General features: G+C 43.8%; 1 protein-coding gene across 3 annotated transcripts; it reads right to left on the bottom strand.

Moving 5' to 3' along the window:
- Window positions 1-11,993: 11,993 nt before the first annotated feature.
- flrt2 (fibronectin leucine rich transmembrane protein 2) lies at window positions 11,994-54,041 on the bottom strand. Of its 3 annotated transcripts, none has more exons than XM_079526225.1 (2): window positions 53,839-54,041; window positions 11,994-19,955 (listed from the first exon to the last, which is right to left on the bottom strand). In XM_079526225.1, the coding sequence occupies exon 2, from the start codon at window positions 19,499-19,501 to the stop codon at window positions 17,513-17,515; it is 1,989 nt and encodes a 662-aa protein (XP_079382351.1). In that variant the 5' UTR covers window positions 19,502-19,955; window positions 53,839-54,041; the 3' UTR covers window positions 11,994-17,512. The 3 variants fall into 3 exon arrangements, with proteins under 3 accessions (XP_079382351.1, XP_079382349.1, XP_079382350.1); XM_079526223.1 differs by lacking the exon at window positions 53,839-54,041 and adding an exon at window positions 23,176-23,882; XM_079526224.1 differs by lacking the exon at window positions 53,839-54,041 and adding an exon at window positions 22,218-22,340.
- Between the last annotated feature and the right edge of the window lie 18,048 nt (window positions 54,042-72,089).

The raw sequence follows: 72,089 nt of genomic DNA, 5'->3' as shown, positions 1-72,089 counted from the left end.
GTGTCGATGGCAGGCCGGGGTCCCGAGAGCCTTGGCATATCCTAACCTTGCTCTTCAGCATGGGAAGGAAGGTGTGTGTGTGTGTGTGTGTGTGTGTGTGTGTGTGTGTGTGTGTGTGTGTGTGTGTGTGTGTGTGTGTGTGTGTGTGTGTGTGTGTGTGTGTGTGTGTGTGTGTGCATGTGTGCATGTGTGCAATGTGCATAGACACACAAACACGCACACACGTGTGCACACACACAGATACTATATATATACAATAGTATACAGTGTGCATGAGTTGTGCATGCATGACCACACGTGCTTGAGTGAATCCTGGTCCCTGGTGCTGCTCTCCTTAACAATGAGCCTAGCTTCAAGCTTGGGGAAGCTGATTAAATTAAAGTGCCTCACAGGCAATCATGCCAAGGTCAAAGAGATGCCGAGCAAACTGCTTTTGGCACCAACTTGCCCTGGCGTGTGGAGGCGGTTATCAGCAGATGTGTGTGGTTTAGGCTCAGGAGTCGCCGAGCCGTCCTGGAATGCGGAAAATTGAGTTGTCACTGTTGATTTTGCCACTTGCATATCGGGGAGAAAATGAACTTTCAACAATGGCACAATATGAGGCCCTGCTCTATGCATTGTAGGACAAAATGACCACATTGTATGAGAGTCTAGGATCACTGGCTTTTTGGTTACGAGAAAAACAAACTAAATATGACCACATTGTACGAGAGTCTAGGATCACTGCATTTTTGGTTATGAGAAAAAAACCCTAAATAAAGCATGCACTCTGTGCAAATTATGCTAACCACTAAAAGATAAAAACAAATGGGATAATATGTAAAACATGGAAGGAATTGAATACAGTAACTCTAGCTTACGTATATATTGTTGCTACTAAAGTTACTAAAGTTCTCAACTTTTTACCTGTATTTTTTTAATCTATAAACAAAAATACACTGTAGAATAACATAATGCTCATTCAATGTATGCTACAATGTATCTCATCTATGTGACACAGCTATAGAGCACCGAAGTCTGACGTCACTTTCAGTAGAGGGCACCAACACACAGGTTCATGTATTTTTTTATTTGCATTGAAATCTCCATAGGGCGATTTTAGGTCGCTTCATATAAGAACTGTGTTTGAAAAATAAACCGACCACCCCGGCCTTTCTGTCAGGGGAGTGGCTGTGCGTCGTTAATGATGTCCATTCATATTTGATACAGCCAGTTTCTGGAGAAAATGGAATGAATGTGGCTGCAAAAGCCTTGAAACTACATATGAAGGCAATGTCGCTGCTAATATACGTCACGCCCAGCTGTCAACACATTGCGTTCCTGAGATTCCTCGTTGACGTAAGCTCAGCTGGTGGTGACTCGACTCGTACTAACCACAAAACATTAAATATCAATAAAATAAAAATAAACGTAATTGACATTCAGTTTCTGTTGTGCGACGGACAGATGCAGCCACCCGGAAATGTAGTCTCTGGGTTGTTTGACTCGTTTCTAATGCTTATTTGCTGTTACTCTTTGGGTATATTTGTACATTTCCACCTTCAGTCGATGCTTCATATCCATATGAGTGAAAAGGCCGGTGTGATCGGTTTATTTTTCAAACACAGTTCTTATATGAGGCGATCTAAAATCCCCCTATGGAGATTACAATGCAAATAAAAAGTACATGAACCTGTGGACTGACGCCCTCTACTGACAGTAGAGGGCAGTGACGTCAGGACTTCGGTGCTCTATGAGACAAACGTTTTACATTACTTTAAATAAATAAAAACATTACTTTCATATCAGTTAAGAAATTACATAATGTTCTGTAACGGCAAATTTTACACAGCAGCATGGTAAACTTACTAAACTAGGCAAAAACTAGGCTAAACAAATGATATATCATATAGACAAATAATACAGAGACGATGACGTGAGTATGAAAAAAACACACCTGTGTGAACTGAGTGGTGTAAGGTTATATAGCCTGATCAGCTGTGGTCTGACGTAATGTCTGACGTAATGAAATCACACCCGTGTGAACTGGGTGACCATAGCAACCGTGCTCATTTTTTGAGCACAGACAGACAGACAGACAGACTAACAAAGCCAGTTGTAGGAGTGGTTTACACCACTCAAAAACCAGAAACAAGGCACTGAAACGGAGAGAGAAAGAGATAAAGGGAGTGGGAAAAATATAGGCAGAGATCAAGAAGGCAAAGTTGAGCGAGTGCGATCCCAATCACCAGCTGCCTTTATTCCTCCGTGGTTTCCATGGGACGTCTGTGGCTAATGACTCACCATTGGAGTGCCTCCATGGCCCATGGAGATCTGCAGGCCAAGCCCAAGCGCTATCAGATGGCTGAGTCTGTATGAACACCAGTGGTGTCTGCAGCATATGCTTAACCCATTCTGACCTGAGATCAGATTCTAAAAATGTCTACATAATCTTCTACATCCTGACAGTTTTCTGAAAAAGCTATGTCGTTCTTTGATTTTTCAAAAATAGCAGACCTACAAGCTCGTAGCGCGCCACTCGGTGGCGCGCTATGAGCTTGTAGATCTGCTATTTTTCAATAGCTAACGCATAACATAATGCTAACACCAAAAGGGGGTCCCGCCCAAAATGGATTAATTGGCAGTTTGAGCCTCTGCTTTGCTGTCCGTGTTCCAAGTCGTTAACATGTAATGTGCACCCCAGACCCGGGGCCTGTAAGAACTGTCCCCATCCGCCATAACATTTAAACAGCTACGAGCCAGGCCTTTTCCCAGCAGTGAGATGGAAGGGCCTCTGCGTTTTGTCTCAGGCAGACTAGACTCTCTGCCGGTCCCCCTCGTGAACTGACACAACCTCTGAAGGCCCCGATGCCTTTCCTCGCAGCTTTCTCGTGGGATTCCTGCTTCTGTTCAGGCTTGTGCTGTTTTTTGTCTCCGCTACTTGCTGCACAATGAAACCCCAACGAGAGTATAAGGGGGGCGCGAGAGAGGGGTGTCTGTCTGATGAGAGTTAACAGCTTGTTAAACATTTGTCTGTTTAATTCAGGACTACTCTCACTATCTCTGCTCATCTCTAAACATGTCCGTTTAATTCAGGACTAATCTCACTACCTCTGCTCATCTCTAAAGCAGCATTCATCTTCTCTAATGCTAATTCGCTTGGCTTTATATGGTCCAGACATGGAGAGATCAATTCATAAAGTCTGTTTTTTTCTTCACTGTGAGGAGATGTGCAAGGCTCATGCGCTCCAGATTTATATGCCAAAATGTTTGTTTTGGGTCTGCCATGGATTTGCTCCCCAGGTTCAATAAAGACAGAGTAGAGTCAGAGAATGAAGTTATGAACAATTCATAATAGGTCGTGGTGTCAGCAACTAGTTGGAAATCACAGTGGAAGTAATTGTATTTCATTTTACTGTGGTTCAACACAGATCATAGAGTCTCAACAAAAGTCAAGACAAAATGCATGTCAAGAAAACAGCCTTGTATCCCCTTGTGTACTTGAATCATCCCTGCCCATATCTTAACAGTTAATGTATGTACATTTTTAACAAGTCTGTTCGAATTTTGGAAAAGCCAATACTGTATAAGTCTTCATGTGTGTGCATATTTGTACTGGACATGCAATGGGCATGCATACACACAAAGACCTGCATACAATCTTTTCATAGCATATCACACACAACATTACATATTATCATGACCTCTTTAGGAAAGCAAAAATGCCTACAATTGATGGACGACACCAATTTAGACCGCTGTCTGATCAAAGCCTCATAGAACCTGGAGCTGCTTGGATTTTATGCTGTATCCAACATGACAGCCATGTAAACAAACACTCAATGTCATTTACAGCTTTTGAAAACATTTGAACTCTTTAGTATACTACAGAAAATGCATTTTCATGTCCGGTGATAATTTCATCTAATCAGAATTGAGAACTCAAACAGGATAGATGGGATGACACAGAATGAGCAGATACATTTTAATCGGAATACTGTAAAATTAAAGCTGATTTATGGGTATACTTTCTCCTGGTTGGATGAAATTTGCAACCCAATTGAAAATGTTACTGACCGAAATTACGTCATGTGGCAGCCAAGTCATTAAAAGTATGGACTTTTAATGTTTGTTTAGAGCCTAATTATAAATTCCCTGTAGCCAGCCAAGTCTATCTACTTTAATGTTTGTTTTTTGTTTTTGTTTAGGGCATTAAATTAGATGTTAGTTAACTGTGATGATTTAGTGATTTCAACAAACCATCACTAAATATTCTCAGTTAACTAACACATGAAGCTAAAACAATCCTATCTGCTGAACTGTTAGTAAAATGTTTGTATTTGTTCAGCTCATGAATTTGATTCAGCTACTGTAAGTAAAATGCTTTCTGATCTGAACGTGTCTGAACTGTTAGTTAGTAAATGAGATGGAACAACCGAGTCCAGATCAGAAAGCATTTTACTTAACCCATTTTACGATTTTTCAAAAATAGCAGACCTACAAGTTCATAGCGCGCCACTCGGTGGCGCGCTATGAGCTTGTAGATCTGCTATTTTTCAATAGCCAAAGTATAACAGAATGCTACCAAAAGGGGTTCCCGCCCAAAATGGGTTAAGGTGGCCTTACACTAGCCGATAATCGGGCATTTTTGCCGCTCGGGGGGTGCCCGACTCAATCGGGAGCGATTCTAGCGCATAAATTATTGTCTAGTGTGTATAAGGCAAGTTCTATCTACTGAACTGTTAGTTAGTAATTGAGATGGAACAAGTTCAGATCAGAAAGCATTTTACTTAGCTGAACCAAATTTCTGAGCTGAACAAATACAATTATTATGTTTTTGCGTTACATGTGAGATCAATAGAGTTCAACCTTTTCATTCATCAAGGGCATTTATTATTACACCGCTATCTCATTCCATAGTACAGTTGGAGGATCCTACTATCCATGCATAATATCTATCTAATACTGCGACACCATGTGAGGAGTGCGAGGCAGCAGAGATATTTGAATTATAGTGTAATGCTTAACTACCAGGCAGCATACCTCAAATTATCTCCAAGATGCTATTATCATTATCCAGCCCAAGCTTGTTTTTGTGTGTTGTGCGTGCGTGCGTGCGTGCGTGCACGTGCGTGCGCCAGACTGTGAACAGCTAATCTCTGGCACCATTGGACTGATCAGCATGAAACCTAGTACTGCACAGTCCAGTTTCCCCAAAGGGCCCCTAAGAGCCAAGAACCTGGCCCCACCGGCCCAATGGCTAATTTGGCCCTGATTGTCTCCGGAGACTTGTGACTGGCTTCCAAAGTTTGACCTGTGCGCCGAGGAGCACACTTTTCTAGTCTGCTGCTGTATATTGTTTCCCCAAACATAATTATATGAAGACCTGACCTTTGAAACTCATCTACCAGTTTTTGTCACTGTCATTCTTGATTTCATGGTAGCTCAGTCGCTAGAGTAGGCTACTCGCCTTTCTACCAGTGCTTGCTTACTTACTTGCACTTAATTTAAGACGATGGATACAAGAAGTGGAGACACTCATGCACATTCATCAGTCAGTAATGTTAAAACCCTCTTGTGGCCAAGCCTAATTAACAGTGGATTGTGCCTTCTGCCAGCATTATTCATATGTTTAATTTGTCATTTTAATGCCAATAGAATAATAGAAAATCCGCGATATACACACTATATCTCATTTTGACGGGGCAAGACTATAGTATTGGGACAATCAGTCCTGATGGTGGCGGTAACGTCACCATTGTGCCGATTCTGACCAAATAGAGCGAGTGAGCTATGACCACTTCCGGTTTGCGATCAAAATATCCGGTAGTATCTTTGCTACTGTGCAGCACTATCAGATGTCCGGAATGCTAAGCTATCATCGTATTTTTCATAACTAAGTCAAATTAAGCTCTAATCAAGCCCAAAATAGCGCATTTTACGCAGCGATGCATGCGCGATCACGCGCGTGCATGATCGGCCGTTAGCCAAATTAGCCAAAAGATACTACATTTTGTTATATTAAGCTCCCGATTACAGGGGATTAAACGATTACGTCATTACGTCAGATGGCCATGAGGGATTTATTGATATCAATACGCATAATACGTCAATGGCCATAAGGCGGTTAAGGTCTTCGTGTTATCCTCGTAGAGTTTTTGTCGTGCCAGTTTAATCAGGCTGACGGTAAACGAGGGTCGGAGATGAAGTACTCGACCATGGCCATGCAAGTACAGTAGCATCACCCCCAGTATCACATGATGGTTACTGAATGAAGAACAGGTTGGTTATTAGCATAACCAACCTGGGGCGACAGTGGCTGGTAGAACGGCCAGATGGGAAAACCGTGAGGTTTCCAAATGGGCTCCCCCAGAGTTTCTGTCGAAGTGTCCTTGAGCAAGACGAAATGCTCCCGATTTGCAGGTTGGTGCCTTGCATGGTTTCCCCTGCCATCGGTGTATGAATGTGTGGGTGAATGTAATGCACAATCTGTGTAAAGCACTTTGGATAAAAGCGCTATATAAATGCACCATTTACCAATACTTTACATAGCATGGAGGGACGATTGCTCTGCGATTGGAATGTGTTTGGGTCAAACAGCTGACCAATGTTGTAACTTCATCAGTCAGTGAGTGACTCAGTCAGTCAGAGACATTAGTAGTGTTTATAGGGCTGGCCCCACTGGTAAGGTCCATGCAGCCAATATAACATTTTGCCTGCACAGTAACAGAGTTAATTTAATCCTTATGAATTCTACACCAAATAACGGGCACATGCTGGTGAATTTTTACCATCTCAGGGTTAAATTAACACAGGATTTGTGTTGTATCTACACTTTCTCTATAAAGGAGCTGAGGCCTCAGATGCCCACCGGTCACAAGCCTGGTAATCCCCACTGGTAATCCTTTCCAAGAACACGTATCTCTCCAATTATGCACTGTAAATCTTAGCACAGTGTCAGTTCCATCTATAAATGTCCATTGATTGAGCCGTCTCGCACACATCTGACCACAAACTACATTTAAGGAAGACAAAAAAATGTTCCTCCTTCCTGGCCAAAAGCTGGGAGCCTTTCACCTCAGCTATTCATCAACGTCTTCATTCATTATGTGCTTTTACGAGACGGGAAGTCCTGCTCAAGGTCACATCTGCTCCATCCCACCTGGGAGTGTGACCCCTCTGGCCCTTTGGATTGACACACATGGGGTCCCCTATAGAGCGTCGCAGTCCCGCCCCCTACCCGGGACCAGGAAATGATTCTCCGTTCATTTTCCTCATAGACATTTCAGAAAGTATTTATTTAAAGACGGTTACGCCGCGGACAAAGCCAACTCGAGTCGTGACAACTCATGACAACACAAACAATATTTTGGACCAAACAAATAATTAGAAAGAAGAAAGAAACGGCAGGTTACAACACTTTTTTGGTAGTTTTTCTTCTTTGTAATTATTTGTTTGGTCCAAAATATTGTTTGTGTTGTCATGAGTTGTCACGACTCGAGTTGGCTTTGTCCGCAGCGTAACCGTCTTTAAATAAATACTTTCTGAAATGTCTATGAGGAAAATGAACGGAGAATCATTTCCTGGTCCATGGTAGGAGACGGGACTGCGACGCTCTATGCCGTACTGCATGCTATCCAGCTGTGAGACGTAAAGTTGAGTCTGAAATGGTTTTCCTGACAGGTGAAACTTTGATTATTTTAACCACATGGACACCAGCTTCTCTCTAACGGGGTGAACATTCAGCGAAAAGAGATTTGGTATGGAGGGGAAAAGGGAAGTGGCCTCGTATAGACCTCTGTGAGACTCCGGTCAGAAAAGGATATAGGGTTTAAGTGGTTAAAGGCTTCGATTCATGATTGATTAGGCTCAGACTGCCTTTTTCAGTAGTACAAGTTACAAGCAGAACAATAAAGTTATTGCCAATGTGGAATGATTTTGTGCATTCTGCCCCTGCTGAATGAGCCATTGGGTGTGCTGCGCATGTGCTGCTCATGTGCTGCGCACATGCACTATCTTCTAATAAGCATCTGCTGCCTACTGTGCTGCAACCTTCCTGTTTTTCAGAAATGCAAGAGGCCATTTGGAAGGACTGTAATTCCTTTCAATCAAGAATGCCAAGCGTAGACTAGAGATGCTGTTGTTCCAATTATTTCACCTGAGCGATATGTTTGAGAATCACCTTTCTCATGACAACAACCTCAGAGGCTGACTCAAACAGCACTGGAATAGGTCCAAGACCAAGAAATTGCCAATTAGCATACAAATATGCCAAAGTTCCTCCCAGCACAAATGCATGTATAAACAAAGACGAAAGTAGGGACATTGATGAGATGTACTGTGAAGCTTTGAATACATAAACAAACAAGCAAAGGAGCCCACTAGGTTTGCATGTTCAAGTACTGTAATCAATTAATTATATCTGTAGGTGCTAGTATGTTTATGAACAGAACATACTGTATTATTATGGTATAGTGGCATAGTATTTTATTTTTCAGAAGTAAATTTCACATTCTATCGCCTCCTCGTATGATGTATAATCCTAGCCTGGCTAATAAACCAGACTAATATCACACAATCCTGCACTTAATTATAGTGACAAAGCATTTTTCCTACATTAAAACATCTATTTAAACATCTATATACTTAGTTAACCCCCCCCCCCTCCTCCCAGGGATCTATACTAGGCGTGGTAATTTTCCCCTCTATACCAAATCTCATCCCTGAAAATAGTAGATAAGCTTACAATGTTGAGCCGCCTATTATGACACGCCCAGAATAGCAACACTAGGGTTCATTTGGTTATATACATTAGTATGAGCATGTGTAGTACAGTCTACGGAAGACCATGGGCGACAAGTTCTGGCTTTCAATCATCCTCAAGAAATTAGGTTTTGAAAGTAAAGCCCTATAATATGCACGGCAGCACGGTACTATAGTTATCTGGGTCATCCAGATGATTATCGGGATCATCTGTATAATTTCTTTCCTGTGCAAATCTGCCAATTTGTATAATAATAATAAATGTTCATGTTAATATTTCAGGGTGAATTACACAGCCTATACATTTGCTAAGAAAGAGCTGGTGCCATGAAGGTGAATCAGACTCAGTGATTCTAGCTGTAACTTTGGGTGTGTGGTGCTTTCCATCTTCCTCTTTGACTTTAACCCATTCTGGGCGGGAACCCCCTTTGGTGTTTTAAGCATTATGTTATACTTTTAGCTATTGGAAAATAGCAGATCTACAAGCTCATAGCACGCCACCGAGTGGCACGCTACGAGCTTGTAGGTCTGCTATTTCGAATTTCGAATATATATTCTTTCACAGCGAACGTTTTTAACTCAAATCTTTGCTTCTGGGAAGGGGGTCCCTGGAGCAACATATTTTCAGATGGGGGTCGGCGGCCAAATACATATATTTTTGGGGATCCTTGACATGAAAATGTTTGAGAACCACCGACATAGAAACAGAAAAAGTTTTTTCAGAAAACTGTCTTCTGATTTAAAAGACAAAATGGGTTCAAATGAATGCAGCAGTGAAATCAATGCAGGAATACATCTCCAACGTCTTTCATGGATGGATACCACGACCTTCATATAAATGTTACACTTTGTGGTTACAAATCTCAAATTATCACTGAAAGCATGGCTCACCCCATAAACACGATGTGAACTTGATGTAGTTCTATGTCCATTGACTAGTTTATTTTTATTTATTTTTGCCATTATGGCTCGTCATTAACTCGCTCTGAGGAAATAGAAAGTGATGGATTTTAAAATCCTGAGCTTCAGGAGAACTGGTAAAATGTGCTTTATCCTGCGCAAATGTTCTGTATGAAAATGGAGGTCAGGGGGTAAATAAACAATTACACACGGCCCTCAAAAGCCAGTGAACAGGTATTTAATTCCCCTTGCAGGAACTCAGAATTTGTCTTGTATTCAAAATGTTCCTTTTGATAAACGGGGTTTAAGTGGTGTTTATTTTACTATCACTTCACATATTTTCCACTCCAGCGTGCCATGAGTGAACTGCACATCTTGTAGTCGTTGGAAATAATAATCTGGTTTTGGAGGAAACCTTTTCCTTGCAAAGCGGTAGGTAATTCACATGAAATGTAAACAAATACAAAAAACTAAAATGATGAAAGTATTATCTAAGTAATTCGAACAAAAACACAATGCAGTCTCTCTCACTCGCAGCATCTAATATTCATGACTGAGGAAAACTGTGGTGGTTGAGAAGAGAGAGGACATAAAATGCAAACACATTTTGAAAATAACCTTATCTACGATTTTTTTATATTTTCGAAATTGTTGAAAACATTAGGCTCGTGTATGACATATTGACAAAGAAAACATATTAGGACATTCTCTCTGATTTTAGTTACTTTTGTAAACGCACAATACAGTTAACTAAATGCTTTGTCAATTCTAGTTTTTTGTTACCTACAGTATAACAACCCTGGTACAAGTGTAAGATTATGGTCCTAGATTGACCATCACTAGAGAACACAAATAAGCAGAAATCCATAGGCGTCAACCCTGACACACATAATATGTGAAAGAAGGCAAAGATCTCACCTTCTTTCAAGAGCAACCAAAGGCAATTGTGAACGGGAATAGGACCAGGACAAGAGCCCTTGGCAAGTCAGTTCCATATTATGAGCACCAGATGTCCATGCTTGAAGCACCTCAAAGAGGAATGCTCTGAATCACAATTCTTTGTCTTCTGAATTGAGGCTGTTTGTACACTTAATGTAGAGGAAGATGTTTAAACACGGTTTACAGAAAGTGAAGCTGCTGCTCGTGTTCTTTTAATAAACGGAACGCCAAAATGCAGACCAAATGTTCTTTTCTGGGGGCTGACCATGTAAAAAAAAAAAAGAGACGGCTAATCAGCAGGAACATCTGTTCACTGAATCGGCTGTAGATGAAACTCCATTATTTCATGGGACTGTACCCTATGGAATTTAGAATTACCAGACATTGATCATTGGACATGGACATTACCTCTGTGTTCTGCATCCCATATGGTCCTTTCATCAATGTTGGGAGGGAAACATGTTCTTTGACAATATGATATTATCATCAATTATAGCAGTGTACTGTCTGTAGTATGGCAATTAACAAAGTGGGCTTATCAAACACTGTACTAGTAGGACTATTAACTTGGTACACACAACTCCGAGAGAGAACGGCTAATGATGTTATTTTACTGCCAACCGCCTGTTATTTGTACTCCTGTGTCCTTTTGAAAGAGGCAGCAGCACTGCAGCAACAAATCACATGTAGGCATTGCGGGATTTTTAAGACAATTTCCAATTTGCAATTTCCGCCGCAAAATACCAAAGTGGCACACCCTGGTTTATGTCTCAGATGAATGCATGTGGTTAATTGTCATAGTAAATTAAAATTAGGCTAATGTGGTTTTATAGCGAGCCTGAGGTTATGAAGGCAACGTTGGGATGTGGTCTGGGATGGGGGAAAAAAAATGATTTGGACTTTGAAGACAGGGATTTGGAGCGAGAGAGAGATTTGGAGCGAGAGAGAGTGTACATACAGGATTTATTTGTGCCATACAAGTCGATTGAGAGTTCACCTCCTCGATTTCCCCCCAACTGAAAACTAAGCTGTGGTTCCTAAAGAAGTATCAGACTCTCAATAGAAGGCCGCACATAGAAATACGAGGATAACTTGGTACAGTGTGGCTAGAGCATAAATCTTTGACCCAGAATTACAAGTGGCTGACCCAAAATAGACTTAGCCAGACCAATGTTTCCACACAGAGACTCTTGACAACTTGGCAGTTTTAGATGTATATGCTTGCCAGTAAAGAAAACCAATGCAATGTAAAAAGAAAAATAAGCAGTATCAATACTCTTAGATCGCAATGGGTTGTTGCACAACTGTAAATTTCCCCTTCTTTAAGTGAGAGTCAAATAACGTTTCCAGAGGCTGTACTGTACAATATGTACTATTTAGCAAATGTTTGGAAATGAAAATGAACAATCAAATCCCATGGCTCTTTTATTTGCAAAAAGCTTCACTTAAGTATTTACATTTTGTGCAAAAACATTTAAAGGTTTCAAGGACTTTACATTGTAAGTTGAACCTCAAGGCACATACATGGAACAACATCAATATTTAATCATGACAACAGAAATGTAACTTTGGTTCCTAAAAACGCCTCGCTGTGTATGGTTTAAGTAACACTGCAATGTGTTTATGAAAAGCTAAAGGATGGCAAATTAATGCAACACAGGCAGCCCATGTAATGCACCGCACATTTCCAATATACTCTCTCAAATCACACGAGAACATTTTTTCGTACGGTTTCAGACATGGTAACTCACTCAGTCACCACGTGCAACCCAGTGACTGCGTAAAGAATACTTTAATCAGGAGAAAGAAAAGAGATATGAAGCTAAATACATGCGAAAATCCTTGAATGAAGTTCACTCTTACATCAGCGGTGAGGGATTTGCCTGCAGGAAACAAAATTAAGGAGCTATGAGGAGAAAAACAAAAATGATGAATTCTGCTCTAGTGCTTTGTCTGATATATCTGACCTTTTGAATAGCTTAATGTAATCATTCCAATATGAATAAATGCGCTTTGGGGGAAATTAGTCGTAACAGTAGGCTAATGAACGGAGGATAGCTCTCTAAGTGTGTATGCGCTTTGTGTCATTCCATTGGTCGTGGCGCTGTAACTGTGTTCTTTCATCGCACAAGGAAATTAAGACTAATGGAGGCTGCACAACAACCAATGCTCCTTCCCTGCCCGTTTGTTTCATTAGCCCCACACCACTCAGGGGCTGTGGATGGAATCGTTTTGCTGTTCCTGTCTTGCTATTTTAACCTGAATCCCACTGCTCCTTTTTGAAAAAGACGTGAGACAATCGGACATAACACTTTCCACACACAACACAACCAGTATGTGGCAAGAGCTCACTATAGCGATTTCCCACATTTTCCCATTCAAAAGGGCCAATAGGATTCAAGTTAAGAATTGGTTCCCCGTATCTGCATAATGCGATGTTGATGTTTTTGTCACTCTCAATCTTGAAGAAATGTTTGCTGTCTTTTCAGTGCCCACTCGGGTACTGCCATTTCCTTTCCACACCTCATCTTCTTAGCTTCCCTGTCTCCCTCCGCCTTTCTCTGTAATCCCTAATGATTAAATATCTCTGTAACATCCTGGCGCATGTCATTCAGTGCTGCATAAAAGGTAAGGCAAATTCCTGTCTCCAATCTCCATTACACATTCACAGATGTGGACGATATGCTACGATAGCTTGACCTGAACTCACGTTATCTGTGTCTGATCGGAGGGGGAAAAAAACGAACTGTAGTCATAACAGAAATCAGCCTGCATAATAATATGACATTTTTCTGTGTGGGGTCAGCTAGGAAGCGGCAAAAGCACATGGGGAGCCGTGTTAGGGGTAACTTATTACATAAAGTAACACCTTACATAATAACATTACGTTCATGAGAAACAAAGTAATGTATTACTTTTTAAAATTGGATAATATACAGTTACTATGTCAAGTAATGCGTTACGTTTAGAAACTGTTATTTATAGTTTTGGTTTTTTTAGCTTCTAACGACTTCATGCACACTAATGACAATGCAGTTGAGTCTACAATTAGCTATTTAGACTTGCACCGATGGACGCTGCAGGTGCTGAGTTGTTTGTGACATCATGACATCATGAATTTAGGCTGCTAAAGTAGCAGTATAGTAATAGCATTGTGGCATTCTTCTCTAGTCCATTTAACCTAACAGGAGAACATAGATAGGTCCCAGGCACTCAAAAACTAAACAAAACCAGTAATGTTTCTGTTACAATTTGTATCTACTGCCTGGAACCTGCATTATTTTCTTTTTCTTTTATATATATAGTACATATCTTTGTTCTTACCATTCCAAGAGAACTAGATAGTATTTTGTTCAAAGACTTTGTACACCGTTGATGTTTCTGCCATTTAGTCTACCTTTTGTTTCATGAAGGTAACACAAACGTGCATTACTTGACATAGAAAGTAGTATTTCCACATAACATTACTTATAAGTAATGAGTTCAGTGTAATAAATTACATCTTTGAAGTAATGTCCTCAACACTGATGAGGGGCTATTTGCGTACGTAATCTTAAAATAAAAATAAAAAAAGATCCTTGTGAGCATTAAGCAATAGCATCTTAGTTCAATAGCAGGTCAGGGTCTGGACCGCATGTACTGGTTGCATCGACATGTCAATTGTTAGGAAAACAAACAAACGCACACAAAACATCAGAATTCTTTGATAACCACAGAAGACCCCATAAAGTGTATTATTGTATAATTGTTTGGTCATGTTTTTAAAAAGAAAAGATAAAATAGTAATTGTAGGAGTTTTATTTGCCTCAAACCCTGGAGCTCTTTGTAAGTCTGCATGTGTCACCTTGAGTCAGTATAGTCAACCGTGTGATTATGCTATCAGAGCGTTTGCTGGAATTATGGATTTACATTATGGATGCAGCCTCTTTGCAATGCCCTACTGCTATGTAAATCCACACGGATAATCTAGACACTTGGCGTAAATCAAGTTCAAGCCCTTATTAACCATTTTTGTACTGTAATACTTGACATATTCAGCCTTGGTTGTCTTGGTTGCTTGCGGTTTTTATGTAGCTTGTTGCTCACAAGGGGTTAACTCACGTTTGCCTTCCCCTTGTTCGCTTCCTCTCACTCTCTCTCAGCATGAGATCCATGCAGCCAAGTGAAAATAAAAGCCTGCATATTTTTCCTCTCTTTTTTGGATGAGGATTATGAAAGAGAGAGGTGGGAGGGGTCAGGAGCAGTGGGGTCGGCGGTGGGAATTCCTTAAGCTTGGCCCCTCAAAATCGAAATCCTTGTCAAAGCAAATAAAGTCTTCTTAAGAAGCGCATAATGAAGACCTCTTACTGGCAGCACAGATCCCCAGAGCTGCCACCAGAACCCATGGGCTGAACCATCAGTATGTGTTTTAATTGAGCCCATGCGGGGATCAGAGGAGAAGAAACCGAGAGAAAGAGAGAGAGAGACGACCAGAGAGTAAGACAGACACAGAGAGAGAGCGAGAGAGAGGCAGAGAGAGACGACCGGAGAGTAAGACAGACACAGAGAGAGAGGGAGGGAGAGAGAGACAGACGACCGGAGTGTAAGACAGACACATCAATAGAGAGAGAGAGAGAGAGATATCTGATAAGGCTAGGCTCATCAGTGGTAGGACTCCAGTGTGAGCCAGGTGCATTGTGGGAGCAAATGATAAATGCGAACGACAAACAGGCACATGTAGACAAGAGCATAAATGATCATTTATCCTCATCAGTCTAGACGAGCCACTCAGTCAAACATTCTGCTCAATGCAGATGAGCACCACGGGCGCAACGTGAATGTTGCGTTATGATTTGCTAATTTATCAAAAAATACTAATGAATGGAGGCATGAATGTGAAATAAGTGGGTGTGTAATTAGTGATAAGTGTGCCTACTAAACATTCATCATTCTCTCTCTCTCTCCCTCTCTGATACACACACACACGCCCCCATGGTAGACCCTGGTGATAATAATCCATATCATTTTGCCAATGAGCAGACAAAACAAGAGAGCGAGAGAGTGCACTGTTAGTTTTAAATGATTCCACATCATTAAGTAGCATGGAGAGCATTAATACCCTAAACAATGCCTTATGAACATGAGTAATGTGGCCAGGGTAATGTGCTCCAAGGGAATATCGGAGGTAAAGTGATCTACGCTGCTCTGCCTGTGTTTTCTCTACCCCCCCCCCCCCCACACACACACACGCACACACAGACACACACGCTGTATTGAGAGAAAGTGCCCCCTTGTGGCCCCTCTTGTCATAACATTTTTGAAAAAGGCAATGCAATGAACAAAAATTAAAGAGGTTAGCTTTTAAAAGGCATGTCATTTATTCTTTTCTTTTACACATTCACGTGTTACCTTCAGGCCATCACGCCTTATAAACACGTTTGCCTGTGTGTGTGTCTCTTAACACACATCTGACACGTGATCAAATGTAGTGCAAAAATGACATCCTTTCGAAAGTAGAATAGATTTCTCTGAAAAACCTCTTTTGGCTGGGCCTTTGTTGCATCAGGAGCAGAACAAATGATTCTAGCTAGCATTAAGGTGCTGAAAAGGTGTTGAAAACCACATTGAAAACACTCCGTCATCCCAACGAAGGCTAAAGGCTTGATTTATAATTTAGTTCCACACCGGTGTTGCCCGTTGAAAATAGCCGATCTACAAGCTCACAACACGTCCCAATGTGAGCTTTAAGAGTAACGGACTGTCTATTTTCGGCACGCACCACTGGTGCGCAACCAAGTCTAAATCAGTCTTAAGAGGTGTTAGAATAGTGTGCCCTATAGTCCCTCCCAATGTCATTTCCACCAAAAGCTAATTCTGTGAATTGCTGCTTACGCCCTTGGTTCCATTAATAAGAAAAGTGCACTTCAATTCAATTGATTCTCTTTCTGTCTCTCTCTCTCTTTGTCTTCGTAAAACAACCTATCACTGGCCCACTGTTGTTTTCCTTTCTTTTTCTCCACAGTGCTTTAATCCATTTTGGGCGGGAACCCCTTTTGGTGTTAGCATTAGCGTATGCTTTAGCTATTGAAAAATAGCAGATCTACATGCTCGTAGCGCGCCACCGAGTGGCACGCTACGAGCTTGTAGGTCTGCTATTTTTGAAAAATCAAAGAACGACTGACACAGAAACACAGCTTTTTCAGAAAACTGTCAGGATGTAGAAGACATTTTTAGAATCTGATCTCAGGTAAAAATGAGTTAATCAGCACTGTTTTGCTGCTTTACGACTGTTCTGTAGGGGTTGTATGTGTGGGGGTGCAGGGGTCTTTCTTAGCGCAAAAGGCAATCATTTTGCTTCTGTGGTTAGCAAAGGATCCCAGCCCTCACGGCATCCGAGGCTGACAAGCGTTCTTCAGAACCGAGTATGCCCCAGGGTGCCGTGATTTGTACAAAAATCCATCCATTCATGTACAGTACTCAAGACCATTAAACCAACATTCAAAAACCCTGCTGGTTATTAAAAAAAGGAAAACATTTGTATCTCTTTTTTCTACGGATAAAAAAGATAGCAGAGAATCCCCACATCATTATCCACAGTATAAATTACATTGTAGACGGAATTTGGAAATATATATGGTACAATTATATTTAACTAGATTTTTTTTCTTTTTCTTTTTTCTTTTCGTGTCTACACAAACTGTATGTGTACAGTAAAATCCTCAGTGTTCACAGTGTTCATTCATCCATTTGTAACTCCAGGAGTGTACAAATGTGTTAAGTTACACTTGTACACTCAAGTTAAATGAACACTCAGAATTTTAGTGTGGAATTGGTGTGTGTGTGTGTGTGTGGGTGGGGTGTGTGTGTGTGTGGTGGGGGGTGTGTGTGTGTGTGTGTGTGTGTGTGTGTGTGAGAGAGTTAGTTCACATGGGCAAGCATCTGTACTACCACATCACGTGTGACAGAACTCTGTACTGGGCACATTGCTACTCTTGCAGTAGGCTATGCTGTTGTTACTGAGATGACAGTCTCTAAATCCAATGCCCCCGTTGGGTGTGTAAATGGGCTGGATGTGGAAGTCTCCCTTGAGCAGCTGCTCATTGTTCAGTGACACTATCTGGAAACTGGTCTCTGTCATCTCCAGAATGGAGTTATCCTTCTTGGTGCCAGCTTCACAGTAGTCGTCTTTTCTCCTGCCCCGGTTGTATTTCCACTTGGTCGTATCCGACCGGCTCTTCTTATGCATGTGCCAGCAGAACAGACTGAGCAGCGTTACCAGGACGATAAGCACCGCCCCGCCTATGATCCCAGCCAATAGCAGCGTGTGCGTAATGTCCTGCTGGGCTGCCTGCTCCGAGCCTGGGTTCTTGACGCTGGAGACCGACTTGGTCCTGGCCTCCGAGCATATTGTATCCTCTCCGGGCCGGTAGGAGTTGAGGGTGTCCAGCACGTACACGCAGATGCGGTACACGGACCGGGGCTCCAGGTTGGGGAGGCTGAGGCGCCGGAGGTCCCCGCTTACCGTCCTCTCCCGGGTCACGTCTCTCATTAGGCTCTGGCTCCTTTTCACCCAGGTGACCTTGTAGGCCGTGACGGTGAAGTAGGACGACCAGGTGACGTCGATGCAGGTGGAGTTGACCACGTGGAAGGAGATCTGGAGAGGGTCCTCATATGGCGGCAGGGGCCCAGGGGGGTTGTGGGGGTTTGAGGGTGGTGGAGGAGGGGTGGGGGAGTCAAAGTAATAAGGGGTGGAGGTGGAGCTGAGTGTGGTCAGCAGGGTGGTGATAGGGTTGGTGGTAGTGGGTGGACGAGGCGGCGTGGTGCGCAGGGTAGGCCAGGGAGACTGGTCCGTGCTCTCTGGGCACTGGATAACATCCAGGGTGAGCTCTCTGATGGCCATGCCGCGCACCTTGTCCGGGGTCTGGCACATGAACCCTCGCACGTTGAGGGAGGCGGGCAGCGACTTGAGCCACACCACCACCCACTTCACGGCGCAGTCGCAGCGCCACGGGTTGTTCCGCACCGTGAGCTGCCTCAAACTCGCGAGCGCGTCGAACACGCCCTGCGTGAGCGTCTGCAGCTGGTTGCTCGAGATATCCAGCTTCTCCAGCTTGTGGAGGCCGTCAAAGGCCGCGACCGGGATCTGGTCAATTTGGTTCTCCTGCAAGCTGAGCTTGACCAGCGACTGACCCGGGAGGAGGGGAGGGGGGAAAGTGAGCGAGTTGCGGCTCAGGGCCAACTCGCGGACGTTGACCAGGTCCTGGAATGTCCCCGGTGCGATGCCCTCGTCCGTAAGCAGGTTCCCGTCCAGCAGGAGGCGCTGCAGGCGCGTCACGTTCTGGAAGGCCTCCTCGGCGATGATGGCGATGCGGTTCTCGTCCAGCCGCAGCTCCTTCAGGTCCTCCGGCAGGCCAATGGGGACGCTGCTCAGGTGGTTCTTGGTGAGGAAGAGGAGTTTGAGGCTCACCGCCTCCCTGAAGGCCCCTTCCTCCACCCCGACTGTGGAGATGGAGTTGTCATCCAGATGGAGCTCCTCCAGGCGGGTCAGCTGAGCCAGCGCTGCCTTGGAGATGGTCTGGATGTTGTTTTCCTGGAGGTGCAACACTCGGGTGTTCTTGGGCAGGTTGATGGGGAACTCGTCCAGCTGGTTGCCGTAGAGATAGACGGTCTCCACAGAAGCCACGTTGTGCAGCTCCAGTGGGAAGCCGGCATTGTTGATCTGGTTGTTGTGGAGGTAGAGGACCTTGTAGCCCTCCTGCACCCCGAGAGGCACTGATGTCAGGGCGCGCTCATTGCAGTAAACAAAGGTTTTGTCACAGCGGCACTCAGTTGGGCAGGAGGCACCCGGGCTGAACTGCATTTGGAGGCTCAGTATAACAGTCAACCAAAATCGCATGAACGAGGCCCAATCTTTATTCCAGTGCCCGGACAGAAACTCCATAGTGGAAAAAATAGAAGGGGCGAAAAAAACAAATAATACAACCAAAAAAAGCAAATGTCAAACTCAAGCAGGCAACAAAATATACGTATATCCACCAAGTTAAAAAAAAAATAGACCCAAGTCGTCCTTGGAGAGTTCGCTAACGACGGGTCAGTTCATTGGGCAGAGGATAGGGAACGGTGAGAGTAATCCGTGTGCAAACGCTACAGTAGACCTCAGCCGAAGAGCTGTCGGTCTCATTAGTGGCGGTCAGTCCTCCAACTGACTCCATCCATGCTGAGACATCAGACCATCGCAGGAGTCTCCACTTGTCGCTTCACGCAGAGCCCAGCCAGGACCAATTTGAAGCCAGGCAGCAGAGGCTCCACTGCGGGCTCCACTGGCCTGTCTGTCACACACTGCTGATCCCCGACCGGGGCCGCATCCAGGGGGGTTGACATTTGGATCCAGAGACCTGCGAAAACGAGAAAATGCTATGTTAATATTTTAAAGGGTGCTCTGCTCTTTGCGAATATAAAGGGGGCCCTGTCTGTTTCTCTCTCTCTCTCTCTCTCCACCCGTGTCTTTAAAATCTACCATGCTGTGTCATGCTGTGATGCATTGTGAAGATCTGCTATTTTCGGTTCACAACACTGCTGGCACCGGCACACAACAAAATATAAATCAGCCATATCTCTAACCCCTAAAGCTAACCTCTAAATGCTTTATCCTGAACATAAACCCAACCTGAATCTTTTCCTAATTGTAAGTCTGACAAAAAAAACCATTCTTTATCATGAAAACAACAGTGAGGACTCGAAAATTGTCTTCACAATGTCTATTTCTCAAATTCTACTATACTTGTGTGAACATTGCACACACGCACGCGTGTACACACACACACACACACACACACACACACACACACACACACACACACACACACACACACACACACACACACACACACACACACACACACACACACACACACACACACACACACACACACACACTCTCTCCTTTCCTTCTCTTACACTCTCACTTTCTCTCCCCCTCTCACACACAGAGCCATATAGTCACAAAACACAGCATTCACTGATATACTTGAAATTATGCACTGGCTATTTCAAAAAATGTCAAGGGATCTGATAAATATTCAGAACCACTCTTGCACATCCGGTTTCACAGACATAAAGGGGGCATTTATCCCTTTTGCCCCATCAAAAGAGGGACTGGAACACGCACGCACACGTGCGTGTGCACACACACACACACACACACACACACACAGAGAGTGTGACACACAGACTCACACCGAGTGTGACTCTCTCACACACACACACACACACACACACACACACACACACACACACACACACACACACAGAGATTCACAGAGCTCCTAAGCAACACTTCAATGTCCCTGACTCACTCAAACATGCTTAAGGGACGCTAAGAAGGCTTATATATTTTTTAAACACTGATGATAGCAAATGATAGCAAATTCCACGATAGAGAGGGTTAGAGAGGGTTGCAAGTGAACAAAGAAACAGTCTTTTTGTGTTCTAGTCATAAAACACGGTAGTACTCACAGTAAAAGAGGTTGATGCGTGTTAGCTCATTATTACTCAACATGTAGGCCATGAGACGTACAGATCTGCAGTGTGTAAAATAAATTGATGGGAAAGAGAGAGAGAGAGACGAGGAAAGGGGGGAGGGAGAGACGAGGGAAGCTGCAGGGATCCTACAACCTCTCCCAACCTTCCCGCCTGAGTGACATACAAGAGCTGTCACATGAAATGGGATTGGAAAATAATTTAGCTCCGGCACCTGCAATAAATGATCGATACAGGCTATTCTTCAACCGGGGGAGGTTCTGAGTACACCACAAGGCCATGGGATTACAGCAGAGCACTGATCCACTGTTCCACGTTTTATGGCCCATCACACCTTTTTTTCCCCCCTTTTTTATTCCCCCTCATTTGATTGAAAGATACTGGTTGTCAGGGATGCTTTCAACTGATCCGCACGTCCTCCACCCCTTTAGTAAGTGCAGGATGGGCCTTTGAATAAGTTATAGCGAGAACGGGTTTAATGTTAAGCAAGGAGATGGATGGGTTTGCATTTAGATGCACTTTGTTGTTTATGTTATGATAGATGTTATATATATAAAAATAAGAAAATGTGTTAGCCAGGTCACTGTGGGGATCGTTTTATTTCTCAGGAAAGAGCTTAATAAGCTTGGTTGTTATAGTTCCTTTTGTAAGCTCTCCTGACTCTTGCCAGTAATGTTACAATAAATGAAAAACATTTTGCTGAGCAGTCCTACTTCTTGAAATCTTCTCAGCTGGTCAGTGCAGATCCCCCATGTTGTTTGTTGATGAGATGGAGACTCCATGGGGCTCACATGCCCCTTGCAAGCAGAGATACAGCCCTCTGCCTGAAATACATTTGTGATCTACTTCTCTCAATTGAAAGAGCTAAATTTAATCAAATAAGCTTCAGGGAGGGAATAAGCAACCACTCAGGGCGATCAAATGTGCTGCCACACAGCAGTGGAATCAACAGCAAGAAGGCAAGGCACCGCCATCAAGATGATTATAGCTGTATAAATAAAAGGCACCGCAGAAAACCAAATAATACGTATGAATAAAAGCCTTCGCAGGAAACATGAAATTAGCCTACGTTGCTCTCTCTCTCTCTCTGAAGTTGAAGCGATAGACTACAAACAAACCTGCTATTTGGTGGACTTGATCGGGGTAGGAGAGTTGTTGTTTGTGTCCAAATCAAGGTGTTTAACAAGGACGAATTATTTATTGTATTTCTAGCTGAGGGAGCACACAGTTCTCACTCACTGTCGGCTGAACAATAATGTGCAACTGCGTCAGGGCAATCCGATTGGATTACTGGCGAGAGAACGCAATTAAAAGTTTAAAATGGATAGGGTATTTAAAGGCGATGAGATGCGGATCAGCTGTATCCCACTTCAAAGCCTGCCAATTGAGCGGCGTTCATGTGAATGACTTATTACAAAAGAGGATTGAAAACTGTGCAGTGCATTGAGACTATGAAAGCCCCCCCACCACCACCCCACCTCAGAACACACACACGCGCACACACACACACACACACACACACACACACACACACAGTCTCACACACAGTCACACACACACACACACACACACACACACACACACACACAGTCTCTCTCTCTCACTCACACACACACACACACACACACACAGGAAAAGTCTGGCGTTCACGGTGTGAAATGTGGAGCTGCGTCAGTGCGTGTTGTGCATTGATCGTTGACAAGATTATGAAAAATCTAATTAGCCTAACTAACCAATGAATAAATTACAATCGGGTGATTGATAACAAACAAAAGTATTCGGGCAAGACGCACCTTTTCCTCCGCGGTGAGCTACGTACGTGCATGGATAAAACACGAGCTGGTCTTTTGAATTATTAATATATTTTTAGGTTAGCTAAATGGCTGCAATTGCAAATAATTAGACATTTTTAAATCCGAGTTTAAATTTAAAGTTTTGAGATTTTACAATTAAAACCAACTCGAGACTCGCGTTGACTCCATTCTTTTTATTTTATTTAAGTCAATTGTTTTCTGCCGACGCAGACTGCTGTAATGTGTGGACAGGGTCCGAGCAGAATCATTCACTGCAGCCTACCTTTGATGAGGCTTTATCCGTATCCAGCGAGAACCACATCATCACGTAGGCTACTCAACTTTTTTTCCTCTCTCTTTTTGTTTTTCTGTCCTTCATGCGATCCCGCTGTATGAGCGTGCGTAATGGCTCGGCGCCGTTCTGTGGTGGCGGTGGTGGTGATGATGTTCGTGCGAATCGGCTCCGATCGGCACGTTGCGACCCGTCAGTCTGAAAAACAACATCATGCCACTGAGCTAGGAGGGTCCCGGCCCGGGCGAGAGTCAAGTCCGCAGCGCTGTCCGACTCCGATCACTTTATGTAGGCTACTGTACTGTACTCCCCCAACCAACCGAACCGAACCGACCGACCCAGCAGCAGCACTCGGAGGGAGCCTCGGGGTTCACTCAGAAGAAGAATTCCTCCTCAACGCATAGCGACGACATCGGAGAGCGGCGCTCACTTCTCCGGTCCACCAAGTCTCCCGAAACACAGTGAGTGAGGAGGACGCACTGCTGGCCACCGTGTGGTCCGCCACGGGCCATGACCATGACGGCCTGCGCCGACTTGATGGACGTGGTTACAAAAAAGAAGGAAAAAAAAAAAAAAACTTGCCTTGTTCCTATGTTCGTAGCCTAATCCGTGGGAGATGTTTTCGTAGAAGAATCCACTTGATAGTGATCCGTGTGTTCCTCGCACCTCTCTCTCTCTCGCTCTCTCTCTCTCTCGCTCTCCCTCTCTCTCTCTCTCTCTGTCCCTCCTACTCTCAGAATAAAGAATGCGTCTCTAGCAGCTCCTAGATGGCTGTAAGCCACAGAACCTCCCCGTTGCCCTCCTACTGCAGAAAATAGTTTCTTTTCAAGACGTTTTTAGCTTCGTGTGCAATTAGTTAAGCCTAACTAGGCATGTAGTATATTGGAGTTAATTGGCGACCTGAAAATCGGTCAGCGTAGCACAAAGGCAATGCTTTAAGTAGGCCAGTTTAGGTTATGAATTATGATAAACATGAACAATTTGAATTCCCCTAGTCCCCCCAGATAAAATCAGAAACAACACATGGTATATTTATATGTGAGCATAATCGCCCCATGGATTTTTTTTTGACCGTCGACCAGAAGCATTAGACATGCACTGTGAATTGAATTCTGTCTATTTTGCTTTGTGTGTGCACACACACACACACACACACACACACACACACACACACACACACACACACACACACACACACACACACACACACTGTGACACACATACACACTGTGACACACACACACACACACACACTCTCTCTCTCTCTCTCTCTCTTGTGACACACACACACACACACACACACACACAGTCACACACACACAGTCACAGACACACACACACTGACACACACACACACACACACACACACACACACACACACACACACACACACACACACACACACACACACACACACACACACACACACACTGTGACACACATACACACTGACACACACACACACTCTCTCTCTCTCTCTCTCTCACACACACACACACACTGTGACACACACATTGTGACACACTGTGACACACACACACACACACACACACACACAGTGACACACACGCACACACACACATGAACCCACATCTCTGTTTCTGTTCACTATTTCTCTAGCAGTCACACGGTCAGTCAAACACATAAATTATGAACTTGGTATGTTCAACAATTGTCTGTGATCCATGGTTCTGGGAAACAGTGTTGTCATATAGTTTTCAATCTGAGACGTATGTTGACCCCTGCATGAAAGGCACACGTATGTGACAGAGTCATATCAGTCCCACAGATCAGCAAGTCAAACATTTTTTGTGCCTCTGATCATCTGGCTTCAGTTGCCAAAATTGCATTAATTTAACTTTTTGACATTTGGTGACCCACATCTAACATCCAGCATCGAGGGGCCGCAGAGTAATGGCAAATAAATGATGTCGCCCGTGGCTCCCGTTCAAATGGCCAGCCTCATTTTGAGCAATCAGGGAGTCTGGTGTGTGCGCTAGCTATTGAAAGTCTTCTAATACATCAACTCCCCAGGAGATGATTTGGTTGTTCTCACTCTTTGCCTTTCATGTTTAATTTTGGCAGACACATCCCAGAGATGGACTGCCTTGCCAGGCTCAGTCCACAGCATTTAATTCCTTCATAAATCAACCAGCTGTACATGGCATGAATTATAGATTGCGAGAATTCAGAGGAGGCGGCGTCCTATTTTTATTTTTGTTACTGATGGACATGTTTCACAGCAACCCACCTCGTGCCATTCTGCTGTGTGTGCGGCCGCCAGGGGTGTTATGACATTTATTTTTTCAGCTATGAAAAAAAGAATGCCGCCAAAAGGTTTTTCTGGTCTTGAAAATGTTTCTGCAGTTTTCAATCAGACGGTTAAATGGTGTCTTGGGGGTTCCAGGGCAAGTAGAAGCTCAGCTATTTTCAGGCCGTGTTAATTTGTTCTGCTGATTGTTGTCAAACTAAACGGGGGTCTGGCTTCGTAGGAACATTGTTCTTGTTCACAAATATTGATTGCGCTGTCATGGAGGATAAGAATGACAAACAGGAAGTGCTAGATTGAGCTGTATTCCCCTTAAAGGTGTTGTAGGCGCCGACAGAAGAGGGAAACAACCTTGTTTGTGCCTTTGCCTTGTCGCAATCGCTGCAGTATACAACAAGGCATTACGGTCAATAAATTAAAGCATTACTTAATTCCAGCCTTTAATTACAGAAAAGCACTGGTGAAACATTGAAGCATGAAGCACCTTTTGTTATCTGAAAGTGGAAACTCCCTGCTAGACGCCCACCCCGTCTCCCTCATAAACTCCACTCTCGCCTTCAGAGACCCTCCTAACTTTTTGGTGTGTTGTGTTTACACAGCACCATTTTATCAAGATGATGATAAAACCTGCAGTACTGTAGTATACACTGCCCCCGGATCTGCTCCCTGTGGAAGTCACAAGATCTTTTTTGTTTCTTCTTTCTTTTTTTAATGGCAGGCTATGATGCTAAGATGTGTTTATTCCTCTGCCATATATTTCTCTCCAGCCCCAGGAGATGTCATTAGCTTATCACATTGCTTCTACCATGTGTCCATATCTGGATGTTAAAAAGGTTCTACTTCAAAGGTTTAAACACTACTGTTTAAAACTCCTTTTGGGAGAACTCTCTAAAGGACCAAACAAAAATGTGATAGATTAAAAAATATGTGCTGTTTACAAGTGGCTGATCAATTGTGTTTACTTAAAAAAACCATGCCACTGTAATTATGTTTGTCCCTGTCAATTATCAATCTACACGCTATCTTATTTCCCAGTGTGACTCCCAGAAAGGGATGATTTATTAGCTGTAAAAACTAGCTTATGACTCACACTGCATCTTGCGCGAGAGAGTGAGCTGAAAAGTAGCAAGGCCATTCCATGTGTCCTACAACACCTAAAGCCTGCTGGGTCAAGACCATACATTTAAGTGCCTGTGGGTGGTGTAGTGACGTAGCAGAGGCACTTAACCCTCCATCCCACACGCACCCCCAAAGCTGTCTTCTCAGACTTTAAATCATTTTGACCTGGGAACGATTCTGTAAATGTCTTCTAAATCCTGTCAGTTTTCTGAAAAAGCTATGTTTCTATGTCAGTCGTTCTTCGATTTTTCAAAAATAGCAGACCTACAAGCTCGTAGCGCGCCACTCGGTGGCGCGCTATGAGCTTGTAGATCTGCTATTTTTCAATAGCTAAAGCATAACATAACGCTAACACCAAAAGGGGTTCCCGCCCAAAATGGGTTAAATCATTTTAGCCTTCTGTCCTGTGCTTCAAACCCCACACGGTGTCCCTTTTAAACTTCTAAAAGGCCCACGTAAATAAGGGGATTGGAAGCCCCTCTCTAGTAAAAAATAAATTCTAAAGCTTGCTAATGTACAAAAGCATAATTGCTTATTGCTATATGTCCCTGATTATTATTTTTTAAATCTTTTTTTTGTGCTGTTCTTGGCTCCATCTGCAGTGTATCGGAACTCAATGGAAAGACATATATACTGTACACACAAGAAAAAACAAATAGTGCGTGGATGGATGTACAGTAATGAGAGGACACGACATCTCTACGTTTATAAAATATATCCCTCTAATTGTAGATCAAGAATAAGAACAAAATACTTCCTCCCTTCCTTCCTTCCTTCCTTCCTCATTAGGAACAAGCTGACCACCCACTGTCCGGCATACAGTACATTCAGAATGAAGGGACTCATTCACATTTAGAATATCTTATGCATATTTTGTTCTTTTAACTATATTTAAAACATTATTATCTATTTGAAAATGAAACTATCATCATGCTGGCCTCAACAACTGTGTGTGAATGGGTGAATGTAATGCACAATCTATGTAAAGCGCCTTGGATAAAGGCGCTATGTAAATGCACCATTTACCATTTACCAACTAACTTCGTTGATATCTATGTTCTCTTTTATTTCTGTTGTGGACCTGAGCATGTGTGTGTGTGAGAAAGACGAGTAGGGTACAATTACTCCACTGCTTCATATGTCATTACTAATTTGTCCATGTCCTGTCACATGTGATGTTGTTTTGTAGCCAAGGTTTTACTGTAAACGCTTGCCTTTATTCTCAAAATGATGTGATGTTTTATCAGGCTCTTCCATAACTTGCACGGCTTATACTGTGTTCTATCAGGCCCTTTTTATGCATCCACAGTAGCGAAAGCGTGGTATTCTCTCACATTGGCATGTGAATTATAGGGGGAAGGTAAATGCAGGGCCCTGACTGAATGCTGTCCTGTGCTAATGCCAGGCTGTAAAAACACTGACTGACAACAAGCAGGGCCCTGTAGCTCCGCCGTGAGACCGAGGGAGAGAGGGAGAGAGAGAGGGAGGGAAAGAGACACACATACACAGGGAGGTAGGGGAAGAGAAAAGGGAGCAGGCAAACAAATCGCGAGAAATAAGTAGAGAGGAAGAAAGAGTGATATAGACAGTTAACTGCATGGGGTGGCGGCTTGAACGCGATTGGACTGTAATTGTAGAGGCTGAGACGGTGAGATGATGTAGTCTCTTGCCAAATGGCAGAGGGATTTGCAAAATAAATACAAACAAAGTGGTCGATTTAACGTAAATCGCTTTTTCGGCACTGGACAATTGCCATTTTTGCTGACTCAACACATGATGGTATATATTCATGGTATTGAAAACGATACACTTCACACACCCACGAAGCAAAATGTTTGAATTGGCATCCTTGATTGAAATCGAATAAACAAAGAAGCTACTTAGTTCCGCCAAATAAAGGTTTTATAATCTTATGGAGGATGGCTGATTTTAATCAAATTAAGAACGACACGGCAACTTGAACTGACTTCACACAGTGACATCAAACCAGAAACGCAGACGGAGAACGAGCGAGAGAGAGAGACAGAGACAGACAGAGAGACATATGCCAGGAAGGAGCAGGTCTTGGGGTCATGCAAAGGATGGGCTTGATCCCACCTCCAATCCCTGCAGCTTTTCTCCTGTTTGAAGACACATCTGGCCTGAATTTCCCTCCACGAACAGATCGTAGAGGAAGTCTTAGCCTGCAAATACTCTGGGTGGATGGAAAAGGAGTTCCAGGCAACTCCAGCCTCCCAGGCTAAACTGTACAGATACTGTATGCCCATGAGTCACCTAGCTGGGCCAGACCTATAGCCCGGCCTTCATCACACTGGATCCATCCTGAGTATTAATGGCACGGCTATTATATGAGTCATTCATATGCAGGCGACAACGTACTGGGCAGAATTATGTTTGAGCTGTAGTTATACTAAACCACACTGGATTAACTTGCCTCCAGTGTGGGTGTATTGTGTGTGTGTGTGTGTGTGTGTGTGTGGAGATGAGGACACGTTTGTGCTCTACATGTATTTTCCCCCCACCCCCAAAAGTATTCCACAATTACGGAACTATTTATTTGACTCTGTGAACTTGTAAGACTTTAACATGGAGACTTGCAAGCTGAAGTTCAAAGTCTTTAACCCGGCAGACTTGTGTGCTCCAATCCAAATGTGTCAGACTCAATTGAAGTTCCCCTTCACTGGTCAATATGAAATCAACCAAACTGTTGAGAAAGCCCTCGACTAGATCAACATAGGACTACTGAAAATTAGTTTTCACTCAAATTAATGGCGTGTTTGTGTGGGCTTGCTATCTGAAGCTCCTGCCATATCACTTAACTGTGTTGTGTTTGCCGCACAGAGTTAGACCGTATTGTGAAAGGCTCCTTCTGCTTGAATGAAAACCAGTGCTTATCATTAGCTTGACTTCTGGCTAAGTAACCAAGCCCCCAAACACCATGCTCCCTTGAACCTTCGCTCTCTGACGGCAGTTGCATCCGGCTGAGTAGGTTATTGCATTATTTCTAATTAGAGTTTAGGGTGGGGAACGCCTCATACCAATTTGCACCCGCATGACCTGCGATAATTATTCAATTTTACATTCTAATTAAATGTAATTACAATATTTCATAATGGGACTTGAGTGTTTTGTCTTAAGCTCACGGATGGCTTTAAAGTTTTAATGTTGATGTGGAGTTTATTTCTTGTCATGTTAAACAAGAAAAAAGAGCAGACATCTTTTAGAGCTCTGATTAAATTAAATTTGTATATCTTGGTTGTTTACATTCAGCTTGAGCACACACACATACACACACACACACACACACACACACACACACACACACACACACACACACACACACACACACACACACACACACACACACACACACACACACACACACACACTCTCTCTCTGGAGGGTTGCTGGGGCTGAGGCAGGGGGAATTTTCTTCCTAATGCCTGTATACTCCGGTTGCTTGCTTGGCTTTTGGATTCAGAATCAGCTTTGTATTCTTTGTTAATGCCTCAAAAGAGTTGTAAAAGGCAGACGGGGAAGGATGATGAAATCAGGCGGGGTACCAAAAGGATTCCGTAGTTTTGATCTGGCTTTTTATTACCTATTGTTGTCGGCTTTTATCTTGTCTTTCAAGTTCAAGGGGATGAATAAGGGGGTGGGCAGGAATTAGCATAAATCCAGATTACGTCAGAAGGCAGGTGAAAAACAGCTTTCAAAACAGACAGTTAACTAGATGATTATGCTATCAGACGACATTCATAAGCCGCTGGTTTTAATCCTCTGCGATGCTGTTGTTGTAGCTTGCCTTAACTGTTGGTACTTTTATGTTTTCATTTCACCTCTAGGCCTATCCTTGCTTAATTCATAGTTTGTTTTTTATTGCGCGGAACATTTGGCTTAACAACAATAAGCCTCACTCACTGTCACAATGTTTGAGATGTTTACTGTAAACTAAAGCTTTGCTTTATTCAATTGACGTGTACTTTTCAAAGTTGTGCATTTTGCTCACATCAAAGTACAACTCTTGGATTCCTTGCTATGTTGCATAATTCTTTGCTGCTTTATGGCGTGACACTGTCAGACGACAAAGTAGCCTATACCAGTAAGACGCCCTGAGGGCAAGAAGAAACAACAGAGCTTCTTAATATGGTTGAGAAGCAGAAGCGAAACTATTAATCTGTTGTCACAGTGAGGTCAGATGTAGAGTTGCTGGTCGGCTCATACATGCAGATCTAGTATGTCAAACCATGTATGGCTATCCGGGGTTTGATGAGGTCAGTGTTGTGATCTTCATATATGGACTGGAGATCCATTTGCAAGTGTTACTCGTGTTGCGGCAACCACACTACACTGGTTATCATAAGACTGGCCTAGTATTGATGACATCAGGGATCTCCATATATGGGTATATATATACAATATATGACTCATGACATCACGTCTCTATCTGTAGTCACGCCTCAGACTCATGCGACCTACTGTCGCAAAAATAGGTCAAAGTGTTTAAAGATGACAAAGTAGCCTATAAAATAGGTCTTAAGTGTTTAAAGATGACTAATTACATTAATTTACCATTAAGACGCCCTGAGGGCGAGAAGCGACCTCGCCCTTTATCCGCTTGTGTGACGGCAGACTGCTGGCCGAGTGCTGGCGCTTTGGCATCAACATATGGAATGAATTCTGTACTGGCCATATATGGAGCGTGTCTTGAGTGTACAGGTTTTGATGAGGTCAGATCAATATAGGGAATGTCAGAACAAGTCAGCTCCATATATGGAGATCTAAGGGTGGCAGCGTCTTGAGTGTACAGGGTTTGATTAGGGCCCAGGTAGGGCCGGGCCTTAATTTTCGGACCTGTTGAGAACTCTAGTTTTCGCCGGCTGCCAGTCCAGTCCAGCCAGTCTAGTCTTGTCCATGTATGGCTATCCAGGGTTTGATGAGGTCAGTGTCGTAATCGGAGACGGCCATATGTGGAGTGTGTCACGAGGTGTGACAGACTGGTGATATGGTGATGTGACGGAGTCACTGACAGGTTTTGCAGGTTTTCATAGTAATCTGCGAATTATGGTCGCAATGAAAAACTGCGGTTCCATCTGGTCATAGCGGTTTCACCCCCTCACTAGTTTGTCCCCTTTTGCTTTCACTTAATGCCACAGCAGGACCACCACAGTTTGAAAATAATCTAGCACAAAACCTCCATCCTTTGGGGGGTGTCTACACGAGCATTGCCACTCTTTACGGGGGGCTTCTGGGACGCCTGATGAATCGGCGCTGTGTTCCAGGTCTCGGTTTCATTGGCCTTTGTCTTTACATCACAGGAAGAGGGAGAGAACACGGAGAATGCAGCTAAAAGTCAACTATATGAGAGTACTCGAAGGAGAAGGGATGAGTTTTTTGTGCGTGGGAGTGATGGTGTAAGTCATATTGATTCGAAGAGGATCTGTTTTCATTGCTCATCCTTCACTTGGCCAGGCAGAGATCAGTCTTCCTCCCTCCACTAGTCTCTCTTGCTCAGGTGGCACGGGGCCCAACCCTGGCGCCTGCCACCCTGCCCAGATTAATTGAGGCATGGCGTTGTAAATGAATCACATATGGCTAATATCTCTCCACCCCAACTCCCTCCCACCCCCACCACGGCAGGATCACCTCTTCTTTTTTTTCTATTTTGGGAACAGCAGCTTTCGCTCCTCTGTGCCACTATTTCCTCTTCACAATCCCTCTTCTCTTTAAAGAAATAAAAAAGAGAAAGAGAGAGTGGGGTGACAGAAGAAATGAACCAAACCGGAGGAGCAGACAAGGTCAGGTACTTGTTGGCTTGAATTTGCTGCAAAATTCATGACTTTCCCTTTTGGTTTTTCATTTTTCATGCTCTGCAGTCCAGTCTCTGCCCTTAAACTGGGCACCAAGCAGATTAATTGCATTGTCCAGGGAGAGGTATATAGAAAGAACCGCTGCTTCTGTCCCTGTTGCCACCTAGCATTAAGATGAAGAGATCATAGCTTTTGGTCTTTATTAATTATTTATGACACCCAATGCCTGGCCAGAAAGAAGCAGAGGAGGATGGATGGTCGTTAATGGCTTATCAAGTTAATTGTACTAACAAAGTGTACTAGAATAGTATTTGACGCATGGGATACGGTTACTTAAATATTTATCAGTTAACTATGGTGGTGTCTGGCATTTTCTTAATACAAAATAATTTCTGGTCAGTGCTGACCAGGCCGACTCCAGAGGATACTTAATTGTATGTCAATAGCAAAAATACCAGATCTAAAACCTCTATTATATGGAAGGTTCATTAGTGCAATATTTTCCTGATTATAACAAAGCTATATTCTAATTCTTGCATTTCTTTATCGTATCATTTATTCATTTATTTACAAAAGTAGTGTAGTAAAATGCTTCAGCATAATTGAACTAGACTGGTGCCCGGCTGTAAAGCACAGAGTCGGTAACGATGGAAGTTGGAGATTCATGCCCCACCTGGCACTGCACTCCTTGTGGGGGTGTGGAGCGCGTGTGTCGAAGTCGGTGGGCGAACAGTTCTATTTCAGACGTACACCGTCACACACACACACACACACACACACACACACACACACACACACACACACACACACACACACACACACACACACACACACACACACACAAACACACAGAGAGATTTGGTGCATTTGTAGATAGTAGAAGAATATAGATGTAGAATGATTTAATTTAGAAGGTAGTGGGCGAATACAAGCGGCCGAAATGAGTTTTCTTCGACGGGTGGCTGACATCTCCCTTAGAGATAGGGTGAGAAGTTCAGTCACACGAGAGAGACTCGGAGAAGAACCACTGCTCCTTCGCCTGGAAAGGAGCCAGCTGAGGTGGTTCGGGCATCTGGTTAGGATGCCTCTCGGGCGCCTCCCTAGGGAGGTCCTCGACGCACGTCCCACTGGGAGGAGACCCCGGGGCAGACCAAGGCGCAGTTGGAGGAAACACATCGACTCACTGGCCTTGGAACGTCTCGGAATCCCCCAGGAGGAAGTCACTAATGTTGCTCTGGAGAGGGAAGTCTGGAGCACTCTGGTGGAGCTGTTGCCCCCGCGACCCTACTACGGATAAGCGGTTGAAGATGGATGGATGGATGGGATGGTAGTAGGCTTACATGAAAAAGCTACCCTTGTTACTCAATAATTACAGTAATGAGAGCACTTGAAATGAGTTTGTGGTCACCTCTGGCAGGACATAATATTAGAGACTGAAGTGATGAGTGAGTTAGCTAAAACATCACCAGGAAATACTCCCGTCACAATCCTCCGTTTCCTCAGTTGTCATGTCAACACTGCATTGTTGAATGAACTGTAGCATTCCTATTCTGGGCACAACGGCACATCATAATAGGAATAGGTGAACGTTTGACAATAACTGGATAACATTTGGCAAAAAATAGCCAAACTACAAGCTCACAACCTGACGCAATGCAACACTTTGTGAGCTTGTAGAAATGCTAATTTCGGCAAAGAGATTTGGTGTAGAGGGAAAAAAGAGGTGGCCTATTAGACCCCTGGGGGAGCCGGTCAACAAAGTATAGGTTTAAGTGGTTAAAAACACAGCAGTTGTCATTTTTCGTGAGAGGAATTCAAGCCATGCAGCATCAGTCATCGCGTTAATTTGTTCCTGGCATACTGGATTTTTTAGATGGTTGCCTGAGAAGGTAATCTTCTCAACTGAAGCGAATTGTTTGACCACTAACGAGAACGCTGTCTCTCACAAAGAAACAGTGCTCTCATAGTCCCCTCTTATCATCAGCCTGATCAGGGTGTATTCACTTACTTGGCGAAGCCTCTGATTGTATGGTTAGAAATTAATGTGGTAGATTTATTGGACTTGATACAAATATCATGTATATGTGCCTGTGGTTTGCCCATGGGGACAATTCCATTTATAAGAACCTCCCCGCTTTGACTAAAGCAAGAGCGAACCTTTTTTGGATTTGTCACTCCACATTTGCTTTAAGAGGTAAAGCATTTGAAACAATCTGAATAATGGAATACATGTTCTGGTGGTGACATTGCTGTGGCTCCATTTCAAAGACATCTGGAAAAATATAGTCCCAGCCGGTGTTTCTTTTCAAAAGCGCATTCATGCCGTTTAAATGGCATTTCTTGCATTTCCGCTTAACATCCAGTATTGAGGGACATGTTAGTAAATCAAGTCGTGCAGACGTTCTAACCAATTGTACATCAAAACAGCTTGAAGACGACGATGATGCGTTATATTTAGATGCCGTAAAACTAAGCCCTTGTCTGTCATTGCGGTCGTGTGTATGCCTGTCACTCGTGTATGCCTCCACATTTTGTGATCTATCCATAAAAACAGATGTTCATAAGATAGTCCTTCCTATTTGATTTATTGACTTTGCAGCCCATATGTTCTTATGCACAATGTGTTTGCGTTTGAATGTGGGCACCCTGGCTTTTATTAAATGTAATCTTGAAGGGTGTAATGCTTGCAGTAAATGCCATGTTTCTGTTCTCAGCGTGCCTTACCCACACACATTTGTCATGCCTAGCCACTTGTTCGGCTTACTGTTGTGATTAATTGTGTGGTCGGGTGCAGATTTACTGGGATAGTCCCCGCTGGCGGGACTCTTGTGTGGCGATTGGCCCCACAGTCCATGGGAGGCCGGCCGATTGGTTAAACAAATAGTCGAGACACACAAAACACACACAGGCACACACGTTGAAACAGTAGGTTCACAGCTTGGGCCTCAGAAAGGTGGTTACCACACACACACACACACACACACACACACACACACACACACACACTGAACCTCTTTGTTCTCGCTGCGACTTTCAACCAGACACTTTTATTTGACAACAAGGCGTGTCCAAGAATCGCCGCTTACAGACGATGTCACTGTATGCAGCCAGCAGCCTGCTCAGTGATTATTATGGCCATCATAAAACAACCGTGTCACCCCTTTTTCCCTGGGGAGAATATTTGTATTACAAGACCGAAAGAAAGAAAAGGAGAAAAAAGTAGGCAACACACACACACACACACACACACGTGTGCAAAGAAGAACAGAGAGAGGTATGGCAGAAATCCCCTTGCTGTTATTCAAAACTGTTATGGCAACTAGAGCTAGCAGGTATTTCTCATGACTATCTGCTTTCCCCTGGGTGTCGGGTGTCTTCAGGGAGCGACCCGGAATGTTTCAAAAGGTACTTGGAATGCTCCGGCTGCACATGGAAGCATTTTGGAGAGAAAGGAGGAAGTGGAGGGAGTCACCAGAGAGAGATGTAAGACCAAACATTGCTCAATGTCCTCTTCAATGTATCTCTTGGAGGGAGAGAGAGCATTAACACATGTTCCCATTGCTGATCTATCTCGCTCGCCCTGCATGTCTGGAGCGGGGTGGACGCTGAACGCTGGCTGTGGTCCAGTTCCACTGATAGGTTAACAAGAAGAACTTGTTCTTATCAATGAAGTTCTTTATGTTGTCTGTACACACTCGCGCAAGTGCGCATGCGCATGTGCAGGAACATACACACCAACGTACGTACGCAAATGTACACACAAACGTCAGCAGTCTGAGTAACAGAAAAACGTGTGTGTGTGTGTGTGTGTGTGTGTGTGTGTGTGTGTGTGTGTGTGTGTGTGTGTGTGTGTGTGTGTGTGTGTGTGTGTGTGTGTGTGTGTGTGTGTGTGTGTGTGTGTGTGTGTGTGTGTGTGTGTGTGTGTGCACACAAGATGCGCACATGCACGCACACACGCAGGCATGCAGACACACGCAGGCGCACGCACGCACATCTCTGCCCATGGGTGCTAGAGTAGTGGTGCTGACATCAGGAAGGTGTTCATCGCAGCACTTTAGTAACACTGTCAGTTATTCACTGTTATTATTCTTAGCTGGAGGAAATTGAACCTCCTAAGCAGGGAGGGATTCTATAAAGACAGGAAGGGGTGTGTGTGTGTGTGTGTGTGTGTGTGTGTGTGTGTGTGTGTGTGTGTGTGTGTGTGTGTGTGTGTGTGTGTGTGTGTGTGTGTGTGTGTGTGTGTGTGTGTGTGTGTGTGTGTGTGTGTGTGTGTGTGTGTGTGTGTGTGTGTGTGTGTGTGTGTGTGTGTGCGCGTAAACTATGCATGAGTGCACATGAGCGAGAGACAAAAGATATACAGGCGAGAAGTGTGTGTGTGCGCACACACTCGCATGTGTGTGTGCAAACTGTCCATACATGAGTGCACATGAGAGAGAAAGGATATGCAAGTGAGATATGCAGGTGTGTGTGTTTGTTTGTTTGTGTGCCCATAGGGGATAGCAGGATAAAGACAGTATAATGCAGGACGAGGTATGCTGGAAGTGTATGACACTTCCTGACCTGGGGCAGGGGAACACAAAATGAGTAATAGAAAGTGTGATCATTGCCGATCAGCAAATAGATAGCCAGTGCCCAGGCTACCCCCGGCCCAGTCATCCTCACTGAGGATGAGGATGAGGTCTTGGGAACACATGCCAGTGCCCAGGCTACCCCCGGCCCAGTCATCCTCACTGAGGATGAAGTCTTGGGAACACATGCCAGTGCCCAGGCTACCCCCGGCCCAGTCATCCTCACTGAGGATGAAGTCTTGGGAACACATGCCAGTGCCCAGGCTACCCCCGGCCCAGTCATCCTCACTGAGGATGAAGTCTTGGGAACACATGCCAGTGCCCAGGCTACCCCCGGCCCAGTCATCCTCACTGAGGATGAAGTCTTGGGAACACATGCCAGTGCCCAGGCTACCCCCGGCCCAGTCATCCTCACTGAGGATGAAGTCTTGGGAACACATGCCAGTGCCCAGGCTACCCCCGGCCCAGTCATCCTCACTGAGGATGAAGTCTTGGGAACACATGCCAGTGCCCAGGCTACCCCCGGCCCAGTCATGCTAATCTTTCAACACGACTCACCTAAACGAACAGGCTTTTGGACAGCCTTTAATTACCAACAGACAGCGGTGTCAGGTAACTCTCTTTCTCTCTATCTCTCTCTTTCTCCTCCTTCTGGCTCTCTCATACTTCCTCCTCCACCACAATTAGAACCCTTCACTCATGTCAGCGAAAGCCTTGTTTTTCTAGCTTGGTAATACCACACGTGCACACAGTGTACACGCGGGCCGCTCGCACAGCCAAAAACCAGACGATGCCCGCACTGTACTACTGTATGCCCACTTGGCAAGCGCTCATGTACTTCAGAGCGTGGAATGGATGCACACATTAATGCATTAATATGCATGACAAACACTCACTATGACAACATGGTGTGTTTGTTATTTTAAGGGTATATTTACACGCTCTGATTTAAATTCACACTCAAGTTCCTACTTCCAACAAGTACAGAGACTATATAAATACAATACTGTATGCTAACATCCCCCGCAGTCCTTGCCTGGGAGTAGTAGTAGTAGCTGCACGTGATGTCCTAACATCAACAAAACATTTCTCAATCTTGAATGTTTTCCTTGAGGGCAAACAAGGTAGAATGTTTATCATTTATCTTAATTTCCTTTTAGCTACTTACAGGAGAGTGTGCTCTTATTTCAAAACACCATTCTGTGGTGGGGCTGCCTCTGGGGATATTGGGAGGGGGGGTGGGGGGGGGGGGGGGGGGGGTGGAGTCTAAGATTGGCTTGAGGGATATAATATACATTGCAAATCGTTCTAGTTAAACTTTGGCTCATTTGAAGGATATTTACAGACTAACGGGATTACTTGAGGGACATGCATGCAGCACTAAAGTAAATTTGAGTCAGCAATTGATTTGGTTGTCTGGCTATGAGATTATTAATTACTAGAGCGGTGCCCGTTGACGCCTCTACAGTGGTGTATACCCGTTGGGCACTGGCCTACTTGGAACGATGCAAGTTGGAAATGCATGCCCCCACCCAGATATTATGTCTGTGTCCCTTTTATGCCCATATATGGAGTTCTTTGTCAGGCATGCCCAAATATGGAGTCTATATGCAGACGTCAGAATGATGTCAGAACAGGCCAGCTCCATATATGGACACTGGGCAGGGGCCCTGTTCAGAGCCCGGGCAGAGGCCGTTTGGGGCGGTTCTGGACAACCGTGGGTCCGACCGACTCGACACCGGGTGCACAGTGTGTCGAATTTGAAGTCGGTGGGGCGACCGGTTCTCGAGTTACGTGGATTACACGCGGACAGACGTACAGACGTACAGACGTACAGACAGAGACTTGGTGCATTTATACATAGATAGATGTGTTGAGTGTTCACAATGTACCTTTGAATAATTGTTTAAACTGAATGTTGTATTTATATTTAAAGGACTTATAACATCTAATTCAACTTTTTCAATTTCTTTTGTGTTTTTGGGGCTCCCATATGTGTTTTCTAACCCCACAAATAACCAATTTTGAACAATCAGGCTTTCATATCATATGGGTGTTTTAATGGAAATTGCTCTCAGGAACAGCTCAACTGATTTTTGCTACTTTGTATAATTCCTCCTCTTCTTCAGTCTTCAGTTGCAAATTTGCATTTCCACTTTGTTTACAATGTCCACCATTGTTGATTTTCCAAGCTGGCATGGAATGGAAACAAGCCTGTTTTTATCTAGCATCAGTATTATAATGACTCAAATGTTAAATAATCTGCATATCAGCACCCCCACCACCTCAGGACATTGTGGTACTGCAGCCAAAACTGCTTTCAAAGTCCAGAAAGAAATGACAAGGCCTGGTTATATCAGAGTGGTGATTGAGGCTCAAACCATTAGAAATAACTTTGAGGGACGTAGACAATATGATATTAAATATTAAAAGCAGTTTTAAAATGCATGTTATTTGCGCTTAAAAAACAATATATATATATATATATATATTTAAAAAAACAATATATATATATATATATATATATGTATATGTATATATATATATATATATGTATATATATATATATATGTGTGTATATATATATATATTCTGTTCACATTGCATGAGGTATGGGCTACTGTGAAAACAAAAAAAAATCAAACCATCGGAGACCATTTCTGCCACTGAATGAGAATAAAACGGCCTCAATTATTTAGAGTCATTAACTTGCCGTTGCCAATCTCAAATTTGTGCGAAAGTGTACTGGGCATTGTTTTCTACTGGAGTTGAACTGGGGACATAATGTACTCTGCTACCAAGTAACACTAAGTACCACCAAATAAGAGAAGGGGGGGGGGGTCCATGAAGCTTGAGGCAACGTAAGCTTAAGTACATTTCCAATAGGGCTTTTTCTCTCCAGCCATTTAACCCATTTAGACCTAAGTTCGATTCTACAAATGTCTTCTAAAACATGACAGTTTTTCTGAAAAAACCTATGTTTCTATGTCACTGGTGCTCAAACTATTTCATTTCAAGGACCCCCAATATCATATGTAATTGGCCACCGATCCCCATCTGAAAATATGTAGTTCCAGCCAGGGACTCCCCCAGAAGCAAAGATTTGAGTTAAAAACGTTCGCTCTGAAAGAATATATTCAAACATTTGGGCCACATTTTCACGATTTTTCAAAAATAGCAGACCTACAAGCTCGGCGCTATGAGCTTGTAGATCTGCTATTTTTCAATAGCTAAAGTATAACATAGTGCTTAAAACACACAGGGGTTCCCGTACAAAATGCATTAAGGTATAAAGGCAACTCGTCACTCTCCCTAATGCCTGCAGTGCTTATGAGAAAAACAGACCAGAAAACTTCATTTCCCCCTGAAACAGTTTACTGATCTCTGTAGCCTGAGTCAATAAATACAAACACATAACTTTAACTGCCCCACCCCTCAGTCTGCACACCAGTCTTTATGCCATCCAATTCCTGCCTGGCGGAAGGCGATCGTTTCTCGGAGGGCTCTCGTTCAAATGGAGGCCACTGGGCCATTTTACACAGCAGTGCGAGAATGAGAGATTTCTAATGACTTTGCTCTCAGGATTGTGTTCCAATGGGAGCCCCAAGGCCCCTCGCCAAGGACCTTCCAACCCACCGCAAGTACTCAACAACCAGTCCCATAATTCTGGATGCGGGGGCAGAGAGTGGGGTGTGTGGGGGGTGTGTGTGTGTGTGGAGGGGGGGTGCGACTGTGTGTGTGTGTGTGTGCGTGCGGGCGTGCTACTGCTACCACATGCTGAGTCTCTCTCTCTCTCTCTCTCTCTCCCTCTCCCTCTCTCCAATTCTGAATATCAGAAGTATCTTGAATCTCACACCTAGGATATTATCAGTGTTTGTATTCCGACATGAGGGACAATTCATGATATAGATATAGTTTTCATTTTTGTGGGATATTAGGCAATGAAACCATTAAAATGTAATGGAGAGAGAGACAGAGAGAATGGAAAAAAAACTCAAATTTGCGGTTGATCTACTCTACCGAGTATTATCTTGTTTCATGCAAATGTAATGCATGAATAATGAGTGCTGAAATGTACCATGTCAAAAATTAATGATCACTTCTTGTAATTGTGAAATGAGTGGTTTGTTTGTTCAGTATTTTATAACCCCAAAACTTCCTAATTGTTTTTCAGAAAAGTAAAAGTATGAAAAATCTCACATTGGAGGCTTCCAAACGTAACAGCACAGTCGCCGTTTTTCTGGGGGTTTAATACTTTTAGTGCATTGCAAAATAAAGCCCCATAAGCCCTATATCCATTTCAGCGTCGTTATCTTTAAAATATCCAGTATTTCTCAGTAGAGACTGAGAGCAGAGGACTCCACGGGTACATTAAAAAACTCTCAAGACGAAGAAAAGAAAAAACTCTAATAAGCTCTCTGTCATTCTGAACAGTAGGCCTATACATAATTATCTTCTCAATATACTCAGTTTTAAACTGTAAAGAATATCCACAAAAACATTGCCATTGAGATATTTAACTGAGCTTTCATTTACCCATTTAGACCTGAGCTCGATTCTACTAAATGTCTTCTAAATCCTGACAGTTTTCTGAAAACCCTATGTTTCTATGTCAGTTGTTCTTAAACATTTTCATGTCAAGGACCCCCAAAAATATATGAAATTGGCCGCTGACACCCATCTGAAAATATGTTGTTCCAGGGACCTTCCAGAAGCGAAGATTTTAGTTAAAAACATTCGCTCTGAAAGAATATATAATCAAAGATTTGCGCCACATGTTCACGATTTTTCAAAAATAGCAGACCTACAAGTTTATAGCGCGGCACCGAGCTTGTAGATCTGATATTTTTCAACAGCTAAAGCATAACATAATGCAAAACACCAAAAGGGGTTCCCGCCCAAAATGGGTTTTAAACCATCTATTTGAAAATCATTGTCCATAAGTGATTTTTCATTACAAACCTCTGTCATTAATTGGGCCATGGTCCCTTTAAATCAAATGGCATTAGCCTGTGATGTCATAGGAAGAGGAAGTAGAAAGTTGTGGAAACAAAAAGAGCATAAAATTGTTCAGATGTTTTTTCAGGTACCAACACACTGTTTTTGCTGCTTACTTTGATGGACATGACATTATTTTCTCGTCCGAGAGTTTGCTTTGGAAATATAACAGTTTTGAAAGGTGTTGTTACTCTAAAGCAAACAAGAAGAAAGCAGTTTCCCTGCTGAAAATCAGGAATTGTGAGATGCCTGTCAGACAGGAATGATTGATGGTGTGTCCAGCCAAATGGAATTCTAGTAGTGAAAGGGTAAGTCATCTTTGAATAACAAAACACGTGTTCGAGCCTAGAGGGAGTCCTGAGGAGTCACTGTTCCATTAACCACTTAAGCCCTACACTTTGTCCTATGACACTTATAGTGAAAAGGGCAAATCGACTGCAGGCTCACATAATTTTAGCTAACTTTTGGAGAGAAAAGAAAAAATGGAAAAACCTATATCACATGCCCAAAACGGCTGAATACAAGTTCTTGGCTCATAATTGCAACGCCGAGAGCCTTTAAGTGCACTTTAAGTGTAAAATTCCATCAGAAAGGCTTGGAAAGTCCTCCTTGTGTCCCTGAATGAGTATTGGGTATTAGGGGGAGAGAAAGAGGAGAGCACTTGACCCCCATTGTCCCCATGTTCACTGTGTTCAGTCATATTTCCCTGTCAGGGTAATGGGCCCACGCAGCGCCTCCTCTTTCTCCACCATATCGGTGTCAAAGTCAAGGTATAACACACTGGCATGCAGCAACACGGATAGATGCACAACATTGCACATACTGTATGCACACACACACACACACACACACACACACACACACACACACACACACACACACACACACACACACACACACACACACACACACACACACACACACACGTACATTTGTCATTGTCACTGCAACATGAGTTCATCACCTCCATCAAGAAAGCTACATCTACATCATATCCTTTCAGGAAGGGAGCTACTGTACACACACCTGCCCGTACACACACACACCTGCCCGTACACACACACACACACACACACACACACACACACACACCCCTACACACACACACACACACACACACACACACACACACACACACACACACACACACACACAGACAGACACACCCAGACAGACACTTATAACTCTGCTTTACGTGTGGCATTCCAGGATGTGCGTGTTTTATCTGCATTCTTCCCCGTCACATTATACCTCCTTTGACATTTTATCTAAGGCAAAACAAATTGCACAATGGGGCACGTTATAAATACAGCAACGCTAAAAACAAACCCCAAACAAACATAAGACGTGGGAACTGGTATGCACAGCCATGCCGACACCAAGCAGTTTCTAGTGTTCAGTTTGAGTATTCGACTGTTTAAGACTTTTATTGCATTGTTAGTTGTGTTTATTTTAACGGTTGACATAGTTTTGTCTGGGGAAATAATGATCTATTCTGTTTGATCTGTGTATATATGTATGAGACATAATAATAAGAAATCTACATATGGCGTTGTGAACGGTTGACTGACAGTGATACTGACAGACTCCAATGCTGTCTAAGAGTTCACAGGCTTGTGATTGTATATAAATGAGGCGGTTTAGTTGCAAATAATGATGCGGTTTTACACGAATGTGCTGCTTAATTTCTTACTTTCTTTCATTCTTTTTCTTTTTTAGAAATGTTTTAGACCACTTTGAATTTTGATCCGGTAGGAATTCAGTGGTTTTTATTTCTGAGGCGGAGTTCTTTTTTAAGAATAGTCTCTTGAAACCACCGTTACTTTTACACGTCTGGGTCCATTTATGTGAACAGTCCCTGCTGTACAATTTCTCCTGTGTTAGCAATACTCTTGGACTTGGTTTTCACCAACTCCCTATTTACTCCCCCCTCTCCCTCTATCCATATCTCTACTTCTGTCTTCATCTCTCTCTCTCTCTCTCTCTCTCTCTCTCTCCCTCTCTCTCTCTCTGTTACTCTGACTACAACATGTGGGAGACAGAGACACAGCAGGTTTTCAGAGTGGAAAATTGATTATAAATAGGCGATGTGAGGGATCCACGGTAATAATGGTGGAGAGTGCTCTGTCCCGCAGTACAATGTCGCCACAAGCTATCAGCTGCCTTAGCGCCATGCTTTGATGCTGCCCAGTGCATATTCTTCTGCTTTGACACTGGTAAGCCTATATGCCTCCAGAGGGCTCGGCAGGGGGTCAACTAATGGGCCCACTGCCATCTTCCCCTTTTGCTTTGGAAAAGTGGCAACAGCTATTTTATTCCCGCTCCTTTTTTCTTTTTTGTGCTAAGGACCTGGTTACAGAGTACATTAAAGTGCAGCTCCCACAAACCCAGATGGGAGACGTGCTGGAGCAACAGCCATGCAAAAGAGACAGGCTATAGTGTACGTTAAGTAAGCGGCTACCATCTTTAGGGCCAACACAAACTGACTCACACCTTGGAATCTTTCAATTTGCCTGTAATAAATTGCAGTGGGAAGCAATTGCCGGGGCCATGTGCTGAGGAGGTTGAAATTGAAGCCTCTCTCGTGTGAGGACACTCAGGCGAAGAGAACAGTGGGGTGGTGTTTTTTTTTTCTGGGGATGGAGGGGGGGGAGCTCACTAATTGTGGGTCTGACTAGCTAGCTGAGCAAATGGAAACGATATACAATCACAGAATGTAATGCATACACAAACACGCATATATGCCCATGTGAACACTGAACACACAGCCTCAATGAAACAGAACGTCCTTGTCAAATTGGCGAAGGCAAAGCCATATTTGCGCCTCCGTGTCGCCCCTGCTCGGCATGCACGACGGCGCATCTCCTCAGTCACAACAGTAACCGGTTGGGGGGAGAAAAGAGAATTGGCAGACACACTCAAGTATATATCCAAGCAATTGACCGTATTCAGACAGCCGCCATTTTGCTCTCACGTCACTCTTGGACGGGACAAAAGACTAAAATGGCCACCATGTGAATACGGTCACTTACTTACACAGCCAGAACTACAGCTTTATCCGAGAGAGAGAGACGGATCTACGTCCTAGCTAGTGTGTAACATAGCATAATATATTCTGTCCGTCCGTCTAGATGACCTCGGTCAGCCTGTGTAGTAATATACACCCAATGTTCCGCTGCTGGGTTTGTTTTGGGCCCTCTCTCCTTCCTGCTGCATTAGTGCCCAGCTGAGTGGTGGCCTGAACCGCTTTTATTTAACTGCAGGTGGCATTGGTGACATGCATTAGTCGTCTTTTGCCCCCTCCACGGAGGAGCAAAATGCAGACTCCCCGGTGGGCTATGCCCAGACGTCGTAACTGGATAAAGGCCTCTGAGGTGCTGTGGTGGGATGGCGCTGGGGTGGGTGGGATTTGGGGGCGATGGCGTGGCGTCTGAGCCACAAGTGGAAACACAGGCAGAATCTAATAGTCCAACCCGCAGTGATGCAGACGGTATCAAAACAAGTATGGGGTCTAAGCATGGGGTTCTTTTGCAGGTAATTTGGTCCCCCCCCCCCCCCCCCCCCCCACACACACACGCACACACACAGCCACCATCATGCTCCCTCATCATTGCTCAATTTCACCTCAGTTAGAAGTGGTTCATTGCTTTTACAAGAAAGGAATATTTGACGTTGGCTGGTTTTACGGATTCCATTCAGTCCCATTGATTCAAAGTGCATATGGGTCAGCGTCTACAGTGGCTTTAGGATTGCTAATATCGCTCGTGACCGCATGAACAGCTTGTGTGTTTTCAGACAATGACCTGATTTTATGTCCCTATATATAAAAATAAATATATCTTTGCGAGAATATAAAGCACCAAAAAAGGATTGTTTGAAGAGACAGAAGAAAGAGAATGAGAGATTGGCAGAACCTTGAACCGCGCGGTCAGCGTGCGGGTATCGGTATCAGATAACGGCGTGCATGTTTTATTGGGTGACGGACAAATAAAGAATAGCAGAACAACGTGTGGGAAGACAGACACTGGCCTAAAAGCCTCCATTCATCCCTGAGTCATGTTTCACTGGGGCTGCAGTGTCAGGTTGGGCCCTAATCTTCTCCAGATGCCCCACCGAGAAAACAACATCTCTGGCTATACGACCACAAGGCATATATAAGAACAAGAACAAAATGGAACGGAATGGACGGATACCTGATAAGGTCATTGATTTGCATGTGTGCGCATGGTCTCTCTCTCTCTCTCTCCCCACCGTAACAATGAAGTCTCCCCAGGTCTTCTATCTGCCTCATGTGTTGTCCCTGTGTGGAGCCGTCTCCCTCCTCCACATTGCCGTCCTGATCAAAACGATACCTCCTTCCTCTCCTCTCCGTCTGCTCTCTTGTCCTCACGCTCTCTCTCTCTGCGCTCGGCCGCTTATTGCCGTTGGATGGGAAGAACAAGGACAATATATGCATAACCCTCCGCTGACATGCTGTCTCGTTTGATGTGGGGTTCTCAAACAGATGCCCCATCCCTCTCCAGTGTTATTGGAGATATTATAGCGCTGCCTGGTTCTGTCTCCAATTCCCTAACTCAAACTAGTGTGTAGAATGCTCTGTGCGCCGGGGACACGTTTCTCCTTATTTGTTGATGGGACTAGCAGGGCTCTCTATGCTAGCAGTGGTACTTGGCCCAGATCTGCATGACATCTGCTAAAACGTAAATCCAAAACATCAATCCATAGTAAATTGGCTGCTGGTTTGATTGATCTAGGACTAACGGTGCATAATATTTCCGATGTACCCCTTGAGCAAACATCAAACTGCTCCATGAAAACAGCAGGATTAACTGAATACGTTAGTGAGAGGAGATGGCCAGTTTCTCACAGTGTTTAATTGTGGTTCCTATTAAATTGTGTTTAATAGTATATCTGCCCTAGTGAAAACGCACTATAAACACGCACATATTTACGAGCTATATCCTCATTTGCTCATTCCCATCCGCCGTTGTGTGTCCAATGAAGCATTTGGCAATAAAAGTTGAGGAATATGGGAGAGGTAGAGGCATAGAATGGAGAGTTGCAGGTCCCCTTAGAGCCACAGTGTGAGCAGGAGTTGAAATGGAAGTGTAACTAGTAGGGATGAGAACATATTAAAAATGGAATGTGCTCATGCTGAACGCAAGGTGCAAGCTAGAGGCTATCTTGAGTCAACACAAATCTTGTTTTTCTTAAAAGGAGTTGTGGATAATAATATGCCAAGTGTGAGATATTATTGCATGAACTGAAATATAGTAATTTGATTCATTGGCACATTTTTAATAGTGGTGATGTCTTACAGAGATTTGAAATAAATCAAATCACCCCATACCAAATGGTAGAATTCAATTGAACTGTTTTTCCACAACTAACTAAATAAATAAATTAAATGAGACCGAATGTGAGGTTGCACCACCTGCCGAGTTGGATCTGTTTGACAGTGTGGGAGTTCAGAGTTGCGTGGCTGAACAGGGGAGGTGAGGGGATGTAAGAATGGATCACACACAGGGCCTACGCACGCTGTTCCACTGGCCTGACAATTACAGAGCCATTTGCTGTGAAGCTGGGCGCGTACAGAGGACGAAACGCAACACTCTGCAAGCAGCTGACTACGTGAGCTAACTCAGCAAGCAAGGTGTAAAGTAGAAAGACAGAGTAATGGATGATATGTACACAATGTTAGAGCTCGAGACTCGAGAACACCCGTACAGAAAACAAATATGGTCGCTGTTGGGCAGAAATGTTGTACATGTTTGTCCAAACACTATTATTTGAAAAAGAAAAAAGGAATATAAAATAGTGACATTTTCTGATCTACAAGCTTACAATGTGCCATATTACAATGCTTCGAGAACTTGCAGATCTGCTATTTTCACGATTTTTGTGCGACACTCTTGTATGATGATGTAGTAGGGCATGAATTGAATTTACGGGGGGGAAAAAAATGAATGTTGGAACTATGGAGATAAAATGTTTTCTGCCTGACAGCAACAATATGAATCGGAGAGAAATTGCCAAACATGCATGTATGTACAATACACGTGTGATAATAATAATATACAGAATGTATTATTCATTTATTATATATAATCTATATATATAATACATTATAATAAATAGATATATGACACCCTGACACGTACACATGCACACCTTTTTGAGTGCTGTCAAACCATGGGAGCTGTCAGTGTGCTTGTGCAAAGTGAACGCAGTCAGCTGAAACAAGAGGACGTAGGCACTAGTGAAGCCAGGGAACCGGACACACATGGCCATGTCCAGAGACTAATGACACACTCAATTATTCACCAGCCCCATTAATCATCTCTTTATTGGAATAAGAGCAGCATTAGCGACCAGAAAGGTCACACGACATTGAACGTATAGCATTAACTACATGTCATATCTATAGTTTTTTTTTTCTTTCTGGTTTTGTCTAGTACTTAATTATTGATTAATTAATTTAATGTATTGATCTACTTACTTACTCACTAACTTATTTATGTCTAGGCTAGCATTTCGTCAAGGTTTATGCTTTCGTGTGTCGGGCAAAGGAAAGGCCTTGATTTGACAGCTAACGGGAAGTACTCGCATATTGTCTACTTTTGTGTGTGTGTTTTCTTTGGACTGGAGGCTGTTGATTTATGCTGAGAACCCACATCACGGAACTGAACCCCATAGCTCCAATGAGCCTGGGTGTTGCAACTACATAAATACCAGCTGATATTTCATTATCTGGCCCAGAAGGGAGATATGAACACCGTGAGAGAGAGAGACAGAGTGAGAATTAGAATGAAATGGGTGCAACGGTTAAGTGAAATATTCAATTTGATTCAGTATAACAGATCTACAATCTACAAAAATCTACAATCGGTTTTAATAAATAATTGGTTTTGGCGGGAATTTAAATTTGGCTTTTTTTTCTTTCACATTCATAAAAATGTTTTTTTGTTAGCAGCTCTACAAGTTCACACTGTGTGTTGGGAGCTTGTACATCAGCTTTTTGTTTTGCTATTTTTGTGTGATACTGTTGTAAGACGGAAGTATAGATGGGGCTTAAGACTAATCAATTCAGTCAATTACATTTACATTGAATCGTTGATATATTTAAAAAATCACACCCGTGTGAACTGAGTGGTGTAATATAGCCTGTCTGACGTAATGAAATCATGTCTGACGTAATGAAATCACACCCGGGTGAACAGGGTGAACATAGCAACCATGCAAATTTTTTTTGCACAGACTAACAAAGCCAGTTGTAGGAGTGGTTTACACCACTCAAAAATCATGTCTGACGTAATGAAATCACACCCGGGTGAACAGGGTGAACATAGCAACCATGCTCATTTTTTCTGCACAGACTAACAAAGCCAGTTGTAGGAGTGGTTTACACCACTCAAAGAAATATATAACGATATTCTCAATTATTCGATGAAAGAAAATAATCAATTGTTTGCAGTCCTAGAATTAAGGTCAGACAGACAGACAGAGCCAGACAGAGGGAACAGTAAAGCTTGCAGAATGCATCAGAGCATGGTAAAAGTCTTGTGTGGAGTGTGGTTGGAGGGTGAAGTGGAGGAGTGCAGCTATGCTGGCATGGCCCGCGTGGCCAAGCACTCCACATCGCTTTTTAGCTGCCTTCACCAGGCTCCAAAACAAACAACAATTGCAATGTCCACCCTGCTTACAGACCATAAAATGAGTGTCTCTCAACCTCTAGTCTACACGAGTGCATTACGCTGTAAGAAATGACAATGAAGCAAGCTAGCGTTCTCATTTTATTACGGATTTAATTCAATACGGATCGATTTTTATGATATGGGGATTAGGTTATATATCACCCTGGGTGATTGTTTCCCGTCTCTCTAAAAGTTTTGGTTGCTTCATGTTCAAAGTAGCTTGTTTCAAGGATAATTCTTGAAAGTGTCAAAAAAAATAAAAAAAATAACTATGAACTTAATTTACCCATTTGTGTTTTTATTATTTGTACCCTAACCGAATAATCCTCAAGCTATTGCAACAATGGTCAACTGGTGCAACTATAATTTGACCAAGAATCTATAAATACAACTTTTGGATTCACATTTGCACCGAGCTTGTTAATTTCTTGCAGTGTTGCAGTCCCTGAACCTCTCCACACATGAGCTTGGGGGGGGGAGAGAGACAAGCCAGTCTTAAGTGGATACTTTGAATGTTTATAGGGCTTCTCATCCCTAAGTGGCTTAAATTGCAGGTCTCTTTGAGAACAATATGTTACTGTGGCAATCGGAGCTGTGATTTTACCTTAGTACTTTACGCTGTAAATGATATTCAAAGGTGTTGTCTAATGGACAGTGATTATTTTTTGAGGAAATCATTAGTGTCCCTCCGTAGTCAAAATACCTTTCACATTGATTTTGAAGTACTTGTCTCGAAAATTAAAAATATTTGAAAAAACGTGTCTAGTATAAATCAGTAAAAAGTATAATCAATTATTAAAGGCGGTTGGTGGACACTTTCATTCAGTCATTAAGAGATGAGCTCATTGCGAGGGGACACAGCTTGATCATCTTTTATCTTATCTTAGTTTCATTTATATCCCGAGCAGCTGCGTGTTCTCTTCTGCTCCAGAAAGACCATTATTCCCACATGCTTTACAAACTCCTAGTTATCGAAAGGCTTTACGGGGGTGCACTGTAAGCAATGTTGACTGCATGTCAGTAAACGGATCCAACTCTCCAGACTGGAGCCACCAGAGCAGCCGTGGGAGATTATGAGTGTTTCGTGAAATCTAAGGCAATGGACTTTGTCATGGAAGACTGCGCTAGCATCTGTCCGACTGCGCAGCAGACATAGAAAATCTGTTCTATCGCTAACCGAGACTATCACAATGGACATTTTGCTTCTTTTTTCATTTTGGTGGAAATAAACCTGCACTGCATATATACTGTAATTCAATGATGATGATTTGATTCCCCATGCCATGCCCAGGTATTATACCTTTTTAGAAAACACACATTCACAACATTCCTCGCGAATTACAGAGATGTGTGTTTATTTGAGTGGTGGTAATAAGAATCCAGGCCCTGTCGGCAGAGTGTGGACTGAAAGCTGAGTCACAGATGTATATATAGTATCTTTCTTTTTTTTATGGACACTTAGCTTCAATTAACCCTCATTCTCCTCTTTGCCTATAATCACATTATCCTCTGGTATTTGGCTGTGTTTTTCTTTCATCCAGGGGAGCACATCTCCTCCCAAGCCCCGTGCCCAGGGGAGGGAGAGGCCATGTGGGTTCTGTGTTCCAAAGTAACAAGCTTCTCCCTGTACTGGATCTCTCAGTTGGCCAGAAAGCAATAGTCTATCTGGTCTGGTCTGGTCTGGTCTGGTCTCTCTCGCTCTCTGTCTCTCTCTCTCTCTCTCTCTCTCTCTCTCTCTCTCTCTCTCTCTCTCTCTCTCTCTGCCCATTCTGTCTCACTTTCACCCCCTCTTTCTTCTCTTTAATTCATAATTTTCTTTCTTCCATGTTGATTTCTTTCTCCTCCCTGTCTCTATACCTTTCTTTCTCTCTGTCTCCAACCCCCTTCTTTAGCCTCCTCCGTTACTGACCCGGCCATCTTCCTTCCCCCTGCTCCCCCTCTCCCCCTGACTGACCCGGCCATCTTCCTTCCCTCTGCTCCCCCTCTCCCCCCTGACCCGGCCATCTTCCTTCCCTCTGCTCCCCCTCTCCCCCCTGACCCGGCCATCTTCCTTCCCTCTGCTCCCCCTCTCCCCCTGACTGACCCGGCCATCTTCCTTCCCTCTGCTCCCCCTCTCCTCTCCCCCTGCATATCTGAGCTCTGCCTCCAGGATGTCTTTAGCCTCCTCCGTTACTGACCCGGCCATCTTCCTTCCCTCTGCTCCCCCTCTCTCTCCCCCTGCATATCTGAGCTCTGCCTCCAGGCCACATCCAGCACCAAACAACGTCTGATTCATGCCTTGGTTTTGGCTGCTGGTCATCTGACTCTGGGACTGCATGCGGGGTTGGACTTGGACTCGTTGTGCGGTTGATTCACTAACCCGTCAGTGCCCCCAAATCGATTCCAGTGCAACCCCTCTAAATCAGGAAGTAAGCGGATACACCGGTTCGATAATTTAAAAGAAGGGAATTTAGATATTTCAGATGTTTTAAAGGAATCGTTTTCATGTACGCCGCTTTTGTGGAGCTATATCGAAAGCATTCTAATACCGTTGATTGAAGTAGAGTTATGTTACCCAAGGGATTTATTAATTCCAAGGAGCCATGATAAAATCCACATGGAAGTCCTTTGTGTGCCGGAGCCAACATATTATTCTCAGCGACAATAAATTGTTCAAAATGTATCCCAAAATGTAGTTTGGACAACGTGCTGAATTTTCCGGGCAAACAATAGTGGGCTTGAACTTGAGTGTTTTCCCCTGCCGCACACACAAAGACAAAGGTGTTCCTATAATGTGTCACATTTTTCATGTTATTTTAGGTGCAGGGCCTGTGCTCTCTGTTGAGTCCTTGTACAAAACCATAGCTGCCGTAGGAAGTTTACAAAATAAGACCAGTGGAGGATAAAAGTTTAATTTATGTGAATGCATTTCAGGTTACACATTACAGGCCAACAACACTGTACTGTAATGTAGCGTTAACTACGTTAATTTATCATAATGACTACTTCATTGAAGTTCAATCCAGTGACTTGGCATGCAGGCTAAGTCTCAGGGAACTGGAAAAAAGTAATTGTAAAATAATAACAAAAAATATAAATAGCCTATGGATATAGCTACGTGGGAAAAGTGCGTAGGATACATGATGGTGTAATATTAATAATACTAAACAGCACTGCCTTTTCCATTGTTTATGTTGAGAGAGAGTGACTTAATTTATTCACATGAAGGAGCCATGAGGCATTTACTGTCTAGAAGTACATTTCACACCTGTTGAATTCATTTGAGGTTCACAGAAAGTATGGGGGCTTAAAAGGGTTGTTTTCCATTTCATAAATAAGAATGATTGATTATAACAGTCACAAATGGTTGAAATTACTTCAACGTAACTTTTTTGTTTTAAACCTTGCACTACATTTTTGTCTGTGTAAATATCACATGAGAGAAAGATTCCTGTATAAAACTGCAACACCCACGGTGCTTAACCTTTTCTTAAGTGCCTTTTATAGAATGCGACCGTTTAAAAAAGGCTGTAACTTTGCCTCGGGGGGATTCGTCACTTAAACGTTGGAAAAAGTGTAAGTGGTCAGGAAGACAACAACAGTGTAATATATATAGTACTGGAAAGAACTGCATCAGTTTTAAATAATACATCCGTATGGAACTTCTGATGGCACTTTAAAGACTCAATTTGTCTCATGGCTGCACAAGTTTGAAGTTAGTCTCAAAACAAAATCAATTTCTAACTGATTCTATTTCTGCAGGAGTCCTCAACAATGCAGGGTTTTTGACAGAGAGAGATTCTGATTGACTTAATTATAATTGCGTTGTATATAAGTAGTTAGTGTCTTAATAATGGCACAAGTTAAACGTCTGAGACTTGAATTGCAATGATCCTGAGAGGTGACATTAGGGGTTAGGATATTTGAAGTGCACAGTATAATAATCATCAGTGTTAATTTAACTTGCTTCCATTTCTGTACTCGCTCTGAGTTAAATGAACACGGTGGGTTTCACTGTGTGAGCGCAGCTGTGTGTGTGTGGTGTGTGTGTGTGTGTGTGTGTGTGTGTGAGCCAGGCTCTCTTTGCACTCGCCGACACTTCCCAAAACAGACAGACACACACACTGACACACACACACATGCATGCACATGCGCGCACACACACACAAGCACACGCACCCACATGCAAGGGCACTCATTAAAAGCAGAAGCCTTACCGTGTTTGGGCAGCCAGTGGTCATCCCCGTGTCAGAGAAGAAGAGAGGGAGAGAGAGAGAGGGCGACCTCTCGGTGCTCCACACACATTCCCTGACGAAGAACCCAGACCAAGAGGACGGGGCGAGCGGGACTCGTTAACTTGAAAGCAGGGGCGGAGGGGCGAGCGGAGCGCGCTGCCGGAGTGTGTCCGGAGGAAACTACAGCCACCAGTCAGCCCTTCATCAGACACAGACGGACAGGGGGAGAGAGAGAGAGAGAGGGAGGGAGAGAGAGAGAGAGAGAGAGAGACAGACAGACAGACAGACAGACAGACAGACAGACAGACAGAGCGGAGAGAATTCAAAGACGCCAGCAGTTTCTCCTTTCCTTTCCTCTTCCTCCTCTCTTTCTCAGAGTGTAACTTAACCCCTGAGGAGCCCCGGCAATGCAAGAGACACACACACACACACACACACACACACACACACACACACACACACACACACACACACACACACACACACACACACACACACACACACTCAGAACCAGTTCCAGACCTGTCCCATGCCAGCAATTGCCTCCTCCTCACCCCCTTTCTTTCTTCTTTTTCTCACTCACTCTCTCTTTTTCTCCCCCCCCCCCTCCTCTTCTCTCTTTATCTTTTCTTTTCTTTTGTTAGCTTTCCTTTTTTTTTCTTGGGGTTTGGTATCATTTAAGTCTTGATTCCGTGGCTGCCGATGAGCTCACTGCAGGCTCAGGTTACAAAGGGCTCGGTTGCCTTACGGAGGATTTACACTCGGTCGTACGTCGGTGTATCGCCCCCTCCGGAAACGGCGGATCTACAAGATCACAACGCGCCGCATCCGCAACTCGTCGTGAGCTTGTAGATCTGCAGTTGTAGATCAAGCGCGCGACACCACCGTGCGGCGGAACATATAACTTAGGCATTACTGGAATGCGAGGGCAGCCTGCTGGCAGAGGCTGAGGTGCTGCTCAGGTCAAAGGCTCCTGGGAGTGTGTGTGTGTGTGTGTGTCTCAGAGAACAGAGGGTGGAGAGTAGCAGAGGGGTATTATCTGTCATCTGAGGGAGTTTGAGGGGGCGAGTGTTTGGGGTTTGTGGTGGGGGGGGGGGGGGGGGGGGGGGGGGGGGGGGGGCGGCAGTCTGGAGTGGCGAGAACAAAACAGGAGTTATAGGGGTTAGAGGTCACGTATCCTGCAAAGAAGCCATGGGCAGAATTGACGGCACTGGAGGCTTTACGGACATGAGGACACAAGAGTACATTTACACCATCTAGACAGAAACACACACACAAACACACACACACATATAGGCAAACACCCTCTTGGTGCCAGATTTATCGCTCACTTACAGACCGGGTGGTTTTTCCTCTGGGGAAAAATAAGGCTAAGATGAGGCCGACATGTTTTACTGTCCAAGTGCAGCAGTGGAATGACTATAGGGCTCCGACTTATGAACTGTACAATAAAATTATGTATACATGTGTACAGCATATATGTGTGCAGTGAATTAAAATGACTCTTTATTGTTCTCTCAACAAATAGTAAACTTTGGGGGGGATGAGAAGACTTTTGTGACCGTGTGTTTTCATTGGCCTCCATGTGTGTTACATCATTGATAACGATGGAGAAAGCATTTTATTCCCACCTTGTGGCCTCAATCATTTAACTGGTACTACAAACTGCAGTCTAATTTTTTCTGATATATACAGTATGTGTTTTTTTGTCAAAAAAGCATCTACAATCTTACGCATTGCATCCCCGGCACTCCCTAGTGCTTTGAGTTTTGTAGGTCTGCAATTTTTGAAAAAAGCTAAGCAAAAGTGGTTAACCATTATCTGTACTGCACCTCAGAGCTCGGTTTTTATGCAAAATCGCAGTACTGTGTGTGTGTCCCCCTGACTGAGGCCTATTTTTATGCGACTGTACAGTACAGCATGTCCTCCGGGAGGATTTCCATACAGCAGTGTAAACACATTACGGGTACACAATTACACTGTACTCCTACCACCTGTGGAGAAACAGTGGACGAGTGAGCAAAGGTGCTAATTCCTCCTGACGGCTAGCTCTACATCACGAGCCAATTAGTGAAGGGAAGAGAAAAAAATAAACCAACGAAAAGCGAATGGAACAAAGCGTCGCCTTTAGAGATGCATGATCAAGCTTGCGTCCGCCCCTTCCCCGTCGCAGAGTGTAACGCTACAAGAGGGGCCAGGCTGGTCGTTTTGTTTGTTTATTTTTCGCACCAGGCACATTTTGTGTTGTTTACGTCTTTCCCCTTCCCCTTTTTCACGTCTCTGGCTTTGAACTTCGGCTCCGCCGGTCCCCCCTCTAGCTCCTCCGGGCGGGCCCCTGGGTAAATGTGTGGTCTCCATTAGGGAGAGGAAGTGTGTGCATGAGCACCGCAGGCCCCACCGGCTCAGGAATCCCCCCACCAACCCCACCCCACCCTACACTCCTTGTGGCACTTCTCACAAGCGGGGCCGGCTAATCGCTAGTACTGATAGCAGGGCTCCGTGAAGCCCCCGCCGTTATGGGAGAAGGAGAGAATTTAGGGGGTTGAGGGGGGAGGCATACTGTGTTCTCGTCAGGGAGTATAGACTCGCACGATGTTTGTGCAGATGAGCGTCGGAGCGCGGGCACACCCTCAACAGCCCCCGTTCCCATGGGGACGGATGATAGCGAACAGCTTGTTCTTGTGTTTTTTGGCCAACGTTGCCGCTGCTGGAATTTTGAGTAGACAAGCACCGCGGGTACGTGGAGGTCTGATACGCCGCAAAGTTTCCAGGTACACACCTTAAGAAAGTGTGTGTGTGTGTGTGTGTGTGTGTGTGTGTGTGTGTGTGTGTGTGTGTGTGTGTGTGTGTGTGTGTGTGTGTGTGTGTGTGTGTGTGTGTGTGTGTGTGTGAGATTTTGTGTCGACCTTAGACTTTCTCCTTTTTTTTAGATACTCGGTTACACCGCGTCAATGGAGTCAATGTTTTTCACCTTGGTGATCAGATGCCACACAGTGACAGGCTGAACTTGTTCTTGAGGGTTCACAATTCTCAGGTGATTCATCGGATCCGTTTTAGCCAAATGAATGGCTATATGAGTTAGTGTTACACGCCTCCACGCACTTGGCTTGCACACACTCGGCCTGGCCCGTGACCTCTCTGCGGCTCTCGGGGGGAATTCCACACTACATAAACAGGAAAATATCTTTTTTTTTTGTGTATAATGATAACATCTCTGTGTTTTTTACGGTTCATTAGCATATTTGTAATTGGAGCTTGCTTGTTTTCTTTTTTCCCCCCAAACTCGCCTCTTGAAGCAACAGCAACAGTGTGCTTTGAAAGATTTGCTGGCTTCTCTTTGGTATTTCGCTATGCTGTGAAGTCATAAACAAGCTCTGTGCCTCGTCATCACACGGAAGAAAGAAACAACTCATTAAAGAAAAATTGAAGAAAAATGTTCTTTCTCTCCTTTTTAAAGAGTTTATGACTGGAATGAGAACAAAAAAACCTGTTCCTGCAGATTTATGAACACCAATAAAGCTTTTTTTTCATTTTTTATTTTGGACAAACTAATTCGCTATCACTAATCCAGCTACAAGGAACAAACAGTCCTCCTCACACATCAAAGCAAATCCCCAAAACCCACAAACTCTTATTTTTTTTCTTATTGTACCCGCTGTTCTTAGAAACGTTAAAGAGACGGAGGGTTCGTGAACCGCAGTGGCAGGAGAGCTCGGAATGAAATTAAAGTGTACGTTTATTGTGCAAACGACTACCTCACTTTATGGTGTTTGGATTCCTAAATGAAAACATACTGCAGGAAACCTTTCAACCAGGCTTCTCGCTGAGAACGCTTGCTAACCCAGCTAGAGACGAGAAGGAGAGAGTGAGAAAGACAGACGGAGAGCGAGCGCCACTCCTCTCCAAAAAGGGGTCGGAGCCTGGCATCCCTCTCATTCGTGCGGGGACGGCTGGGTAATTACATCATTTGGAGAGGAGAATGAAAGCACTTTACAAGCAGAATGTAAGTGAAATGCTTTATTGCTCACGGAATTGGCAATTAAAAAGCAACACCTGGAACGCAGAGGCTCCGCTGAAATGGACGTCTCTCCCGCATGACAGAGGCCTGCGCTGCGAGACAGGGAGAGAAAGAGGGCCCCGGAGAATGTTTTTCTTTCCGTCCCCCTCCCCTTTTTTCCCCCCACTTCTTCTGCTTTACCCTTTTCTTTATTTGTTAAAAATTGCCGACAATGCACCTTCACATTGGCTCACATAGCCCATAAGTCACCCAAGCCTGACGTGCTCTTAAACGTATTAATAAAGCCCATTTCCTGGGCAGAGCATATGGCAGCCGCTACAGCGTAAACCTGTCCGGGGCACGCTACTGAAAAAGAAAAACAGCATTGATTCTCTCCAGCACCCAGTCCACACGCTCTGACTAACCCACCCCCCCCAAAGTGTCCTTGAGGGAGTTCCAGGGGGTCCCCAGCTAAATGATAGTTTGGACTATAAGGGTCTATTTGGTTCCATTTGTACACTCTCAGAGTTAAATTAACATTGATTTTACTAATATAAATTGGGGGTTCCAGAGATAGAAATGCCATTAAATGGGGGTCCGTACTCGTAGACTAATGCATGTCAAACTGAAATTAAAAGGGTTGAGAATCACTGCTAGAGCCGTAAAAATCTTCTCTTATGGGGGGGGGGTCCCTGGCATATATTTTCAACTGGGGGGTCCGCGGGCTAATTAGTGTCAATTTGGGGGTCCTTGACATGAGAAGGTTTAGGAAGCACTGCCCTATTATACCATGTTCCACACCTCGTTGTGATTCGCATGGGGGGGGGGCGTGCACGCGGGACCTGTGGGGGATTCCTTCAAATGAAACGAGGAGTGGACGAACACTTTTCCTGTTCCACGCTCGCCTAGATCAGGGGTTCTCAACCCGTGGGTCGCGACCCCTCGGGGGGTCGCCAAATTATTTTAGGGGGTCCCCAAATTATTTAAATAAATAAATAAATAAATAAAATATTTTTTATTTATTTTTCACGATTTAAAAAAAATAGCAGACCTACAAGCTCGTAGCGCGCCACTCGGTGGCGCGCTATGAGCTTGTAGATCTGCTATTTTTCAATAGCTAAATTATAACATAATGCTTAAAACACCAAAAGGGGTTCCCGCCCAAAATGGGTTAAGGTTATTGTAGCAGTCAATTTATATTGGGGGTCGGGAGGGGGCGGGGCGGGGGTCCCGAGACATTGCCAAAGCATTTCCGGGGGTCCCCGGCCAAAAACGTTGAGAACCCCTGGCCTAGATACTGTACTGCTCATTACCATGGAGCAATAGTTTGCGAGAGAGTTGCTTCATATTTTACTGTATATTCCCAGCAACAAGAGCTAAGTTAAGTGAACCGTGCTGTGCTAGATTTGTTTCCATATGCTATGGTTCGGCTTCAGATACGAACCCAATTTGGACCCTGCTCAGAATGTGGTATTAACTCTGAATTATTCTGGGAACCGGAAAAGGGGTAAGCGTTGATGTTGCTCTGGATTTGTCAAGCTGAGACAAGCAACACAACATCGCCATTCTTAGCCCTATTTAAAGGTATATTCAGTGATTTGACTTAATTCAAATATCACTTGTTTTTGTTTTTTTTCTGGATAATCCTCCCTACTATAGAGTGTGCTGACCATATAAGGAGTTCCTCCCTGTCCCCAGTGAGCCCCTGGGGTCAAAAAACCCTAGTTTCAGTTTTGGTGGCGGGTGGCAAAGCCTTCATCCAATCAGGATGAGAGGGGCCTTCCTCCAATCATGATCGACTGGGGGCGGCCCTTGGTGCACATGCTGTTGGCCTGTTGCACTTCCCCCCACTGTAGTGTGTGCATGTGCACATTTTGTTACCGGGGCGGACTGGGTGGTTTTCCAAATTACTGAATGCTCCTTTAATACTTTTTTTCACCCGTTATTTTAGGGGACATTTTTGGAAAACAGTTAACAGCTAAATCAAAGTGAAAAAAAAGTTGTGGAAGGTTATTCGAAAAGAGCCATGAGAATGTCCATTTCAAATTGGATCGTTAACACATAATATAAATGGGAGAAGTCAAGAGTGAACATATCTGAAATATTATGGTGCGAGTAGCATTATGAAAATAACATTTGATCCCTGAAGCCTGAATTAAATCAACTTCACACATTCCTCCTACAGCTTTGATTAGGACCGTTTTTCGGGGGCCCACGCAGTAGCTAGACTGACACATGAACCACACCCTGCACTCTGGGCAACTCAATGTCACACCCGCCGAAAGGATTAGCATTTGCCCATGGCTGCCATGGAGACGCCATCGGCAACAATGCTGACGCGTGCTGCCATGGCGACACCATTCATCACAGGGCACAGGCGTACGTTTGCGGTCAGAGTGGAGGCCATAATTTGCTTTGCGAATCTTTTCAACAGCGCTGGCAGTGGCTTATCATTGCATGAACCTAACTGACATGCTCATGTGGAAAATAAAAAGGAAAGAACACCACGCTTGCTTGACGCATGGAATATCACTTATGAGGCTGCCCTGGTCGCTCCAGGGACAGCGATATGTAAAGAAGATGGATACTTGGAGATAAGATCTTTGTCGCGAATAGAAGTGTAAGGACCGGCTAAAAGCCTGAATGGTGTTTACAGCGTCTTTGTATAGCTGAAGTCAAAATGCCTCTCAGAGCCAGCACCCAAGGATAAGTATATCCTTCCCGTATCCAAATAATGGCTGCTGAGCTTTGCACAACCTTATAAGAGCCTAGCCATACAGTTTAGCAACTCCAAACGCTACCACTTGTTAATCCTGCCTGGAATTCCACAGCTTTATATAAAAGTATGGTGTCATGTTACGTCTTTCAGTGTGTACTTTTTTCATTAAATACTGCTTTGGGGCAAAAGGCTGGATCGTTCATGCGTGGTTTATGTTAGTGTTTTTGTACAGTGGCTGGTTTAAGGCAATTCCTGTTCCAGACTGTATGACAGTGGTGGGAGGTTTCAGTCAAAAATGCCAGCATTGTAATAGAGGCTTGGCTTTTGATGAGCCATGCTCATGCGAGAGGATAGTATTGCCTCAGTCTCAGACTCATTGCTTGATCCCCTAGCAATAATCTGGGTTAGAGTTCGAGAAAATCTTTAATTTTGGCATTCTGAGTGCACATAATTATTGTCCCCCCCCCCCAGTGAGCAGACAGTTCTAATTGATAAACAGATGAGTAAATGGGTGGATGGATGGATTGATAGATAGCAGAGATCGGTGACAAATTAGCCACCTTAACCAGAGCCTCTCAATTCTGGGCTTATCGTAATCGGCAAATTACATTACATTATGCAAAATGTTGTACTTTCAGTAAAGACATTTGTGTGGTCGGGGAAAAAAAACGAGGGGACCAAAGACATTACATGCCCCTGGGGGACCTGGCCAACAAAGACATTACATACCCCTGGGGGACCCTGGCCAACAAAGTGCAGAGTTTAATTGGTTAAAGGAAAGAATCTACACACAGGAATAATCTTTTAAGCCACCATGAGCATCACGGTTGTCAAATGTGTACTTTCTACCACAATTTCTGACCACATTTGCTGGACTAAAAAGCAGATGTCACTTTATCCCCTGTTCATAGTGAGACACCGGCCAGTTCAGCAGTCTGTGTGACTGAAGCTCCCTGTCATCCCATGTACCAATAATGAACCCTCTTTCATAGTCACTTAGTATTTCTCTCTTGTCATCTTGATCCAAAAGAGGTCAAGTGGGCCTGCTCAGCATTTTAATATATGCCATAGAGCATGACAGGAGCTTGCACTTTCAACCTGGCTTCTCTGTTTTGGAGCTATAAGATAGCATTTTTCAGAATTGTTAAAAGATTTTCCAAAGTGTTTTAAATCTTACAGGAGGTATGCGCATGCATATAGTGAATGGCAGATCGAGTGGCAAAGTGAGTGACAAAGTTAATGTTCAAATTTAATGTTGTTTAAAGTCATTTCATGCAATTAAATAGGACTTTTCTGTTTGGATGTAGGGGCTGTCAAGGCCAGAAAGTAGTTTTTTGCCACTCAGTAGGCGTTCCCGCATAACTTCCTGGTATGATGATGATGTCACGCGCATACCCTCTATTGTTGGCTATTTTAAAAACAACTCTGTAGACCAATTTCTATACAAACATTGAGACTTTATTCTTTCTTTATTCTTTATTAGTATATCCCCATTAGCTTCCACAAAGTGGTCTCTAGTCTTCCTGGGGCCCACACAAAAATGTATACAATGAAAACAGATGATAATTAAAATTTGAAACAGACAAAATCTAGTTATCAGCTAAAACAGTGAAGTCTCTCTGCATTTAACAGAGATATAATAGTCAATAGTCACAAAATACGTAACCGTGTTTACACAAAATACAAAAAAATAACAACAATTTATGTTTAAGTAACTTTAAAAAAAAAAGAATCTGCTTCTGGTTTGTCTCAGATTTAAGGGGAGCTGAAAAAGCTCTATGTAGAACAGTTCTCATCATAGTATTTTGGTTGTGGTTTGGCACCACCAGATAACCTGAGCTCACTTGACGTGTGTAATGTTCATGACGGAAACCTGCGGTGTGTTGTTCCAAATAACATTATGCATGAACATCAAAAGACAATATTTTAACCTCACCTCTACGGTTAACCATGATAATTGTCTCTGCATCTCACCCACATTGGTACGGAAAGAACAATTAAGAACCAATCGGGCTGCTCTATTCTGAGCGATTTTGAAGTTTCTTTATATGTTTCTCAGCAGCACTTGACCAAATAACAGGGCAATAGTCCTGTGTGGTGTGATAAAACTAGTGACCGAACAACATCACTCATGACAGAAGACTACATGACAGATGACAGAAGACCTACCGTACTGTACACTGCACGTGTAGGTGCCAGTTGCAACCAATTCCCAACAGATCCCTAGATTCGCTTCATTCAATGTCCTCCTATAGGCTGATGAGGCATAATTAAACTTTCTGTGGTTTTAGGGGGGAAATGAATGTGACCCATACTACAGCATCACACAAACGCATCAAAAGTCGCATCACGTTTCGAGCTTGTAGATCGAGTTTGCTACTTCAGCTACTTTTTAATTTGAACCCTGAAAAGTTTTTCCACCCACAACAGTGACGATATATTTCAAGAAGCAGAGATCAAACTAAACACCCTAAGCCTGCTTCCCCCGCACTGGGAGGAAAACGGCAACTGAAAGTTTGATGGCATGCGTTTTCCCTCGTGAGCGCCGTGACCACTTTCCCATTGGAGTCTTATGCACGGTCGTCTTATTTTGTACACACTGGCTGCTCTCAGTGTGACGTTATCCGATAAGGGATCTGTATAAAGCCAGCAGATGCCATGCTGTGCCCTTGGCTATCTAAGCTGCACATTCCATGCCTGAGTGCAGTCTGCGCTCAGAACATCACGCTGTACTTTCACTTCCATATCCTGGGCTGTTTATGCTGCCCATGTCAAGCATGTATCAAGCAGTGCACCTGTATGGAAGCATCTGCAATGCATTTGGTTTGTCACTCACCGGTCATTATGACTCTTCTACTGAACATTAAGCTACACAATGAGAGTTGGTAAATCGTGCATATATATAGCGCTTTTATCCAAAGTGCTTTATAGATGTGCATATTCACACACACACACACACACACACACACACACACATTCATACACCGATGGCAGTGGAAACCATGCAAGGCACCAACCTGACCTGCACATCGGGAGCAATTAGATGTTCAGACTTCAGAGTCTTGCTCAAGGACACTTTGACACAAAGGGCAGTATTATGCGTGTCTTAAGTACCAGGTCTTATGACTTAACTTAAGACCTGGAGGCGTGGTCAATGCTGTTTGGCCACTCAGAATAGCCAAATGGCATTGATCACGCCTCCAGGTCTTAAGTTAAGTAATAAGACCTGGTACTTAAGACACGCATAATACTGCCCTAAGTCTGGGGGAGCCCTGGATCGAACTGGGAACCTCACGGTTTTCCCATCCGCCGTTCTCCCGGCCACTCTACCCCTGAGCCACTGCATGCCGCCCCATGATCTGCAATGACTTCAGTTGACACAGCTCCGTTAGAGTGGGAACTTTGGGAAGTCAATATCTATCATTATAGAAGTGCTCTCTTCAAGAGTCAAAACTGAAATACAGCTAGAACTAATACAAATCATATGCCACAGTCATCTCGATGGCCAAATCTGAACTCCACGGTGCACAGAAGGAAAACTCTGGATCAGCGAATAAATACCATATTGATGGAGCTCTCGTGCATCTCTCCAGTGGAGTTGCAGACACTTGGCGAATCCATGCCAAGGCATACAAAATCACATTTTCTGGCAGCTGCCTATTAGTCCACTCTCCTGTAACCTGGCAGTGGTGTGTTGGGCTACTGTACGTGTTGTTTAACCTTCCGTGTCGTACTACGGCCAGAATAAAAATGAAGCGAACTCCCCCAAGACCGTATTGTCTAGAGTCTAGACCATGCATCCCTCTGCTGTTCTGCGTGCCTGGCACTTATACTCCACCTGGGCTTGTCTGTGTTCTCAGTCAGGAATGAGATCCATTTTGACTCGCTGAAATATTCATTTGGCGCTCCCCTGGGGCACCGGGCAGAGGTGTATAGTGTGTCAAATAAAGGATGTGGCAGCACTGTTGGTCGACTCTATCCCCTCAGAAGTGCAGGGCTAACCGCACTGAATAATCGTAAAGCGGAGCCTTCACTGTGTCATCAATTCAGAACCGAGTGACAAGGGTAAATATGGGAGAAGGATTGGTAACAACATTGGACCTGGCATCTCTATCTCTAACCTTTACAAAAGTTTTAGAACATAATGAAAATGTTTAAAGATTCTCAAAAATATCTACATCAGGGGTGCCCAAAAGGTAGAAAGCGATCTACCAGTAGATCACAAAGGCTGTGCAGGTAGATCACATGACATGCCCCTAAAGAGTATTTCATTTAAATATATTGAAGGAAAAAAAAGATAAAAAAAAAAAGAAAGAAAAAACATATTTCCCATTCCAAGTGCATTTGTCTTATACTGTACAGAATGTAACACAAACTCTACTATTCCGAAGCCCCCTCAGGTACATATTTAAACTATTTTCAGCAATGGTATAATAATTGATTTGGTGGGTATATCTTGCCGAGCTGGTCATTTTGAAAGTAGCTCTCAAGTCAAAAAGTGTGGGCTACATGCTCACACCATGATGCGTTGTGAGCTTGTAGATCAGCTATTTCAGGTACACACCATGATGCGTTGTGAGCTTGTAGATCAGCTATTTCAGGTACTCGTCATAGAACCATGTATTTACTAAAAGGGATTAAGTGGTGAAGAAAGATGCCTCTTGAAATTAGTTTCATAAAATGCAGCATTATAGATGCAGCAGATTCATCCAGTAATCACTTTGTAGAGTGGTTTCTTGTATATGAAATATCTGACATACTGTTTATGTCTTTGGAGAGAGGAATGATGCCTGGCTCATTATTCAATCATCTGATCTGACTGGCTGATTAGCGCCAGAGAACCAGAGGAGGCTGTATAGCTTGGCTCGGCCTGTCTTCTGCTGCACTCGCTTCTTTTATCTTAATTATCCGTCTTATTTTTAGCATGGAGTAAAATATATACTGAGCGATTGACTGTACCACTCATCAAGGGGTGAATAAAGGTGAAATGATTTAAATCATTCCACAAATGCTGGAGTGCACTCAACAATTGGCTTAAAGTTCTTGGTTCCGATTAAACCATTGAAAACACAAACACACGCACGTACACCCACACATAATAATAATAATAATAATAATAATGCATGCATTGCACACTGTTTTTTCGATCAATGACAAAGCTTCTAGGAACATCTTTGAATGCAGATTGTGGCCTCTAGGTGTGTCACAGAGACTACATTTTTTAGAGCGTTTTACTCATTGCTGGCTGTCTGAATACCAAGAAATAATAATAGAAAATGTCATTAACATTTTGAGAAATATTGGTTATAGCAGCTTTAACCTTTGGATATACAAGTGGCTTATTGTCAATATCCGCCAAGCAACAGGGGTGTCTATCAACCTTACAATGCAATCCCTGGGAGATGGGTTGCTGAGGTGGAGCGCTTCACCTACCAACAGCTACCAAAGGGATATTTCACTTTCAAACATGTTAGAAAGTGAAATCTCCCATTAATATAGTCTTAAGTTATCCAAGCAAGCTGTGTTACTAATTAGCTGAGTTAGCAGTGCTTGGAATCTAACCCGGAACTTTGCGATTCAAACACGAGTGCTATCCGAGCACTGTCTGTCTGCCTTGTTTCTATAGTACAAACAGCCTTGTCTCCTTAATTTTAACATACAGTACATCAGTACATACTCGGGCGGCAGTGGCAGTGTCTCAATGGGACCCGGCAACTACTGGCGATAGCAAGCGAACAGGCGATGGTCGAAAAGTGGGCGACGTCGTCCGGCGATAGTGGGCGATTGGGCGATAGCCAGTGTCTCTCGCCATTGTTCTCCCGCTGTTAAAACGCACTGTCAGGGAGCAGCCGTAGTTGGTGTCTAAGTGGCCTTGAGCGGCCTGGGCCATGGCTCAGTGGTCCAGGCACCTTGGCTGGTAATCCAGTCTGGCAGTGTGCCGCAGGTTCGACTCCCGATCCCGACGGCCTTTACTGCATGTCTTCCCCCCATCTCTCTCCCCATTTCCTGTCAGCCTACTGTCTGTCCCTCCATAAAAAAATATAAAATAAAGGCGAAAGCCACAAAAAAAACATTTAATAAGTGGCCTTGAGCAGGACGATTAACCCCTAATTGCTCCTGATGAGCACGTTGGTGCCTTGCATGGTTTCCTCTGCCATCGGTATGTGAATGGGTGAATGTAATGCACAACCTATGTAAACTGCTTTGGATATAAAGTGCTTTGGACACTATATAAATACAAGATTTAGCATACTGTAGAATGTTGCGGTGGTAATGTTTGGGTCGTGATGAAGTAGAGGCGATGCCACATGAGGGAAGAGTTCACTGAAGAATAAATAAAACACACACAAAATCACAATGTGTCACTTTTAATTCGTTGAAAATACATGCAAAATATAAATGAATCTTTCCAGTGCAGGCAAAGACAGGCAAATGGAGACACATGGTATTATCACACAACAGAGGGGAAGAGAAAGAAGAGTTCTCGTGTGTGTGTGTGTGTGTGTGTGTGTGTGTGTGTGTGTGTGTGTGTGTGTGTGTGTGTGTGTGTGTGTGTGTGTGTGTGTGTGTGTGTGTGTGTGTGTGTGTGTGTGTGTGTGTGTGTGTGTGTGTGTGTGTGTGTGTGTGTGTGTGTGTGCGCGCGCACGTTTTATTTATTCTTCAGTGAACTCTTCCCTCATGTGGCATCGCCTCTACTTCATCACGACCCAAACACTACCACCGCAACATTCTAAACAGCTCTAGCACAGAAAACCGAGCTTTGCACATCTGGCTGCGCATGATTATTCTCACTGCAGATGGGACAAAATCCTAAGTGGAGTTAAAGATTTGGGCTACTTAATTTGCTAACCAACTCCCCCAATGTATATACCGGACTTACCGGTAAACATTCACACAGACAAAGACATTTTTACCCCCCTATTACCTGACACTACTTGGACTCATTTTTATCTCCACACCGTGGGATTGAATGAAACGAAATGCAAAGAAAAAGTGGAGGAATTATCCTATACATCTTCCCCCTCTTTGTGTTTCTCACACTACCGGTATTTTTACAAAGCAGTTCATGTTTCAGAAAAAATATAATAATAGAAGCCAAGATCTGGTGCGTTGACTCACACGCACATACCTGGCCCAGAAATACTGGAACACTGTGCTGTGAACACTGGGCCAAGCTCTGGTCTCAAGCCTCCCAGAAAACATGCAGCACATGGGCCAATTACACGCAGCGTTCATTCTCAAGGCATGCTTAAACCATTTTGAGCGGGAACCCCTTTTGGTGTTAAACATTATGTTCATCATCATCCTTCGACTGTCGTCGAGATCGTAGATGCCACGTCTTTCCAAACATTATGTTATAATTTAGCTATTGAAAAATAGCAGATCTACAAGCTCATAGCGCGCCACCGAGTGGCGCGCTACGAGCTTGTAGGTCTGCTATTTTTGAAAAATCGTGAAAATGTGCCTCAATTTTGGAATATATTTTTTCAGAACTAACGTTTTTAACTCAAATCTTTGCTTCTGGAGGGTCCCTGGAACAACATATATTCAGATGGGGGTCGGAGGCCAATTACAGATCAGTTTTGGGGTCCTTGACATGAAATATTGAGTGATATAGGCCTAGAAACATAGGTAATTCAGAAAACTGTCAGGATTTAGAAGACATTTTTTTCAGGCCTAACAGCCAAGATACACCAGGCTTTTCTCGGCTTTGCCCGCACGTGCGTTTTTTAAAATAGGACTGGACCTAAATTCAACGCACGCGTTTAGGGTAAACGCGCGCGTTTTGTGCGCGAAAAGCCTGGTGTAGCCCGGGCCTAAATGGGTTAAAAAAAAGAAGAGAAAAAACAATAAGGCACCGCGGGCTGATGGGATGCATGCGTGCAGGTCTAGCTTACAGCACATATGTGATTTCTGCCTGGCCTTGGATCTGCTGGGGGAGCAGATCCGTCGCACAGTCTCTGTTCTTCCCTCAGACATTGTTTTGCCATTTGGCCGGGTGCCTTGTCGGTCCGACATGCTCTGCGTCCCATGTTTCCACAGCCTGATAGACTGACATTTCTCCCCCCTTTCCACCCCTCCGCCCCTCTCTCTCTCTCCCCCTCTCTCTCACTCCTGTCCACCCTCCCTCCCTCCCTCCCACGCCCGCACGCCCCGGGCTTGGCACCAGCTGTTGGATGCATCACGGCCCAAAATGGCTCCTCAGCTGCCATCGCGGAGCTCAGACACAAAGACCTGCCGCTCTGAGATGTTGGTTGGCCCAAGTCAAAACTCTCAAAATGTATAATCGATTGCTGTTTGCCACTTAAATACTCCAGCCCCATATACCTGTACGTTGTGGTACAACAAATGGAAAAAAAAATAGCTAATCTATAAGCTCACGAAATCTGCTATTTTCATGTTTTTCGACCCCCTATTATTTCATGCTTACCAATTTGAAAATGATAAGGTTGGCAATGTCGTTAAAAAGTAGTTTTAGTGTAAATATAACCTTGCTACCTTTTTTGTTTGCTTGTTTTTGCCTCCCAAATCTGTTGAATTCACTGTATAGATTGATTTGAATAGAAATAATTATTTACAGCCTTGATTATTAAGTACCCAGCTTCAAGTACTTGGAATAGTGTTTGCTGGCATAATCTCACAATCAAACCTCCCACCCCCAATAACCCTCCTATAAATCCTTTATAAAGCAACATTCTTGTTTTGTTTTGTTTTATTTTATTCTATCTGTACAAGATTGGCAAAAATCAAATTATCAGATCCATCCGATTATATTCTGGTCATTCTTTGGCCCTGTCGGTTGCTGTGGTGATGTGCAGATCAAAACAAGACAGCTGGTGCTCCATGCTCGCTGTGTCTTTGCTTCATTGAGTGTGCAGCCAAGCCCCATTCCACTGTCTCACTATTGGCTCTGTCTTACAAGCCAATCAATGGTATCTGCTTCTGCTGGCACGCGGTGTGTGAACTTATTTGATGTCATTCGCTTGTTTACTTATATTCCCCAAAGGCCATTCAAGCTAACTATGAATGGCTTCAGATACAGTTTGTACAGTTGATAGTTCGTTTTACCCAGGGGGAAACAGACATCAATACAGTGTACATGCACGCACATGCATTGCATACGCACGCACGCACGCACGTGCACACACACACACACACACACACACACACACACACACACACACACACACACACACACACACACACACACACACACACACACACACACACACACACACACTCTGACCCAGTTACAGTATGTTACAGAACAGCTAGTAAACCAACTTTCCTTTTCTCCACAGAACATGGAACCTTGAAGTCCGGATCTTTGGCAAGAGTCTTCTGATTGACTCCAACCGCCCCTCCAGCCCCCGCCTCCAACAACCCTCCAACCCCCTCCCCCCCCACATATCCCCCCACCTCCCAGTGCTAAGAGGGTGTTTCCTGACAAGTGAGTTCGTTTTACATTTGTGCTTTGAGGTTTATAAGGCCAAGGCTTAGGTTAAAACTTTATTGGCTATTGTATAGTGTTTCACGCGGGGGGCCTGCTGGTGACTGTGCCTTCACTGCCTTGCGTTTCGCCCTCGGCACACACTCAGGAAAAGCTGACGTATTTTGATAGCAGTGAGAGTCTGAGCTGTCAAAGACTCAGCCCGAGGCGAGGCTCACCTCGCACAAGGAAAACCTCAACACAAGTTGCATTTCTGGCTGATTGCGTAAACTCCTGTCCAATAACAAAAGCGTTGGCTGTGAGGTCCTCAGTGTACTGTAATTAACATCAGGCGTCGCCCTGGTATATTCTTTTTATAGATGCAGAAAGGTTATAATTTATTGAGCATTAACCTCCGTTGTGGTGTGTGCGGCTAATTAATTAGGTCCCCCCCGATCAAGATTTATGCCTCAAAACGTGCATTTGCATAAGGGGGGCGGAATTGCATGACATGCCTTTCGCTGGCCATTGGAGGACATCCAGCGATGGGGATGTGGGTCAAAGTTCTTTCGATTGTTCCAACGGCGCCAGGGGATGTTCGGGGGGGGGTCCCGCACAGTGCAGGTGTGTTTCCTCACCCTTTCTGAAGGCCACAATGCTCATCTATCTCTGGCATGGGACGGTAATTTGCGAGTATTGAGTTTCATAATATTTGCAATGCCCTTGTGAGAACTTGTTGTTGTTTCTTCCTCCCCGAGTACTGGGGAGGGCCTGAGGTCAGGTCAGGCATCACTGTCAAGCTTGTCAGCGTGCCAGTGGGCTGACCTGTGATCAGCATTGTAAATGAGTGAGTACATGAGTGGAAAAAGCCTTGAGCTCACAGCGTATCGTGCTCAGACACGTTGTGAGCTCAGGAAGAAAGAAAATATTAGTAGGCCTAAATGGTATTATTCTATTAAAATGTATTAACTGATTGATGCACGCCTAATTCATACAGCACCTCTCAAAGTGCAGCTGAAAATGTGTAATACGAGTAATGTGTGAGAGACACTCAACCTGTGTGCTTTTCTATACCTGCTGCTGGGATTTGGATATTAATTAAGTGCTCAGCTGGTATTTAGCTGGATTAATATCGATCCTGTTGTTTGAGCAGAACTATTTTTTTCCCCCCACTCCCAGCGTTTTTCCCATCCGCCTAAATTCATACTGTGTCTACTACTAGATATATTTAAATACTTGACCCCCCCATCTGGGTTTCTGATGTGGTTTCTCCTAATGATAGATGACTATCAGTTGTGCTTCCCTCCCCTTTCTCCTTTCTCATGGCTTAGCAAAAAGAGTCTGGGGGGGGGGGGGGGGGGGGGGGGGGGTTCTTGAGAAACTGCCCTGCAGGTGTTTCTGTCTGCACATTCTTATACACTCACATCAACCACGAAAACCCAAAAGACAGACACACACACACACACACACACACACACACAGACACACACACGAGGAAGAAAGAGCATGACACATAAACACACTTACACATGCAAGATCTACAGATACTGTACACTGCGGGTGTGTATGCGATCGCATACACACCCGCATAGCGCATACACAGACACTGAGTCATATGTGTGTGACAGTGCATAATGTCATTGTGTTTCATATCAGGTCAGGAGGGTATAAGCCTTTCGAAACTGGCCCGATGACATAAACGCTTCTTATCTTCACCGGCATCCACACAAACAGGAAATCAGCGTTTGGGTTAGCATGATGCATGTGAAAGGAAGCCAGTTTAATCTGTCATTTTGTTTATTGCAGTGTTGTTTTTGGCAGCAAATTTCTATTTTTGTTTAGTCATAGTCTTTAGACTGAAACTTCATTTAGTTTTAGTCATCTGGAATGTTTTAGTGTTAGTCTAGTTTTAGTCGACTAAGTGTCATGCGATTTTAGTCGACTAAATCTACAGTTGATTTAGTCGACTAAAATGTATTTTGGCGGGCCTTGATGCTGTTGTAATGACAGATTTTACACTTGCTGAAAATAGCCGATCTACAAGCTCACAACGCGTCGCAGCGCGACGTGTTGTGAGCTTGTAGATC

The sequence above is a fragment of the Electrona antarctica genome, assembly GCF_951216825.1.
Source record: "Electrona antarctica genome assembly, chromosome: 17".
In the NCBI taxonomy this organism is placed as follows: Eukaryota; Metazoa; Chordata; class Actinopteri; order Myctophiformes; family Myctophidae; genus Electrona; species Electrona antarctica.
This window is presented reverse-complemented; position numbering and strand designations above follow the sequence as displayed.

What these genes read in the sequence shown, in the direction of transcription:
- flrt2 (XM_079526225.1), bottom strand. Translation starts at nt 19,501, where the DNA reads ATGGAGTTTCTGTCCGGGCACTGGAATAAAGATTGGGCCTCGTTCATG.